Source organism: Phalacrocorax carbo, chromosome 4, assembly GCF_963921805.1.
Source record: "Phalacrocorax carbo chromosome 4, bPhaCar2.1, whole genome shotgun sequence".
NCBI lineage: Eukaryota > Metazoa > Chordata > Aves > Suliformes > Phalacrocoracidae > Phalacrocorax > Phalacrocorax carbo.
The window spans coordinates 48,814,525-48,869,305 of NC_087516.1; the positions used below are offsets into that span (position 1 = coordinate 48,814,525).

General features: G+C 42.8%; 3 protein-coding genes across 3 annotated transcripts; 1 reads left to right on the top strand and 2 right to left on the bottom strand.

The window, feature by feature from the left end:
- The first annotated feature begins 5,874 nt into the window (after nucleotides 1–5,874).
- On the top strand, nucleotides 5,875–25,027 carry RNF175 (ring finger protein 175). Its single transcript, XM_064450813.1, is given in 12 exon segments — nucleotides 5,875–6,012; nucleotides 10,176–10,210; nucleotides 10,542–10,719; nucleotides 11,978–12,139; nucleotides 19,444–19,538; nucleotides 19,540–19,599; nucleotides 20,568–20,595; nucleotides 20,597–20,676; nucleotides 22,332–22,452; nucleotides 23,115–23,248; nucleotides 24,094–24,215; nucleotides 24,906–25,027. Coding segments are annotated over 12 exon segments (1,275 nt in total).
- Nucleotides 25,028–28,066: 3,039 nt separating this feature from the next.
- TLR2 (toll like receptor 2) lies at nucleotides 28,067–30,625 on the bottom strand. The gene has a single exon (XM_009513418.2). It carries the CDS (start codon nucleotides 30,623–30,625, stop codon nucleotides 28,274–28,276), a length of 2,352 nt encoding a protein of 783 aa, XP_009511713.2. The 3' UTR covers nucleotides 28,067–28,273.
- A 5,764-nt stretch (nucleotides 30,626–36,389) lies between these two features.
- Nucleotides 36,390–49,565, bottom strand: LOC135313097 (toll-like receptor 2 type-2). The gene is made up of 4 exons (XM_064449837.1): nucleotides 49,442–49,565; nucleotides 44,351–44,625; nucleotides 40,948–41,079; nucleotides 36,390–39,140 (listed from the first exon to the last, which is right to left on the bottom strand). The coding sequence occupies exons 3-4, from the start codon at nucleotides 40,959–40,961 to the stop codon at nucleotides 36,758–36,760; spliced, it is 2,397 nt and encodes a 798-aa protein (XP_064305907.1). The 5' UTR covers nucleotides 40,962–41,079; nucleotides 44,351–44,625; nucleotides 49,442–49,565; the 3' UTR covers nucleotides 36,390–36,757.
- Nucleotides 49,566–54,781: the final 5,216 nt, after the last annotated feature.

Consider the following 54,781-nt stretch of genomic DNA (forward strand, 5'->3'; position numbering starts at 1 on the left):
CAGTTCAGATCAAGAGCTCAACCAGTAACCAGAGATTTCGATGGCTATGCACCTGAATGGGGAGTATGCTGGGTGCTTCACTCCCAGATTTGCTACTGAAGCTTTTCCAAATGGTATAAAATTACAGAATACATCAGATAGATAGAGAAAGAAGCTTGCAGCCTGATGACTAGTTTACTCACTTTGCACAGCCGCGGGAGAACATGAAGAAGAGGGATCAGAGCCCATCTCTGACCCTCAGCCTCTCTCTTGCCCCAGCAGATGTGCACCATGGCCCCACATCGGATTCATGAACAGAGAAGATCCAGCACAAGAAACCTGACCCACAAGTTCTGATTTTGCTCGCTTGATCCACTGGGTTATTTTTTAATGTAGACATCCTAGGAAAGAAACAGAGCTCCATCCTGGAATACTTAATTTCCAGTGTTAGGACTTTCATTTGAGTGTTAGGTGAACCTTACTAAAAGCTTGAACCGTTTGGAGTCTTGAATTTAAGTTGTTAACATCCCAGGTAAATTGCCCTACTCACTCAACTAGTGGATAAAACGGGAGAGCTGGGACTACTTCCCTCTCATGTTTATGATCCAATCCTTTGCTTTTATTAAATGTACCTGAAAACCAAATGAAACAGTTTGCCAGGTGTTAAAAAATGTTTCTATAACCTCAAATCAATTCTTGTTGCTGTGCTGACAATTCTTAAAGAAATGAAGTTTCCATTCAGTCCATAACATTTTTTTTCAGTTCAGCTGCCAAAATACTTTAAACCCAGCAACTATTTGCGCAGCCCTATAAATTAGGTTTACTAAAGGAAACAATTAGCAAGCCTGTAGCCTACAGGAATTTCAATTGGTGCTGCTACAGTGCATTGTTTAAGTAATTAGAAAATGATTCCAACTATTGTAAGTATTTGCAACACAAATGCAGAGCACATAGATGCTGTCCTATTAATAACAGGAGCTATAAAAAGATTGAAAAGTTAGTCTGCAGAGGAGGTCACATGCTTATTAGTCTAACCAGTATATGCTTTTCATTGTCACCGAATAGCAATATTCAAATAAGATAGAACAGTACAAGGAAATGTGCTCCTGCACTGCTAAATTTATGCAAAATCAAAAGATACAGATGTGTCACTCCATTCAAGCTTAAGGAGATGAGCATCTGAATAAAGACATGAATATAATAATTAGTGAAGTTAAGGTGTACCACCAGATTAGAATTCTGTATGAAATATTGAGCAGAGCTATAAAATCAGCAGCAAGATGTCATGAAACCAAAATGAGTTTTTGAATGGGTGTCTATTTCCAAATGGAAATAGTGCCTGTCATAAATGTTGATCTTGTGGAAACTAATTTAATGGGAAAACTCAGCAGAGATGCTCAAACCACAATTTAATACACTCTACAATCCTAAAATGCAATTAATCTGCATAAGACGGTAATACTTCCAAGTAATAATTTCAACTGCAGCTTTCAAAAATTCTGCACCTTAGATTTAGCTATTAAGCTCTAGAGATGGGCTAGCAGCCAGATGTTTATAAACTCTTTTCAGGTTACAATTTAGTTACGGTTACAGGGTTAGACAATGTCCTCTCATTTAGCCCTTCAACTGACTAGCTTAACCATTATTTGCCACTATACTAGGCATATGCACCCTGCTGGCTGCTACTCTCCAATGCCAAGTCATCTATTTCCCCGCTACTGCTAGGCTGAGCCTGCTCCATTCATCCCCTAGACAGCCTCCTTTCAGGGGAGCATTACAGGCTCAACAGACCTCTTTGTTGGAGTTCTATTTACACCACCATTTTTTGTTACTCAGATTGTGAAAGGAAACAACAGGAGATGGAGAGGAGACGGACTGCTAACACAGTGGACCAGAAGTCATCAACCTTGGTTCTTTGAAGTGATATGCACAGTAAACACGGAAACTATACCAATATGTGAAATAACCTGGTGGTCTAAGTGCAATTCCCAGTAGACAGGTGGATCTAGATCTACAAAAGACAGCATCATAATCAGCAATAACTGGCAATCTTCCTCGTTATTTACAAAGAGCTGAAGTGTAATTATTCACCCAGCTCCCATTGATTATAATGGGATTTGGCTGCATAAATCCCCATGTAACTCTTTGAAAATATGGGAGCTTTGGGGCAGTCACTCTGGGGCAGTGCAAATCTGAACACACATTCAGATGGGATGTGCTCCCTTCCGAACACAGCTAAAATGCAGCAGCAAGTATTGTGAGCCTTTGACTCTGTTGCTGCTGTCTCAAAGCTGTTGTGAGTCAGAAATGCACCTCCCTGCAACAGGACAGGGCAACGACCGTGCGCCTCCCGGACACAGGAGTGCTGGAGCACATGCGGAACTTTGAAGATGTGTTTCATTCCCTTGGACTTCAGCAAGACTAAAGCACGCACACGACTGCTTCGTGACATGGATTTCAGCATGTGACCCAGAATGTAAGGCATATGGCAGGGGTCCTGAGGCCTCACAGCGGCTTCAGCTGTCAGGTTTTAGCTGGGGAAGCTGCTTTGCATACACACCATACTGCTCAGCAGCTGCCTCCCCAGTATGCCATGGGCCAGCACGCTCCTTGCCCACACCACAAAGGCTTTTGCAGTCACATTGCTTCACTCCCGTGATTCACCCTGTCAACTTCAGTGGGAGCAACACTCTGCATTTCAGTGACCAATAGCAAGACCAAGACTTTAGACGCTGGGGTGAAAGACACACTATGTTGAACCACAAGCTGTGCAGGGATAAAGGGCTTGGGTTCAGTGAACTCTGCACTGTTCAGACAGACTTCCTACAGCGGAGAGCAGCTCCAGCAAGGGTACATGTGTATTGCTCATTTCTTTGCTGTGCTCTGACTGGAATACACGGGTTATCTCCCAGTCGTGTTATCTTCTTTACGTAGTGCAGCACCCCATCACCCAACTCCAGCTTCCTCTCAAGCTCTCAGCTGTCCTACTACTCCTTTCTGAACTTTCCTGCAAGGTAGCTCCACGCTACTTTGGTTGCCAGATTTTAAGTTTGCAAGTACATGGCACTCCGCTCCCGCTGGCCATGCTGTCCACTAGCCTTCCCAGCACTCTCCCGCTCTCTGCTACAATTTTACAAAGCAGTGATGCCTTAGACAACATAAACACTACCGGAGGCAAAAGCAACATTGCTTCTCTGTGATAATTATTTCCCATTTCTACAGTGGGACAGATGCCAGATAGTGCTGTTGTATAAGATGGGTCTACATGTGTTGCCCTTACCATGAGTCTACCACTAGGCTTTCAAAACATTTTATTGATGCCCAGTTTCTGGGGTCCTGTGATGATAAAGGTCTCACCGTTTTCATTTTATGAAATACACATTTTTAGACGTCCTTTCTCAGGGGGAAAAAAAAAGAAAAAGAGAACCCTAATAGCTAAAAAACTAAAAGTGGCTAAAAAGAATTGTACTGTTATTGCAGAAAGTTTTCTATTCCTAAACCAGCCAGATCATTGGGGGAACAAGGGGGTTGGCTCTTGAATTTTCATTATTTGAAATAAAGTGGTTTGCTACGCTAACTTTTGCAGATATGAGGAGAAACACATTTTCATGTCCTGCTTTATGGCAGATTAACTTACTATTTCTCCCTTGTCTGGTGTGCTTTGCTGCTTTTTAAGAGCACCTCCTTCACAAAATAAAAATGTTCTTCTTTTATCTGACAATATCCAGAGGCTAGACATAAAATAGACAATGCACAGAGCACAGTGTGTGCATGCATGTTTCAGTGCACAGAAATTTGCACCTTTAATTTTAACCAGTGCAAATGAAAATTAAAAGCAATAGCTTTTAAACTTTTGCAAGAAGAGGTCCCATTTTTGCATTTTACAGGGTACTTAGAAAACAAAACTTTATTGCCTGTATAGGGCAATAATTTTCAGTGATTTAAGCTTATAGTGAAACCAGCTGATGTCCATCTCATTTTATCCATATTGCTTTATTCTTTGATCATAAATTTATCCAATGAATATTTTTATGTTATTTTACTTTCTTGGTAAATTGCGTGTATCGTGAGATATAAAAAAGTATACTAGTTACTATTATTTTCCTAATGGGTTTTCCTTTCCAGTACAGTATTGTATTGTAGTTATCACATTGAGAATTTGCCAAAATTATCTGACAGACCTGCTCTGGAGCTTCAGCAGTTCTGACATTCCCACAAAGGTTCCAAGAAGAAAAAAAATAATCCGTTATTTTTTGCTTCCCAAGAGTCCCAGAATCCAGCCTAGTCAGCCAGAAAGAGTTGTTTCCTTCTAAGGCCAAAGCAAGCCTTTTAAGTATATCAAGTTTATGAAAACATAGACGAATCCAGTAAAGCAGTCTTTAGGGGGAAGCTCAAAGAATAAAATTTGAAGAGTTTGTTGTGCTCTGTTGAACAGTGGGGTAAAGCCAACAACTGACCGGGCTGTCTGGTTGTCAAGAGATTGAGATGGAAAAACAGGGCCCCAAATGTTAATTGCACATGTCATTTAAATTGCTGTGATTCGGTTTACGCTATCTTACACAGCTCCTTGGCTTTGATTAGATTTCTGCCAAGTGCTCCGAGACTCTTGCTTGATAAGTGTTACAAAGGTACAGTATGTGTGTGCTGATCATGGGCACTATTTTTATGCCAAAATGTTCCTCTGTTGCCCAGTCTCATTTTGGCTGCTTAGCTCTAGTTATTAAAATATAAGAAAGAAAGGGAAAAAATAGGATAAAAATATATAAAACTTTTTCCCTTGAATATTTTTGCTTTGTTAGAGGTAAATGCACTTTAGCCTTCCAACTTTCACAAAAAAGAGATCCTGCTGTTGCATTTTAAAGAGCACTTGGAAGTATAAAGCTACTACTTTTATAACAGAACAATTTTTAGGGATTTAAGGTTATTGTGAAGGTTTTGCAGGATATTCTGGGTTAAATGGCCAGTATACAATGAAACTGCATGAGTTTATGACATGCAACCCACTGTATTATTTTTGTAATTTTAAAAAATTATATGTACTCATAGGGAAATGTACCACTAGCCCACTACCTTTTCCAGATAAGGCCTTTCCTTACCACCAGTGACTGATATGAATTAATTGTATTACTCTAGCATTTTTTCGTGCACGTACTAGGGGCTGCACACAGCCCTGCCACATAGGGAGAACTTTGTGGCAGAGGCTGCACAGGTCTTACTGGCAGGAGACTCCAGCTGGAGCATCAGCCAGCTAGCAGAGAGCTATCTGTGAAGCTGCCATACCTGAACAGCACTCAGTTGCAAACCCAAGCCCCCGGCTGCTCCGCACTACTTCAGAGCTGTGCCAACCTTGGGTTACTGCAGGGGATGTCACACGACAAGGGTCATCCTCTGCTTCCTTCATGGCAGGACTCGTGCCTGCTACATGTGAGTACGTATACACTAACTACTGTTATTTATCCCCCTGTGCAAGAGAGACACTAAAAACCTCCTGCCGCACTATACAAAAAGTGAAGGACCACGTCAAGCCCTCGTCAACCTTGCCTCTTAGAAACGAAGCACTTCACGGCCATTCGGGACTTGTACAGGTGGCCATCTCTTCAGGATCCTCAACATCAGACTTAGAAAAGGCTAGGACACCACACACCACCTCCATTTTGGCATCTCATGCAACAGATAACAAAATTAAGTAATAACCTGGCAACAACAAACAATAATAAAGTTTGATCAGCTGCTGCCTTGGGAGGTGTCGAGTGGCATGCTCAAGGGAACGCAAACAAGCCACTTCCCCACAGCTGTTTGTCAGGCACAGGAAGCAAACCCAACAGGGAGAATATTTAATAAAGACACATATGTCCTTGCTGTGTTTAAAAGGGGCAGCAGAGGTGGGAGAGGCCAATGGCCCTCAGCAGCAGTCTGGACACACATGCCCACCCAGGCATCACGGCCAAGGGAGCTCCTGAGGCCAGCCCAGAGCCCCAGGCTGGTGACAGCAGTGCCAGTGAACCTCAGAGGGAGAACAACCCCAACCGTTATGTATATCGCTTCTGTGACATGGGCTGGGGGAATGGGGACAGACGAGCAAAGCCAAGCCGACCCCAGCATTCCCCAGCTCCAGCACCAGCATCTTGAGGCTCCCCATGCCCCCTGCCATGCCGCTGCCAAATGGCCACCCACCAGTGCCACTGCTGACAGGCCACAGGCTATGGCTGGCATCCAGTGGTGGCACCTTCCGTCCCACCTGTGGGTGGGGGAACGGCTGCCACCATGGCTGTGGCACAGATCCCGGAGTCACAGCAGCAGGGCTGGAGGGAGGAGGAGGGCAACTGGAGAGGCGCTGGTGACAGCGGGAGGTGTTAGGGAGGCTGTGGGGAGGGGTCTATAGCTCTGTGTGTATGGTGTGTGTGGCGGTGTGTGTGTATGTGTACAGGTGCATGTGTAAGAGGTGGTGTTTGCCGTGTGATGGGGAGCCACGTTTTCAGCCCCACGGGCTGCGAGGGATCAGGGACCTTGGGGGATGCCCAGGCACTCCCCAGGCCTCCGTGGGAAGGGGCAGAGACAAACCCAGACCTCAACCTAAACCCAGCGCCCCTGCCCCAAAATACAGGGGCGGTTGTGCTTCCCAGCTCCCTGGCTTGGCATCACTCACCTCTCCTGGCCTGGGCCAGGCACCCCTTTGCCCACCAGCTCCTGGGAAGCGAGGCTGTTGGGCCCTCATTCACCCCTACACTTTTTTCCTTCCCTCTTGGAAAATGGAGCTATCAAGAAACTTTCAACCTTTCCCTGCCCTTGCACAGCCTTTCCAGGATTTTACGACAGCTGGCACATGGTGAGACGGTAGCTTTCCATACAACTCTATGCATTAATCATAATTACTCTTCATTAGAACTGCAGTAGTATCAAAAAGCCCAGGCACAATTTTTGGGTGCTTAGTGGCTAAAGCATACATAGGAATACCTGGCCCTTCCTGCAACAACCTTGCAATCTAGTTTAAAACAAGGCGCAATAAATACTGCAAAACCAGTACAACACTGCAATAAAAGGTGAGATCAATGATAATGAGCAATGCAGGTATATTTGGAGAAATTACTTTTTTCAAGATTAAAAAACCCCAAAACTCTCAGTCATCCAACTGGGGAAGTTAAAGTGTTCATCATAGCATCTGCTTGTCTGCTATGAAGGTTTTATTTCAGCCCATCGTGAACAGCGATTTACCTGGACTGTGACAAGAAAACAGTTCTTCTACTCATATAAAAGCCATTCTGCTTATCCTTTTAAGCCAGTATTATTTTCTGTCCTGTTCTTTCCAGTTTTAGGTGGATAATGTTAGTTTACACCTCGTTAGCAAGTGCTTTTTACCCAGCAGCCAGAAGAAAGGCCCTGGCTGGACAAATGGCATCTAGTATTTATCCCTGTCTGCTGCTGATGGACACTGGAGTTAGACAGCAGTTTAGCATTTATAGCAAATACCTTTTTGGCCAGGTCACAGCTTGCCACTAATGAGGGGACACTGACATTCCAGTGGCCATACATTCACCGATCACCCATTACACACCAATGTTACAGTCCCTAGCTGGGTCCAAAACCTTTAATTGTCCTTTTCCTGGGGACCAAATAAAACTTTCAACTACCTTAGTTTGCCTACACACCTAAACAGGGCTTCACTGTCCTCTCCCCATTGCCAGCCCCCACAATACTCTCCCCCTCACTCCCATGCCACGCAGCAGTCCCCGACGCTTTCCTCTACATTGCATACCCAACCTTCATGGACAGGGTTAGTCTGTGCCTAATGCCCACTGCTGCACACACAGCCCAGTGCTGCTGTGTAGCATTTGCCTCTGCTCGCTGTCTTTCCCCGTAGCCACCATCAACATACTCCACTGTCCGTCCTTCTATACGCAAACTGCAGCACCCAGGTAGCAGCATCTCATGGTACTACCCTTACTCATTCCTGTCCAGTCCTTCACCCTATGGATAAAGCCCTTCCTAGCTGCTCTGCTGTGACAAGCCTTTACCAGCTGCTCTGGTCTTTGCCTCATGCAGCACAGCCCCACAGTACAGGGCAGCCCTCATCACCAAACCATTGCCACTGCCATAGGGGAGAAGAGCAATTAGAGTTTAAAAAGGGAAGTCTGGAGATGCAAGGATTCATTTGGCTGTGCAGTATCCTAAATAAAGTTAAAAACACTGTGTGGATTTTGTAAATTTTTTTCCATTTATTTAACCACTGCCACATCCAAATTCTGGCACAGATGGGCTGATACTTACAGCAAAAGTGTCATTGTCAGTATGCGTTGGGGGCGGGGAACCAAAAAGGTCAGTATTTTGTACAAGCTCTTCACTTTAAGAAGTTGGGAAGAAGTATGCTAATAGAATATGATGAAATACTAGCAAATGGTCTGCTGCCTTTGAAATGAAGCTCATTTTATTTTTAAGGCCCAATAGCCTTCCTCTTAACTGGTCCCTAGCTTACTACAGAGTCAAAATAGTACCATGTACAATGTTGAAGAAAGTGGGATCTAAACTCTCTCGAGTGTATTTGCAGTTTTATTGCATAGTAACAACAGAAATCAGTTTCCATTAGCAAGATATGGATGCATTTTCAGAATCTGCAAGTTCCCTGTTACTTGCTAGCTGGTAAACAAATAAATAATGCAGTGTGAATAGAAACACATCTCTTCTTTGAGCTATATAATGTAATTGTTGCAATTTAATTCAGCTTTAATGAGATTAGAGTTTGCAGATGTGTAGTCCTGTACTTTTGTAAAGGTACATTAGCATACATATGAACTGCAAGGCAAGCCTCTTTTTTATGGTATTTGCTGACTAAGACTAGACTGTCAACGCCTTTACTTGACTCTGAAAAAGTATAATGAAGACTTCTTTTTTCTTCTCCTTCCTTATTCATTGAACTCAATCCTCATGACCTCCAAAGATGAGACATCAGGAGCCACTTTCCTCATAGTTTTATCTGACAGAAACAGCAAGAGGAGCTGAGGAAGCAGAGAGTGGCAGCTGGGCATCTAGATGGGTTTGAAGTTTCTGCTAGGTGCAGCTATACCTTTTGGTGCCTAAATTCATCTAAAAGTGTACATCTTTCCCCATGTGAATGATGACTGGCATTCCCTGTTTCTCCCTTAGACAAGTAAAGTGCCACACAGCTGCTTAAGGCAGATGGTAAAATCACAGCATATCCCTCGGTTTTCAGAGCAAAATGCAAGGACACATCACCCATAGGGCTAAGATGTACATGGCAAAAATAGCCATGTACAAAAATTGTACATGTACAAAATAAAGTAGCACCTTGACGCTTCAAGTTATATTAACAACAACAACGACCACCACCACCAAACACAGACATTTCAACTGAAAAAATGCAAACATTCATAAAAATCAGAAAAATTTATCCCCTTGAGTTTTAGAATTTTTATAGAAAATTTAAGGACTTATTTACAGAATTGGAAGCTTTTGAAGGAAAAACAAGAACTAAGCACCATTGTTTATAATGATGTTTTCTGATAGAACCCAGTTTGGAACCAGAAGTACTACCTTTAGACTTCATTGAATACTCTCAAATTCCCCTTTTCAGCCTTTTTTCTGTGAGCTATTCTGTACAGCTGCCTAATTCGAGTAGCTGAAAGATCAGACTTAGACCTTTTTTATTAAGTCTAGGAGGCATTTCATTTAAACATCAGCTTGCTAATTTTGCTGCAGTGATTTTTGTCCTCATGTACTGAAGAAGAAAAAGATAATTCACTGCCACAGGAGGCCAGGAGGGGCAGTGAAATATTCATCCATTGAGATATTGATAATTCAGGTGGACTCAGCCCTGAGCAACCTGATGTCCTTCACTCTATTTTGCACTGGATGTTGGTCTAGATAACTGCCAAGGTCCCTTTTCGCTAAAGTTATGCTACAACTGTAGGCCTCTAGAGTATGCCATCGTCTCCGTCGGTCAGTCACCCTGAGGGAGTTCGTTAGCTGCACACATTGTGCATCACAGCCATTGAAATTGCGTGACCACCATCCTCAGTGTAGCTGCGGGGTTTCTAAGCAGTTTCCAGGCGAGAGGAGCAGAGGAACTTGCCAACATATCCAGCAACTCACAGGACGGAAAGGGCAGTGAGGGTTAAGAGAAGAAAACCCATCTGGCTGTTGTCCACAGTGAAGTTATAATACTTGTTTTGAATGTGTTTCAGGAAAATGATTTATTATCAACAGAGGAACGATGGAGGTAAGTTAATTGACATATTGCTTGCAAATGTTTTGTTAAATGAATTGTATATTTATAGTGATACCAGAAACCTTTAACATTTTGTTCACAGAAGCGTAGTTGGTAAAGAATTTTCTTTTCTTGAAAAGTTTTACTGGTACTTTTTATTCTGTCAGTTTAAGGAGTTCCTCAGCAAAACCAAACAGGGAACAGCTTTACAGCAATCATTACAGAGATTGCTTTTGTAGCACACTGTTTTCCTTTAGGTCCAATAAATATAACACTTCCTATCCTTGCAAGTCTAATATGAAGAAATGGTCCTTTAACCGTCATTCTAATGCCTGCTTGGCAGGGGGCGGAGAGGAAAAGCTGCTTATCCCGCCGCCGCCGCCTTCCCCTTCCGCAGGACGCCCATGGGCGGCGCTACCCCCAGCCAGCGGCTCGCCCCGCCAGGGCGCCCGGCGCCGGCGCGCTGCCCGTCAGGGGGCACCCGTGGTCGCGCCCTGAGGGACAGCGAGCCCATCGCACCGGTGGGATGCTCTGAGATACTTACCGCAAGCATGCCTGTCGGCAAAGGTGATGTGGTACTCCGCGGTGCTTGCATAAAACCGGGGAGAAAGGCGTTTGGACGCGGGTATCGGTACCCGCTTCGGTGCTGTGGCACCTGAGTGCAGCATCCATCGTGTAGCCACGACTTTTTATTATGAAAAAAAGCGTGGCTACTGTTGCTCTTTTGCTTCTGAAGAAGGGATGGGAAAGAATCACATTTTAAACATATACCCAGATTTTTTGCAAAGTCAAAAGTTTTAGTTGGATTCCAGGTTTGGCTAACATAGCAAGTCATAGCAGCAAAGAACGGCTTTGGGCTTTTGCATAGTTCCTTGCTCAAATCTGGATCCCAACTGCTTTAACGCTGCCCATCAGCCACCATGACACGAGGTCTTGATCTGCAAATCATCCAGGGCAGATGTCAACCAGAACATGCTGCAGCTCCCTTCCAGCATATGCACATGGTGTTTCTCCCCACAGGGACCAGAGCGTGGAAGGGGAAAGGAGACAGTGCAAGTCTGTCTCTTCAGCTTTGTTTAGGGGTGTAGCTGGGTCGCACTCTGTGCGTACACAGATCTAGAAGCCAGGCAGTGCTGTTAAGTCCTGAAATGTAGACCGACAAAGCTCCAGGTCAGAGCAAAACTAACATCCAGGGTAATTTGAGTCAAGCTCACATTCTTACTACAGGTGTATGAGGCTCCGATGTAACACAGAAGCTCACTCAGCTTTAGTTATGAAGGAGGCTGATTTATAGCTCCAAGACAATCCCCTACTTTCTCAGGGATTGAAGAAAACTTTCATTAACTCTAGAAGGAAGATAAATACCAGATACAATTCTCACTTTATAGGGAATTAAGCTGAAACAGGGGTTTAAACCCTCTTCTGAGTTTGCGTTTACCTTGGACTAAGAGATTATGCAGGGCTTAGATCTACGATTATGAAATGTCTGCTTAAAATTCACAGGCGCTATATATTTGTGGGTATATTTATGTTCAGGACTGAGTTACCAGAAAAAAAGAAAAGAAGAAAAGACAACTCCCTGACCTTAACTTTACCCTACATTTCCTTTTTCAGGATAATAGTTCCAGTTAAAAAGACCAAGTATTCTCATCTAGTTTGTTACCTTATATCTTCATGCATAACAACACTAACCTATTTCTTCGTGTCTTTCGTACATAGGCTTACTGCCACCTCTAGGTATAACAAATCATGCTAGACTGTTTGTTTGTTTTAAAATAGCATGCATATTTTCTTTTCACGTTGCAACATCGGAAGATGCATGCGAAGCATCATGGCTGTGAATCAATGCATATGGAAATGGTTCTTGTTCTCATTGCAGCCTTGGTTGTTGCCCCGATTGTGCATGTTCAGTGGAAACCAAGACACTGTCGATCATGCAATGTGAACAGCTTGTCAGAAAGCCAGAGGTTTTGGAGCTGTAGTGGTTAAGATAATCGTCTTTCTCAAGTAACAGCTGGCAGTCATGACATACTTTTAAGGGTTTACACCTAGCAAGACAACTGAGCGTCTGTGGAAAGCAACAAGCCATGGCTTTTGGTCAGGTGGAGAATAGCTTTTATGCAGGAAGAAAAGAACTTTTGTTTTATTTTCTGAGTATGCATACTGATGCTGTGGTCAGTCTTTAGCAGTTTAAAGCTTATAAGGAAAAGGGTCTGAGTTTTCAAACAACCATCTAATAATGGACTAGGTAGGATAGCAAAGTTGTTACCCTTATCTAGCTGAAGTAACGCTACAAAGGGTTTACAGAGAGAACCTAAGGCCCCTATTCATTAAGTTACTCATGCACATGCCTAATTAGAGAGAAAGGTGGTCTTGTGGTTAAGGTGCTAAAACTGGGTCTTACGGTGCTCACTTCCTTTCCCCTACCACAGACTTCTCTGCAAACCTGAGAAAACTAGAGTGACATGATTTCCACCCCTGACCTCCCTATTCAGTAGTTTAAAAAAAAAAGTTAGGCATCCAGAAAGGGCCAGTCCTTAAAAAGCAATGTGAGTTTTAAGTAAATGTTAAACAGTCAATGGGGATTACTCAGATATTTCAGGCAGGCAGAATTTTAAGCACAGAAGCAGCTTCTTCGCTTTTCTATCTTCATCAGCTGATGAGTGCCCTAAGCCATCTGTAGACTGAAATCCAGTTTTTGGTAACTGAATTTCTTCATAGCAGTGACATCAATAACTCTCATGATTAATACTGTATCTCTTGGCAATTGCTCCTTAGACTCTGAAGCATCATATCCCTGATTTGACAGGTCCATTAAACAGTAGAGAATGAAACCTTGATACAATTTACAGAAACCGTTTTAGTAGAGGATATAAAACTAGCCTGATCTATGACAGCTTTACTGTTAGTGGAGTTTCACAGTGGCATAAAATTGCGATACAGAGATTGTGAAACAAGCTCCTCAGCTATACTTTACAGAGTTAGGACCAGTGATGAAATGTTCGTCATGGCAGCACACATACAGGTGAATTGTCTAATGAAGTGACAGATAGCGCAGCTCACTGAGGATTTTAGCTTCATGTCATAACTCTCTACCTTCACAAACACACACTCCTAACCCTGAGTGCACACAATACCTAAGCACATGTAGTGTAATCATATACGATACTACTTTACCATTACGTTCTCTTTAGCTTCTCTTCTACACCAGTTCTGCCATAAGATTTAATCATTTTATGTTCATGTTAGCATCTCATTTCAGAGGTGCTCAAGTATTTCTTTCCTATCAATTTTTGCCTTAAAGTTTTCAACAGACATTTAGAATAAAGAACACAGCACTGAAGGGACTGAAGTCACTCAGACTGTCCTTTCCACTGAAAATATTTTGCATGAGACTGGTATCAAATCAGTGCTGAAACACACTTGAGCTGTAAGTATGCATACAATGACAAGCAGCTGGGAAGGTCCCTGTGTGCCCAGGAAAGCCTGTGGGAGTCTAAGCAGCATGGACTATGTGTTGCTTCAGCATTATCCTCCTTAGCAGTACTTAAAGGTAGTTAACGTGTACTACGTAGGCTTAACCTCTGTCAAAAATGCCAGTAGCCTACAGTTGTTACAGTCCTATTACTTCTGTAACTTAATCTTCAGCAATTGAAGCTTCATTCCCAACTATTACTTTACGGGAGCCAGTCACACCTACAAAGTGACATAGCCAATATGGAAAAAAATAATTTTTAAATGCATTTAGTCTAATTTAGGGAGGCTCCAGTACAACTACAACCACCAAAACACTTTCATAAGACTTTGTAATGGTTTTTGTGTTTTGCAGTGCATTGTAAAATAAACAAAACATCTGCGCCAGAAACATTTTGGGGCCTCAATTTTCAGTGCATAACTGTGTGGCAGCAGCAAGGCCTCCTTCTACAATAAAAGAGGAACTGAAGCAGAGCCTTTCAGTAAAAATAGTAGCACCAGAAGCTGAAGTTCACTTTGCATTGAGTTTTGGTAATTCTGCTTCACGCTCTGCTTAGTTGGGAGACTAAAATGTTATCACACCTACCATCTATCTGTGTATGAATTTACTTTGTAATAGTGAACACTACTTATAGTGGGTCTCTGCCAGTAGATGGTTTACTGCATTTATTCCATGCTAAGTAACTTAAGAGTATTTGTCATGAAAACAACTTACAAGTTTGTCTATTAAGTTATAACTGCCCTCATGTTTTGTATCCAGATACTTTCGCATAGTTTTTGAACACACTGTGGATCTCATTGCACTAGTTTGCTTTCTTCAAAAGCGTGTCAGGCAGCAATGCTAAAGTTACAAATTTCTACAAGTATAGTAACTGCCAAAATCTGATCCACTATACTTTGAAGACTAATGAATAGGACAAACATTACGATACAAAGTTGAATGATTAATGAGATCCTTACACAAGACAGATGAAAAATAACTAGTATATGTTGTTACATCAGATAAGGAAATGTTCTGATTTAGGAGCAGAACCTGTAAAGGTGGTCGGATTTAGGATTTAAACAACTTAGTTAATGCATACAGGAGGTTGTCCATTTGACATAAAAATAAACAAACAAATAAAAAAAATCTACTGCTCCCCTAAGTACAGGCAGGTCTAGACTTCTGCATTACAGCTCTTCCAGGTGGCAGTTATTATGCCTGCATTCATGTGCATATCATTTCTGTTTGATTTGGTAGGAAACATTTAAATAAGTCAAAATTTGAAAAACAACCGCATGCTCACTGAAGAGAAAATAGCCTTCTACTTTTGCTTGCTTACACATTTCTCTTACTTGCCATCCAGCTTTTTGACTGCTTAGTTTATGCCTATATAGTTCACATATAGGTTATGCACAACAGCGTCTAATACTGAAGGGAGGAAACCAAACAATCTTCCCTGCTTGTAACAACATGCTTGCACCTTAAGGAGTAAAACAGAAGGGAAATCAGGTGAAGAGGTAGAACATACTATTTTCAATAGGAGGGGTAAACCTAAGGCTCCTTTTCTCTGATTAAAAACTGCTCTTTTCTATTTTCTGTCCCAAGAGATCAACAACACAAGCAGCTAACCCTCCATTGCATATCATGGCTTGGAAGGCAGCATCAGCTGACAAACCTTTCTCTTTGATTCTTTGAGGTCATGGTGGGTGTTTACATATATACATTGCTGCTCTGGATGCCCATGCTATTCTCAGACATAGTAAGAGCTCAGAGAGAATTGCACAGTCCTGTTAGTAGAAATAAAGCAAAGGATTGCAGTGATTGACTCCCACCCTCCCCTTCAAAGTGCTTTGCAAACATGTAAAAAAGAAAAGTTTGGTTTCTTTTTGAAAGAAAACGGAAATGAAGGTCAAAGGGAGCATAAAATCAGCCCTAAATGGAAAGGGTATTCATTAGCTTGCTCAAACAGAACAAAAAAACAAAAAGCGGCGACTACTCACTAGATGCAAGAGAAACAGCAACAGTCTGTACCTTCCAAAAGAGCCTTATCCAGGCTTATCAAGAATGTAAAATGTCTCCTGAAAAAAAGGCATGCTGGGGGAGGCTCCTATTTCAAAGAGGCAAGAGCAAAAAGTTGCAGCAAAGCAACCAAGGTTCAGCTGTGAATAATTTTGGCAAGAGGGGAGAGATTGCCCTTCACCAGACGGCTACATATAAAGTAATATGGGTGTGACCCTAGCACAGAGAAGGGGGGGTGGTGAATAAATAAAGGGGCTTTTCTAGTAAGTTTTAGCTTGAAATTAAATGCAGGTTACTTTCACAATTTTGTTTTTTCTTCTAGATGGCAGCTGACAGATTGGGGTTAACTTCCACATGATGAGGAAGCAGATTAAAGGAAATTATTTTTTCTTGGTTATTTTTGTGAATTTTGTTATTGTTATTTGAGAATTTAAAAAATAAATATGGAGGCTGTGTTCTGCTAATTCACACTGTAAAAACCTGATTTTCAATAAGTTTGCATTTGTGTTCAGATAATGCTCTCATTTCTCCATTTCAATCAAATTTGGCACTCTCTTAACTCAGTGAGGTGCAGGCATTTATGTGCTTGCAACTATATTATGTGCTCTGAGATGGGGGGTGGCAACGAAGACTGCTAGTCAGAGAAATACCATCCTTGAAAAACCATTCCTAATCTGTCCTAGCCTACCCTATCTATTTTTCATAACATAGAGGCAGAAGCCTAGCATATCAAATGGGGAAGGAAGGAAACAGCTTATTAGAGTTCTGACTCTGTATTTTCCCAAAGGAAATTGTAACTATCAGGTACTCAGCTGATTATTGTAATGCAATTTACTTGCCATTGGAAGCTGTCCATTGATGAAAATTAAATAAATATGATATATGTGGACAAAGTTCTTCTCCCCTGGCATAATAAAAGTCTTAAAATATCTGAGATAGAGAGGCAGATTTGTCATGGTTGCAGAACAATCTCAAACACAAAAGCCTTACTTCTGGTCCTGTAGGTGATTGCCCATTTTCATGATTATATATCTTGTATCATGTGGCAGTCACGTAATGAGAACTGCTTTGGAATATGGTTGAAAAATGAAGCAGCATAGTTATGACAGCACTGATTGCTATACCTACGTAATGAAGGAAATATTGAAAATAAGGTTGGTTGATATACTTAATATAGAAATCCCTGCCAATTTCCAATGTACTATCAAGTATAACCATATTAATTTAAGCCTTAAAAAAAACCCAAACAGCTGATTTATTATTTCTTCCATGCATATGTTTTTGAGTATTTGAATATGTCTACATCAAAAGAAACTAGATTTTTAGAGAGCCAGATAGCTTGCGTTGCCAAGTTAACAAGTTCTGGTAAGGTCAGTCTGTCACAATAAATCTAATTATTACACAGTTATTTTCTTTATGTATGCAGTTTTCACCATATGCTATAAGATTGAAAGGATAGTGGTATAATGCTCTTCTGTTGAATTTGCTGGTGATGGGCATTCTTACTTGCTCAGAGTGGGGGACTGTTGTGAGGGAAGCAGAGGACAGATGGATGTTTTTCAGTTGTATGACCTATTTAATCTGCATAATTAGAAAATGGGAAAGTTGTCTATGACGGTGATGCTGACTTCAGTTCTAGGTCTTTTTGAGCTCATTTAAAGTATAGTAATGAGAAAAACATTTTACCTTTGGGCAGCAATCTGATTTGTCAGGAAATTCCTCTGGCTATGATGGGTGGATGAGGAAAATTTGGAATAATATGATCCAGATGTTAAAGCTCCCATTTAGCAGCAATGCAGATGTATTATTTTATGGAATTGTCCAGATGGTGACCTTCCAGTATTAATAATAAATCAATACTGGGGTTTTCATCTGTATGACTGATTCCTATCTTTGTCCTCAGTTACATGACAAAATGCTCATGCATTTTCTGTAGAGGCTAATAGTATTATAATTAACAATCTAGAAGACGTGAAAATCAATAAGGAAACTTGAAATAATTACTGCAAACAATATATACCAATTGATCTGATAACAGCATCACCCAAGAAAAGGTTGTGATGCCATTTTTTACTTAATTACCATTTCATTTTGCAGCTAACGTGATAACAAAGTTCTGTTGTAGATTTGTATTAGAAAGTAGCTACTTTACTGAAGATGTGTGTCCATTCAGTTTTGGCTTTGCCACTTAAATTCAGATTTTACTTTCAGTCTACTGAAAAAAAAAAAAAAAAAAAAGCAACCCACAGTGTGTAAGCCCATTGGAAAGGGATCATGTTGGACAGTAGCAAGGCAGGCAAGCAACAGGGAGACTTTGGTGGCCACCTGTGACAGCCAGGAGACCTCAGGCTCCACGGTCAGGGATGTGTAGTGGCCCCTAACTGGTAGCATGCCAGAAGGGCTGTGTGGCACAGAAGGAGCTCTGTCGCTTTTATGGTCACAAACAGCAGACTGTGGCCCCATAAAGCCAGGGCTGCAGGGTGCAGAATGTGTGACAGTGATGTGATCTAATGATGTTGTGTTGCTATCTTTTACAGGTGTGTCTATCTGTTAATTTCTTTAAACTTATATTGTGGAATACCAGTTTGCTCAATACTTGCATGCTTTCTGGGGTTTGCAGGGATTTTTTTTAAAGAGTTTCTCCTTTTTCTGAAGAAGAAAGAAGAAGTTGAAATAATAATCATCATCATGCAGTCCTGCTTCAGTTGAAATCTGTGGCAAAACTGTGTTAGGTTTCACAGGGAGTAACATACATTCCTTCAGAACTGTACTTTTTGGGTTAAGGCAGGAGATTTATCTTCCACAGAGATAACTTTTTACTCTAGATACATTGTGCTTTTTCTTTGCTTTTAAAAAATCCCCCTCCCTCAAATCAAACATAAATTTGAAAACTGTCTCCCACCAGGTTTGTTTGTTGTTGTTTTTTTAAAATTTTTAGTAACCTTTCTGTAAAGATGCAGGAGCTAACTCTACAAACACATATTAAAGTCAGCCTTGCTTTATCTTTGTCATCATCAGGCTTCCACAACCTCAAATCCATAATTTATTAATGTGATCATAAAGACAACTGACCTTACAGGGCTTTTGACTCTTCAGTGGGTTTCAGATATTTACTTATTGGAAAAGAAGTAGAATATTTCATCATTGTGGGCAATTCAAGCGAATATACATATTAAGTTTGATATAAATTAATTTAGAAAAAAAAGTTTAAAAGTTTAAGCTGCAGCGTTTTGTTGTGCTGTAGAAAGAGTTTTTAAGAAAAGCCTTCAGTAGTGTGGTTATGTAACTGAGCGGCATCCCAGATTAATGCAGCCAAATGTGCCTTTCTGAAAGCTTATAAGAGCAGCTCTAAGGCTTAAAGGCCAAACAACTGCCTCCACTGATTTCAGAAATCTTGCTCCCAAAGCTTTAGCCCTGTGGTCACCACGTATAATTTCAGTTAGAAAACAAGCTTCAATGTTTTTTTCAGTAGCATTAACTCTGTCAAAGAACAGTTCAGGTTTTTTGAGGATAGGATGTGGGGGTCTGATGAGTTGTATCTCAGTGTTATAATCATTTATTACACTGGGATTACTAATTATTTACAGGGTGCAAGGCAGACTAACATCATTACGCTAAGGTCAAAGGCCCTCCTGTGTCAGATGCTGTACAAATCACAGTTTTTTGTATGAGTTTTACAGTTTGGCAATCTGTTAATCAAACCTAACCATGCAAAATGGAACCATAGGGTGCCATTATTCTGACATTGCTATCTAAATCTTGCCAACAGTTAGTCACACTGCTGCAGGTGTGAGTTGTTCCTCTTTATTTCACCATCAGACGTTACTGGTGGAGATCTCTGTCCATGTGGGGAACGCTCTTCAGTTATTACCGGTTACATCACTTTCAGGGCAACCCACAAGACTCTCTCAGGAAGAACACCATAGTATATCCTCTTTTTGTTGGTTTTGCCTTGTTTGGGTATTTTTTTGTGTGGTTTTTTTGGGGGTGGTTTTTGTTGTTTTGGTTTTTGTGGGTTGGTTTCTTTGGTGGTGTTGTAGGTTTTTTAAATTGTTTCTTAAAGAAAACTTGTAGAAGGAGAAGAGCAAATAAGAATTTCCCTGGAAAAAAATCTTCACAGATTACAAAAAGGGCCATTAGCTGTTGAATTTGAAGGAATCTTCCAACTGCAGTATGAATAAGTTCCTTTAAACCAATGTTTATCAAACATGACATGCAAATAAAAAAGAATTAAACAAGAGTTAAAATTAAATTCATTCCATCAGTCCGTCTTGGGTTTTCATTCTGCAGACTCTTATCAGCAGTCATGCCAGGTGTTATTGAGCCTAAAGAGCTCAATTTGGTGTATATATATATATAACAAATAGTCTGAATTTATTCCTTAGAGCCCACTTTGCCTCCCTAAAGAGAGGTCTGTATTCTTCCTTCTCCAGTCTTCTGAAATTCTGCCTCTCCGCTCTGGGCTCACAAAGACATTTATTAATGGTTCAGAGATTGCTTCTGCTAACTTTTAAGTATTTTAGACACATTTAATTGGTGGTATACTGACTTGACTATATCTAACTTACCTTAGTTATTTTTTACCTGTTGTCTGTTCTGTCCTATGTCTCCCTCCTTCACAGTTCCCAACTGTTAGTTTTAATTTAGCAATCTGTTCACAATTACCATTTCTTGTGGAGACTGAAGCAAAACAAAAAGGTTTGGGATTTTTTCCCTTTACTATCTCCTAGGTTACATATTTTTATTCACCTTTAAGTAAGGGAGAAACACAGAAGTGTCAAACTTCTCTTGAATTGATATGAATACTTCAGCAGAAGCCACGTATGTGGCATTTTGTGCCACTCTGCAAAATACGCAAGGTCTGGAGCAGTCTTTCTTTTCTCTTATCCATAGGCTGGTCTACAAATGGTTCCTCCTGATCTTATAAACTGCATTATTCAGTTGGAATTGTGAGTTATCTAGCCATAATATTTACGATGTTTGGATTTAATTTATTTTTTAGGTAGGTATCTTCAGGTAAAACTGGGATTGGTAACTGTTATAAGTTCCTGTTTGATAGATTTTACTTTGTTTGCAGTGAAATTGCTCCAGGCTGGTCTCTTCACCACCCACCTCAACATATGAAACCCCTTTTATGTTGTGTAGCTGTAGGTTCTCTTACTTCTTGATTTTTATTATTGCATAGATGGTCTGAAGTTTAGTATTTAGTCATTTTACAACTTGTGTTTCTGGTGTGAAGAGGGGAAAAACCTTAAACTTCATACAGCCACTGTGTTCACTCATTTAATCCCCTAAATTAACTGCTCAGTTAATCCTCGGTCCTTCATTTACATACCTGAGATATAAAAAGGCTTGACGTAATGGATAAAAATAGTTAGGCACATTCATATCAAAACCACATTATAATTCTTTCTGATAATTATGATTTCCTTCTCTACTAGGCTATAATGTTGCTAGGGGGTTCTCTTCTTTTTATTTTGACCATTGTCAAAGACAATACTGTATGTCCAGATGATTCTCGACCTAACCTTTTAATCTAGCCTGAATTTTTGCCTGGATAGAATTTGAATTTTCTTTATGTTTGTCCAGGATTTCTGTCTGAGTAGCAGCCCAGACAGAGCTACTGTGCTGGACTCAGTTTGAGGCGCCGTCTGACCAGAAATTCCAGGGATTCCTAAAGAGCATGTAGATCAACTACATAATGCATCTGCTGTAAATCCAACATTTCTTGGAGGTATTGGAGATACTGCATATATGTAAATCAGCTGTTCTTTTAAGTGTCAGATTTATTGCCCATACATTGTATACTTGATTAACCCAAAAATACATAGCTCTGATGGAAAATTCTTGGCAGAAACTTGACAGCCTTGTGTTACCCATACTGTTAAGCTTTAATCTGCTGATGTATTTTATTTAACCAGCTAACTTTCCCCACCAGTGTATTTAAAAGATATAACTACAAAATTTGTTAGCTCTATTTTAAAGGTTCTTACTTTTTGCCCTGTTGCAGCAGAAATGACAAGTCCTTTTTAATGTCAAGCTCCAATTTTATGAGTATCTGGTAGCCAGGTTTCAGTCTTCCAAGACCTGTAACACATACAATCTCAGAGAGATGAGAAGAGATGTTGATATTTTTGCAGACTCCATTGGGTTGGTGTTTTTTGAGGGTGGGGGGTTAAATACCACTTGCTGCAATTTAGCAAAGATTTTCTTCTAAGGAATTTGTATTCAGGAGGACAGTGGCCTCTTTCAGTTGCAGAAACTTAAAATTTCTTTGACTGGCATCTTACATGTTATTGAGATTTGGCTGATCTTGTTGCTTCTGCGAAACAATCAAATATATCTAATTGTTCTGTATAAGAAGACCCTAAGCAAAGTCCCTTTCTATAAGAAAATGCATCAGCTTGGCCTTCCTATAACAGAGCTGAGTAGCTGTGGCTCCAAAAGCAGTTCATAGCCTACTTTCAACATTGCTTGCTGTCAAGCATATTGATACTTCAAGTATGAGGGTGTCTGCTGCTGCAAAAGAAAATTAAACTAAACCTGCAGTTTGAAGGAAGCAGGAGCTAACTGGAATAAAAATCTTGTTGATATTTTATTCTGGCATTTTGGTCAAAAACAGACTCACATGAGTACTCTTTTGTGGTTTTATGACAGAATCAAGTCTGATGACTCTATGCATTTTGCCTTGACACTGCTTTTTTACGGACTATAGTATGGAGTGATAGGAAGAAACTTTGTAAAGATTTGTTCTGACTACATGGCTTCCAACGTTGCTGTAAGTGCTGGGGATCATCATCCTGAGTGCCACTTGCAAGGACAGGAATTGAGCTCTTGAATCTCTTGTGCCCTTGGGTTCATGAGTATAAGGGCTACGGGATACTCTTGCAGTAAACTAACCTCACTTTTCCTTGAGGAGCACTGTTCTTGTGCCACAGACGAACTGTTGAAATTCCCTTGTCAATCTTACGATTAGAAGTATAGTCTTAATGAAGTAGTAGCCAGTGACATATGCCAGGGCCTGATTTGGGCCTTCCGACAGTCAGGTCCCTATGTACAACAGACTACATAATTTTCTCATTTCCCACAGGAAGGCAAGTTTCTTACTTCCCCAAAGTCTGTGAAAGATTCTTCTTGCCCTTTTCTTTTCATAGCTCTTATCTTCCCTTCCCAAAGATGATTATCTCAGCACAATTGTCTGGTGTCCCAGTTACTTAAAATCAAGCAGATGGTTGCTGAAGTTCTTCCATCAGCAATAAGATTTTAATTATTTCTTGGTAACTGGTCATCCTGGCACTAGTAAGGTAAGACAACTGTAGCCATTTTTGTGATGCCCTTATCTTTGATGGCACTTAAAATGTGTTTATGCATCCTTGGCTCTAAGCAAATATTTTGTTGGGTTTTGGCTTCTTTTTTTTCATGTAAACTGGATCTTGACAGTTTTACAACAGCAGTGGCATGCCAACAAAAAATTTGTCCAATGACATCTGCGCCGTCTGCGGACAGAAAATTTTTGTGGATATAAATGAAGAAGGGATCATTGAAAATACCTATCAGCTGTCCTGTAATCATGTGTATCCTTTCCATGTAATTATGGAGCTGTTGTTTTCTCCTCCTTTATGCTGCATTAAAAATTAATAACAATAAGCAATAAATACTAAGGAAAAAAGGAAACAAAACCACATTCAGAAACAACATAACACAAAAGTAAAAATAGGGGCATAACATATATTCCAGGTCTCTGACACAAGTTGAGGCCATGCAGCTTTTTGACAGACAAACTGATGCAAGTGTGGCTGTAACCCTCCGTTTCAGGCCTAAATCTGCCTTCCAGGTACTTCATGAGCAGCCGGTGTGCATGTGCCTGGCAGCGTGTTAGACCAGGCATGCTGACCCATTGGTCAGGTCTGCTAAATCAGGTTCCCATATACTGCAGGGGATTTCCCCCAGCTGTGCCTGGGGCTGTGTTTGCTGCGTAGTTTTAAGGCAGGTGTGGAACACTTCTCAAACAACAGCACGTACATACCCTACAGCCTGACAGAAGACCCAGTGACTCATACTCAGGGGTACCAAACAACTCAGCATTTTGCATTCCAGATAATAAAACCAAAGGTATTGCATACGTGCTGGAAAAATCTTACTAATCACCCCCTTCTCTCGTTCATAAAAGTATCCTGGCTTCTTGTGAGCTGGAAAATATGAATACCAGTCCAGATGTTCAAGACATCAGATTCAACTTTAAAATATTTCTAAATATTCTAAATATTTTAAGTCATTTGAAACTGCTCAGTTAGAAAACAAGGCAGTATCCATAATCAGTCATTAAAATTATCTGTTGGTGGTTTGACTAGGTTTGCAGCTGTATGCACTGGGCCGTGTTTATATTTGAAAGATTCCTTAACAATACACCTGATACCAGGTTTCATGAATCATGCATCCATGGTTGGTGCACTGTTGGCAAGAACCAGACTTGCCCATACTGCCCTGAGAAAGTTGATATGAAGAGGATGTTAAGTAACCCATACCCTCTCCCTGACAAGTGTACTTTTGATTTGGATTTTCAAAACCGCAGCCTGATTACTTACTAATTCTTGTTTTGATCTGCAGCGGAGGGATGAGATGGCCACGTTAAATAAGTGGAAAACCAAATATTTTGAAAGAACAATGATATTTAAGGAAGATTATAGTTCTGTTTGGTTTTATCTTATCTAAGATGCCAAGAAAGCTAGGAAAAGTGCATCTATATTTTCCTTCTTCATTTTAAGACATCCAGAAATAATTTTTGTAATGAGAGGCACATATTGAAGACTGTAAATCACAGTTTTAGAAAGGCCATGCAGCAGATTTTGCTCTTTAATGAAATAAAAAATTTTATATAATCCACTTTAAGAACAAGTGCTGGTTTTCCCCCTTCTCTTACTAGTTAGTAAACAACATTCTCTCTTTAGCAAATTGAATAGTAGTTGAAGATCTGCTGCTGCATCTGTAGAAACTTGCTTGAGTAGAAGTGAAGTTTGGCTTACTTTTTTGAAGCCTATTTTAACCATATGTGGGGAAGATATTTATTTAACCTTACCCCTGTAAAAAAAGGAAGTAAATTAGAGGGTTTGAAAAGAAGGTATTTCAAAATTTTGACCCAATACTTTTCCTTTGATTCTAAGAAAACCACCAAGATTTACCTATGGTTGCATTTTCTCTCCAGTTTCCTTAACAACAGATTAGGTAGGAAAGCACACATATCGTATAGACAACTTTTGGAATGGCTCCGCTATCTGGTGGTTTGGCAACTGGTTTTTATTGGCATTATCCAAGGCATTAATGACTCACTGGGTCTAGAATATTCAGATTATTAGTGAGAAGGCAAAGTGTTGGCTATTTACCTGTCTAAAATAAGATGCATATTCTGTATGTAATTTTAAAAGGCTAGAGAAAATAGCAGTTGGTTGGACTCTGGTTCAACCAGAGTTCTTTTGCAGGGTAGTGTATCTTTTTGCATTAGAGCAAGGCTGTACAGCATGGTATTAAAGCATTATTTTATTTTCTTAGAGTAAGAATTAAAAGAAATTGCTGCATTTAATGGGAAGATTGTGCTAGAAAGAAAAAAAATTTACTTATTTCTTAGAATGAATATCCCCTAAAAAGGGTGGGGGATGAAGAAATATTTTAAGTCTGTTTCATTATGAAATATATTGGTAGTGGCTTCCAGCTGAAATTCTGACTAGAGAAAATTGTGCAGCAGATGAGAAGAATTTTAAGTCAAATAATGGCTTTGTAGACAGCAAATTCTGAAAATTGGCACCCAAATAGTTTGTTTATTTGGTTAATGTAAGGTAATACAAGATTACCATTAGCTTTTTTTCACTCACCTCTTTCCAGAGCTGTTGTATTGCAACTCATACATCTTCCAATGGCCATTTCCAAAAAGCTCTAACAATGGTAACATTTATGGTGTGCTTGGTAGTCAGAGAGGCCTATATACGGGGGTCCTATATTAAGTCCTCTTTGACTTACTGTGACCATGCTCGAAAGGCCCAACTTCTAATAACCACCTTCTCAAACACAGGTGTTTACAAACCCTAACCACCAATTCCATACGTTGCTCTTGCTTTTTTAAAAACACACAAACAAACAAAAAACCCCAGATCAAAATGGATGTGTAAGTCTTGCTGCAGAGCAGCTGAATGTTTGGCACCTATACTACCCTGGCCACGCTGTGAGGAATTGGAAAGCAGCGTGTTTATGCAAGAACAGGCAGTTCTTCTTAGGAATCAGAAACTGATCTTAAAAGGTCATTAGCATAGCTCAAGTAGCTTTTGAATACAGATGAAATATTGTCAGTATTTTAAGAATCTTTACATTGTCGCTGGAAATCAAAAATACCGATTAGCTTAATTTACACTTTAATATATATACGTAAGAATAAAGCAGAGATTGCGTGAAGCCATCTACCAATGAAGGTAAGGTTTAGATGCTAAAAATAGGAAATTATGCAATTTTAAAAAATAAAGTAAATGAAGGAAAGAGCAAATCTTAAGTACATAGAAAGAAGGTGGCGTTGTTTGCTTAGATGAGGTAGCAAAGTTAATAACTCTTATAATGTTTATGCCTGTATTTGTATATGCAAAAAGGCACGTAAATAAATAGTTAATTTGCGTTGCACTGTCAGAGTTTTCTAATTGTGGATGTAATGGAAGAATGTTTGTCCTCAGCCTTTTCAATGGCTACCAAAGTACAGGAGGACTTCTGCTCTCACAGACACATTGGCTGTACAGAGAACTACTTCCTAAAAGCAGTAACAAAACAGCTATCTAGCTATCTAGCTGTGAGGTGAGACTTCCAATGTACCAAGTCAATTACAAATATTGAGGCATTTGAACAGAGATTTTGTACACATTAGATGCCCAAGACCAAAACACAACAATAAAAACACTACCTTGAACCATCCTACACTGTGCCTAAGTCCTGAACTGATCCAGAAGTTAGTTGTCCCTCTGGCCTACCAGATTCAAGCTGTTAGGGTTCATCTGAAATTTCCTGTGGTTTCAAGGCAGGTATCACCTTTCTTTGTAAATAATCTCTGAAAGCAGAGCCTGGTGCCAATGTCTCCTTTTTATTTAACTTTTTCAGCAATTAGAAGCCTTGTCCCAGCAATCTTCTCAAGAAAACATGGCCCCTGCTGACAGCAAACACAATGTCTGAGGTGGGATGCTCTCTACCCCCCCTCTGGTTTTGTGGACTACATTTACAGAGAGAGCAGACGGGTAGGAGACACCCTTTTCATGTCTGTGCTAAGGCTGCTGATCTGAGAGAAGAGTATGGTGCTGGATTCAAAGACTCCATATATATTAGAGTTTTCCACATTCTAGCAGAGAATAGCTTAAACTCCATTTGAGCAAGTCGGAAGAGTATTTGGATCCTACTCTGAAGCACCTATTCCCACATATGGTATAATGAAACTAGGCAGAAATCATCCTCCATAGGTGCCTTTCACCGAGAAAGTTATCTGTCATAGAACATACATGCTACAACAGCCAGAACTGCAGTGTGACAGTGCATTTTTTTACATTAAGCCTTGTACCCATGACCCTCAGGAGATCTGGACATTTAACTTACAGTGATTGCAAAATACTGTTGAGAATCAGTCCTTAGATCCACTAACTAGGAGAGCTAGGACAAAAATCCTTGTTGCATAAACTGACCTTTACTGCATTTGGTTAGAAGTGTTTTATATGAAGAATGCAGGAAAAAACCCTGGCTAGGCAGGCTTTTTCCTAAAGCTTTTGCAAAGATAAAGATATATAAACTACATAGCTGTATATCTAAGCAACAAATATTTACATGAAACAGCTTTTGCTAGCACTGCTGATTAACATGTGTTGACAATTGTTGTGGTTTAACACTGGAAGGCAGCTAAGCACTGCACAGCTGCTCGCTCTCTCCCCTGGCAGTGGGACGGGGGAGAGAATCAGAAGGGTAAAAATGCGAAAACTCTTGGGTTGAGATACAGACAGTTCAATAGGTAAAGCAAAAGCTTAGCAAGCAAAGCAAAATAAGGAATTCATTCACTACTTCCCATCAGCAGGCGGATGTTCAGCTATCTCCAGGAAAGCAGGGTAACTTGGGAAGACAAACGCTATGTCTTCCACTTCCTCTTTCTTTCCCACAGCTTTAATTGCTGAATATGACATTATATGGTAGGGGACATCCTTTTGGTCAGCTGAGACCAGCTATCCCAGCTGTGCCCCCTCCCAAAGTATCATGCACCCTCAGCCCACTCACTGGCAAGAAAGTGAGAGAAACAGAAAAGGCCTTGATGATGTGCAAGCACTGTTCAGCAATCGCTAAAACATCCCTGTGTTATCAACAGTGGTTATGCACAATTCCAAACCACAGCAACCTAGGAGCAACTAACTCTATTCCAGCCCAAACAAGTACAACAATGCAAGACCACAGATACAAAAAGAAAATAATCTCACTGGAATTAATGATCTCGGTAGCTAGGCTCTCTATTCTCAAGATAAAGATAGGTGATGGGATGAACAGGCAAGGGTAACAAATCCAGAGCATATTTGGACATATTCATTTTTTAATGTCCCTGTCTAGGATTTTAGAGCTATTTTCAAATTAAACCAAAACATCTGCTGCTGCTCTTCTTCAAGAGGCCACTCCAAGTAAGTCTTTGTGTTCATGATCTTCCGCAGCTTGCAGAACCTCTTGGGAACTGCTTTGCTCTGGATGGGCTCCAGGAGGACGAGAATCGCTGCATCGTTGTTCTCGTCAAAGAGGCGGAAGTGAGAAAAGTCCAGCTCGTATTTGCACCACTCGCTCTGCACAAAGTGCTCGGACAGCACAAAGAGCGTTTTGTGGCTCTTCTCTATGGAATCAATGATATTGTCCACAATCCACTTCCCGGGCACAAAGTCACGCTTATGGAGGCAGAGCCGGAAGGGGGGGCAGGCCTGCTCCAGCTCACGCACCATTATGTTTTCCACCCAGTCAGAGTCGTTCTCGCTGTAGGAAACAAAAGCGTCGTAGCAGATGTCCTTCAGGGGGGCTCGCTTGGGCTTCCGCTTGGCTTGGAGCCACGCCCAGGTCATTCTCAGGTACCAGACTGCGTGGTACTTGTAGCTGACAACCACGAGGATGAGGATGACCAGGAACACCAGGGCGCAGATCAACACCACCACGAGGGACCTGTGGCACTCCATCAGAGAGAGGTGCACAGCTCCAACCTGTGCCCCTCTCACTGCCAGGGGAGAGTCACAGATGTACCTGTCTGGCCACCCCACCAGCACCTGGGCTATCCCGGCCCGGTGGTGGATGAAGGAGACGAATTCACAGGAGCAGACGAAGTTGTTGTCGCTGGCATCCAGCAGCTCCATTTTCTTGAACGACTCAAACTCCTCCCTGGAGAAACTGTTGAGCTTATTTCTTCTGACTGACATGGCCACTAAGTTAGGAATGGGTGCGGCACCAGGCAAGGTCTTCAGCTGGTTTTTTGTGAGGTACAGCTCTTTCAGGAACGGGAGTTGCAGTCCAAACTCCTTCAGCGCATTAGCACTAACATCCAGAACTTCCAGCGTTGGGGGAATGCAAGTCGTTAGTTTAGGAATTTGAGTGCTGGAGAGGTTTAGATATTTCAGGGTTTTTGGCCAGTCACACACATCTGGAATCTCACCAAAACTATTTTGGCTAATATCTAGGAGAGTTAGGTGTCTTAGATGAGATAAACTTTTACCTGTCATTTCTAAGTCACTCAGTGAATTCTGACTTAAATTCAGAGTTTGTAGTAAGGGCCAACCACCCTTACAGGCCGAATGCTCCAAACTCTGGTCCCCAAGCAAATTTGCACTAAGGTCAAGATACTCTAATGACTGAAGATGTTTTGAAAGCCTGCATGGTACTAAAAAGACCTTGGTGTTTTCAACTGTCACTTTGGTAAGAAGAGGTAGTAGATATTCCACAACCTGAAGGTCTGTAAACAAATAAAATTTTTCTATAAGTAAATTCTCTACTGTCAGAACTCTAAGAGTCTCTGATTGGTTTGCCTGAATTTTTTTTTCCCATTGTCCAGTTCCCAAGAGTCTACAGTCTGTCATCTCCAGCTCCACTAATTTTGGCATGTCTCCTAAAATGCTGATAATATCTGGCACAGTCCCATCTGTTAATAAGGTCTGTTTAAAAGAAATTTTCTTTGCAAAAGAAGAAGACATGACTCTCAATGGTTGCACTTCAGCAGGTATACTGAATGCTATTTCTCTCACTTCTAACCAAGTGACAGAGTGCAGAAGGTCCCTGACAATTGCTGAGAACACATTAATACTTCTTATGTTTAGGATCATGTGATTTACCTTCTTAATCGATTTCAAGCTTCCCGGCTCATAATGACTGAGATTGTCACCGTCAATCCACAACTTGTCGAGAACCGCAATGCCCTCAAAGTTCCCTTGCCTTATCCTGGAGAACCATGGGTTGCCCAGGTGGAGAGAGCTCAGGTTCCTCAGGCTAGAAAAGGGGGAGCTTTCCCCCAGGTCTCTGTAGGAGTTCCCTTGAAGGCAGAGCTGCTGGAGCGAAACAAGGTGCCCAAACCACACAGGGGACAAGTGAGCCAAGCTGTTATTTGATAGGTCCAAGAGCTCCAGTTTCCCGAGGGAGTGAAATGAGTCCATGTCTATTGAGCTGATCTTGTTGGACTGCAGCAGTAGGATTCTTAGGTTCACAACCTGCTGCAGATCCTGGGACCGGATGTGCTTTATCCTGTTGTGGGCCAGGTTTAACACTGTGATTTCAGCCGTGAGCCCTTGGGGAATAACATCCAAGCCCATGGAAGAACAGTTGCAAAGCTGAGTGGCATCACATGAAGGACAAGCCTGCTTCAGCGGTTGCTCTTCCGAGAGGTTTGCAGCTAAGACCATGTAGATAGCCCACGCTTGCCAGGTGTGTGTAGTCATTGTTTTCCCTAAAATATGAAACTCAGTCAGAGCAAATATAAGCTGAATAGTTAGTTTTGAAGATGGTACATTTTGGATATATCTAAAACATAATCTTTACTCTTCTGTCCTGTTGAAAGCACTATACATGTATTTGTTTTATCATTGTTTAGAGATGTAATATATTAGTCAAAAAGGCGTAATTATCTTGAATCAATTGTTAAATGCTACATACATTGAATTTACTCTTTTTTCCCCATGTAGTTTCTAATTTTGGAATAAGGGTTATCAAATCAATTAACAGCTCCACAAATCTTGCAGATTCAGCCTAACATCTGAATAATCACAACATTATTACTACACTGATTCTTCGCCTGGATAGGAAACTACTCCACTGATTCTCGCTCAGCCCTGTCTTAATTCTTCTTCTTCTGTATCTGTGAATATTATTTTGTATATTAATTCTTTACTACAGGGAGTCTCCTGTATGTGTTTCAAATCCTGGTACATCAAGAAGAGTCAGCATCTTGTGGGAGATAGTGACATTCACATTTAATACTTATTTCAAGTATATGTCTAGTCTCAATTCTGACATAGGGAGAAAAGGGCTGCATATGTTTCAGCTCCTTTCCTCATTTTATCTGCCTTCAGCTATTCTTACTGTAAATGTGCTAGGAGCAGGGAAATAAATATTTGCCTGGATGTCTGTGTATGCCATCATAATGTTGCCATCAGTCTGATACTTGCTAATGAAACTTAAGCTAGGAATACTGACCATTGTAACCTGCTGACTCTTAGCTCTTCCTTTTTACTGCCACATCGTTCCCCTCTGCCAGTGGCTTTTTCTGCTTTGGGACTCTGTGGCAGAGAGGAGGTCAGGCTGAGCCATGAGGAAGAGCCAGGGTCTTTCAGAGCCTCCTGCAAATCAGATCAGCTGGCTGGACTAGATCAGTTTTTTCCAGCCCCACAGCCTGTTCCTCATCTTCTGTGCTGAAATGATTCAAGAGAAGCCACAGCTGTGGATCCTGTGTCATTTCTCTTTCCTCTCACAGTTGTGCCTTTCATAGTACTGATTTGACATGGCTTTTTGTGTTACAGAGCTTGCTGCAATATCCAGCCCATCCTTACTCCCAACAAGGTGACTTCAGTTCTTCTGTCCCTCTGAGGAGTTGGAAAAACAATTCTTGAAGCCTGGGACTGCTGTTTTCCCTTCAAAACACTTATTACATATTGAATTACAACCATCTTTTGTTGCTTTGTTGACAAGGATCAAAGAGCACTTTTAAAGTATAACCTTCCTCAGCGTCTCACAATCTCCTCTACCTCAGTAGGTATCTTACTGAGGGTGAAAAGAGTGAACCAACCCCAAATAGGCCAATAACAGGTTCCCAAAGATCATCATGGGCTCTGTATCAGGTTAATTGGGTTAGGCTGGTTCACTGAGAACTATTTTCTCCTTCAGTCATCCCACTGAGCCTCTGTGCAGAAGATCTACTGTACTTTGTATTCATACTCTCATTTGTTTTACAATAGCTGACCCATGCACACAAGTTCATACAGACAGGTCCTACCCTTCTGGTTGCTTTATTTTTAGCCAGAGTTGCTTAAAATTATTCAAAAGGGGCAGAATCAGCTGAGATTGTTGGGCATATGGGGAGAGGAGGAAAAGTTGTGAATAGTTTTTTCAGTCATCCCATCTCTTCCTACCTGAAGGACTATAAACATTTTGACCTCTTGTGTTATTTTCCTTTAATCTCTGACTCTCTGATGTAGAGCTTTGGGTCTTGAAGGACACAGTCCTCTCCCCTGTCTTTAGAGGCCCAGAGCTGAGCTGGTCACCCACCATGTCCTCCAAAGTCAATGGAGAGAAATAACTTTTAGGGGCAATTCACATCATATCTCTTGGACACCTGTAGGGGAACAGACAGGGATCGGCGACCGGAAGATTACGGGATGTGACGGAAAGATAGACTCCTCCCCATAGGAGTGGCAGGAACAGGAAGCGCAAGAGCTATATAAGCATGTGACGCAGCTAAATAAACGGACATTTTGTATCCATCATATTGATGTCTGTGCATCACTGTCCCCAGGGTGGGTAGAGCCCTGTGTCCCGGAGATATGCGGCCCAAGGTAAGTTCTCCCGTAGAAGCGTACAGCTACAGACACCTAAATTAATGTGTGATGAATCCAAGAGAAATGACCCCATCAACCTAAAATGGAGCACCACAGTTTAGATACCTAGATATTTGTCCATGTGAATCCCACCCAAAGAATTGTGATCTGTTCTTACACTCACCTGCTGTCCAGCTGAGGCTCTTTTACAGGGCCTTTTTGGTCTTGCAAGTCTGGCTGGATAACAGTGCTGTAGGCCATAGGAGCAAAGCTATGAGTAAGATGAGTTTCACAACCAACAAATTTCAGTAGTATTTTTAAAGTTGCTATCGAAATGCTTACTGGTAGAAAAAGAAACAACCAGGCAACCTGGCCAGTCAAAATCTATCTATTGGTTATTTACACATGGAAAACCGGCAGCACAGAAGGCAACAGGACAGGTACTGTGTGGGAAATATCAGCTGAGCTTGATGGCTCTCCATCTTACCAGCCTGAAACCAACCATGGACTGCAGGACAGAACCCCATTTGGTGGTACAGGATGCTTTTCTTTATTGTCACTTCCCTGAGCATCTCTTCCAGGTTTTTTTTTTTTCTCATCTGTAATATGAGCAGACACTCAGGGAAATCCCACTCCCACCTTCATTCATTTTCAGCCATTCTCTTCCCCTAATTCCTGTCTAAAAACTCTGCTTCAGACCCTGACTTACAGGGTTCTTTCAGGCCTCTCTGCACCCACTCAGAAATATAGCCCCAGTGCATGATATCACTGCCCTACCAAGGAATCACTTTTCCCTGTTCCACTGGGAAGAGAAAAAGCCACACAGAAATTGAAACGCAGCTAAAATATGGAAACTTTCACAGATGCCCTTATACCATAAGGCACTGTGATGAAATAGATATTCAGAGTGTTTCTGGGTTTTGGACAAAGGGTCTGAGCCATCAGACATGCTCAGAGTTATCTTCCCTGGCCCAGGCAAGTAGAAATATTTGAGGAAATATGCACATATTCTTAAACAAAACTATGAATGCCAACAGAATGAGGTTCTATAAATGCTAACAAATGCTAAAGGCTAATGTAATTGCTAAAATAAAGCATGCCAATAGTATGCAAATTGATTCTATCTTGCAGAACACTATCAAGCTAAATGAGGGCTGGTGAATTTGAGCAGTGCTATGGTGTCTGCAGTACTTCTGCATCTTCCCCTTGTTGTGTGTGGGTTATATATATCCTACCTATCGCCCACCAGCATTGCCTTAACAGTATGTATGTGTATACACACACACACACATATAGGTATGCCTCTTCTTGTTTCCAACACAGAGAATGTGCAACAGGGCAGAATTAGGTGAGGAGACAGCTGATTCCACTGCCCTGAGACCATTGCTCAACGAGCTCTTTCCTGGCTGAATTCCTAAAACAAATGCAGCCCACGTTCACACACCTTCCCTGGGCAGCCGGTGTCAACACACAAGTGGGAAAACATACAAACAGGACAAAGCACTTACAAGGCACCCTCCCACAAGGAAACTGAGCAGAAATGGCACAGTCTGATCCATCTTGTCTCTTTTTCATTTGCTTCTTTCCTCTCTCCCCTTTCCTGAAGGACATTGGTCCCATCAGCATGTCCCGGCTCTCCCAGCAAGCCTTCCTTTCGCTGCCTGCCATGCAGCCCTGCCAGCTGCCTGCAATTGCACCTGCTTGCTCCACTTCTGCTGGCAGCCAGAAATTCTCTCCACCCTCCACTCCTGCAGAAGCTAGCCCCTGCCCAGCAGCCCCAAGCACCCTGAATCCCTCACTCAGGGGAGGAGGACTCAGTGTCAGAGATTACATAGCCTCTTCCTAGTGCTCCCTCGTTTCTTGCTCTGGGGTTGCAGCTCCACTCTCTTCCCCTGCATCTCCAGCCTCACCTACCTGCAGATTCACCTCTGTGCAGAAAAGATTCCCAGGGATGCCAGCTCCAGCTCTGGTACCTGCATGCCAGTTAACCTATGTAATGTTTAATTTCTCTCTTGCTGATCGCTCTTTACCCAGCTTCCTCTCATGCTGCTGTTTCCTTCCCACTTCACCTCTTAGCTTGGCATTGTAAGCAGGGGGGTTCCCACCTAGAGGATCTGATTGGTATAAGAGCAGTAACACTATCAGTCCTTTTAAATGTGCCAATCCATAAGTTTGGGTCTGCGGTAAGAGCGTACTCTGTGAAAGCCAAGGCTTCTCCTACCTCTCTCTCTGACCTCTTTGAAATGATCAGCAAGACATACTGCCCTCCTTACCTGTAGGCACGCAGTCTCCTGATCTGTTTTATCAGCGCTCAGTGTTTGCTACCAGATGATTCACTCATCACTCACCTGGAGTTCAGCCTTGATTAGCCCGTGAGCTATTCTCTGAGAGTGAACAGCAAAATCCTTTCGTAGCAGACTCTGGACTAACCCTAGAGATATTGTTAGAACAGGAAAGTAGAACTGAAAGTAGTGTTTGCAGGCTACACCCACAGAAACTATCATCTTATGTGTGTATATATGTATACACATACACACAGGAGTGTGAATATGTACATACATATAAGCACGTACACAGATATGTATATATGAATATGTACATATATACTAACACACAGATGTGTGTATAAGCAAATTTCCCCATTTTTCAAATACTCACTCAGCCCATATGCCAATGCTTTGGTATTTTATTTGCAAATTAATTGCATGTTTAAAGTTCAAAGTTTAATCAAGACTCATTTAGACTCTCCTGTACTTAGGCTCGAGCAACACAAGCAAAGGGGAGCATGGAAGTGCCAAGTTAGAGACACCCACGCCTAACTTTAGCCCCTCAAGAACAATTTCAGGTTTCCACACGAACTTCTAAAACACAAGAAACCCACAACTGTGACTCCAGCCACCCAGGGTGGAGCCAGCTACCTTAATATAAACATATAAACATCTGTATCTACCTGCTTGTCTAGATTCCCTTTGTTAGTGGTGAAGAGCAATACAGTAGTTCTAGGAGATACCTCATACTGAAGGAGAAAGATTAATTGCCTCCCATCCGTGTGATTTTCTTCACTGGTTATAAAGGAAGCTGAGTAGAGCTGTTAGGGGTACATGGTCCAAAGATTACTTAAAGGTGCTGTGCAAAGTAGAAGAGCAGAAACAAGAAGTGAGACAGTCTGCAACACCATCTAGGCCACTCATTAGCAACACAGCCTTGCACCTCACAAATAGAAGGCTTCAGCTGTTTCTGTGGGTAGGTGGAAGGGCACGTGGTGGTGACCATGAAGGGACAAAAAAGCATTCACAGGGAGAAAGAAGCCTAAGGGAATTAATAAAAGAAAAACCAAACCAAACCAAACAACCCCAAACCAAAAGAGCGATATAATGCTCCCGGATTTCACCACAGTCATTGTACAAGATGCCAGGATGCTTCCTTCACAGATACTGAGTAAACCCCAATCTGTGCATGGTGGTATGGACCATAGCGTAACTAGCCAGAATAACAGATTTGGAAGTAGGAATTCAACAGTGTCTTTTTTTACACTCCACAGCAATGGTGGGGCTTCAGAGGGCTTATTTTAATGTAAGACCCCAGCTTTTTTTCAGAATTTAATTTTAATTGCTGTGCTATGTATAATGGCACTAAAAATAAACTAAAGAATAACAGACATGGGGGAGTATTGAAGCACTTGGCTTTTATTTTCATTTGTATATTACAATGGCATTTTTAGGAACAACTTGGGGATGTGGTAACAGGAGTAAAAAGTACAGATATAGCCTACATTCAGCTAAATGTATTTGAAAAGCATATGAAGTCCAACATGGCTGCCAAATATCATAGGTATAGGCATGGATTTTGAAAGATCAAAGCAGCAAATCACTGGAAAGCCTAAGGTGGGTCTTTCTCCTTTAGTAAGATGATAATTATTTATATAAACAAAAAAGCCAGTTCTCCTTAGGCAGGAAAATAAGAAAGAAAAATTCTTAGCAGGAAAAACACTGACATATATCCTTAGTAGAAACATGCTAAAATAGGGGTTGCTGATTTGTGCTATGACCTCAAGGCTGCTTTCAAGTTTTCCCAAAACACCTGCTGCTGCTCTTCTTCAAGAGGCCACTCCAAGTAAGTCTTTGTGTTCATGATCTTCCGCAGCTTGCAGAACCTCTTGGGAATTGCTTTGCTCTGGATGGGCTCCAGGAGGACGAGAATCGCTGCATCGTTGTTCTCGTCAAAGAGGCGGAAGTGAGAAAAGTCCAGCTCGTATTTGCACCACTCGCTCTGCACAAAGTGCTCGGACAGCACAAAGAGCGTTTTGTGGCTCTTCTCTATGGAATCAATGATATTGTCCACAATCCACTTCCCGGGCACAAAGTCACGCTTATGGAGGCAGAGCCGGAAGGGGGGGCAGGCCTGCTCCAGCTCACGCACCATTATGTTTTCCACCCAGTCAGAGTCGTTCTCGCTGTAGGAAACAAAAGCGTCGTAGCAGATGTCCTTCGGGGGGGCTCGCTTGGGCTTCCGCTTGGCTTGGAGCCACGCCCAGGTCATTCTCAGGTACCAGACTGCGTGGTACTTGTAGCTGACAACCACGAGGATGAGGATGACCAGGAACACCAGGGCGCAGATCAACACCACCACGAGGGACCTGTGGCACTCCATCAGAGAGAGGTGCACAGCTCCAACCTGTGCCCCTCTCACTGCCAGGGGAGAGTCACAGATGTACCTGTCTGGCCACCCCACCAGCACCTGGGCTATCCCGGCCCGGTGGTGGATGAAGGAGACGAATTCACAGGAGCAGACGAAGTTGTTGTCGCTGGCATCCAGCAGCTCCATTTTCTTGAACGACTCAAACTCCTCCCTGGAGAAACTGTTGAGCTTATTTCTTCTGACTGACATGGCCACTAAGTTAGGAATGGGTGCGGCACCAGGCAAGGTCTTCAGCTGGTTTTTTGTGAGGTACAGCTCTTTCAGGAACGGGAGTTGCAGTCCAAACTCCTTCAGCGCATTAGCACTAACATCCAGAACTTCCAGCGTTGGGGGAATGCAAGTCGTTAGTTTAGGAATTTGAGTGCTGGAGAGGTTTAGATATTTCAGGGTTTTTGGCCAGTCACACACATCTGGAATCTCACCAAAACTATTTTGGCTAATATCTAGGAGAGTTAGGTGTCTTAGATGAGATAAACTTTTACCTGTCATTTCTAAGTCACTCAGTGAATTCTGACTTAAATTCAGAGTTTGTAGTAAGGGCCAACCACCCTTACAGGCCGAATGCTCCAAACTCCGGTCTCCAAGCAAATTTGCACTAAGGTCAAGATACTCTAATGACTGAAGATGTTTTGAAAGCCTGCATGGTACTAAAAAGACCTTGGTGTTTTCAACTGTCACTTTGGTAAGAAGAGGTAGTAGATATTCCACAACCTGAAGGTCTGTAAACAAATAAAATTTTTCTATAAGTAAATTCTCTACTGTCAGAACTCTAAGAGTCTCTGATTGGTTTGCCTGAATTTTTTTTTCCCATTGTCCAGTTCCCAAGAGTCTACAGTCTGTCATCTCCAGCTCCACTAATTTTGGCATGTCTCCTAAAATGCCGACAATATCCGGCACAGTACCATCTGTTAATAAGGTCTGTTTAAAAGAAATTTTCTTTGCAAAAGAAGAAGACATGACTCTCAATGGTTGCACTTCAGCAGGTATACTGAATGCTATTTCTCTCACTTCTAACCAAGTGACAGAGTGCAGAAGGTCCCTGACAATTGCTGAGAATACATTAATACTTCTTATGTTTAGGATCATGTGATTTACCTTCTTAATCGATTTCAAGCTTCCCGGCTCATAATGACTGAGATTGTCACCGTCAATCCACAACTTGTCGAGAACCGCAATGCCCTCAAAGTTCCCTTGCCTTATCCTGGAGAACCATGGGTTGCCCAGGTGGAGAGAGCTCAGGTTCCTCAGGCTAGAAAAGGGGGAGCTTTCCCCCAGGTCTCTGTAGGAGTTCCCTTGAAGGCAGAGCTGCTGGAGCGAAACAAGGTGCCCAAACCACACAGGGGACAAGTGAGCCAAGCTGTTATTTGATAGGTCCAAGAGCTCCAGTTTCCCGAGGGAGTGAAACGAGTCCATGTCTATTGAGCTGATCTTGTTGGACTGCAGCAGTAGGATTCTTAGGTTCACAACCTGCTGCAGATCCCGGGACCGGATGTGCTTTATCCTGTTGTGGGCCAGGTTTAACACTGTGATTTCGGCCGTGAGCCCTTGGGGAATAACATCCAAGCCCATGGAAGAACAGTTGCAAAGCTGAGTGGCATCACATGAAGGACAAGCCTGCTTCAGCGGTTGCTCTTCCGAGAGGTTTGCAGCTAAGACCATGTAGATAGCCCACGCTTGCCAGGTGTGTGTAGTTCTTGTTTTGTGTTTTGTTTGGTTGAACATTTTGCTGTAGGAAACAGAAAGCAGAGAAGGTAGTGTCAATTTGTAGTTTTGAACAGCAACTGAAGACAAACAACAACCTGTGCAATTTTATTAGGATGTTCAGAATCAAATTTGTTCTTGTAAGAGTTATCCTGTGGTGTCAGTCTTCCTGTCCTCCTTCAGCTGCTCAGCCCTGCAAATATGGTGTGCTACTCATCTCTGGAGTACAGCCATATCATATCTCAGCAGTCATAAAGGACTGTTCTCAATGTCCTGCCTTTTCATATGCGTGTTGGCTGTGGGTCTCACCTCTTATATCTCCCACATTACACAACCCCAAACAGGCAAAGATGGTTAAAACATCAATGGTCTGGATGGGGGCATCAAGTGCCCCCTCAGTAAGCTTGCGGATTACACCAAGTTGGGCAGGAGAGTTGATCTGCTTGAGGGTAGGAAGGCTCTGCAGAGGGATCTGGACAGGCTGGATCGATGATGGGCTGAGGCCAATTGTATGAGATTCAACAAGGCTCAGTGCTGAGTCCTGCACTTCGGTCAAAACAACCCCAAGCAACACTACAGGCTTAGATGGCTGGAAAGCTGCCTGGTGGAAAAGGACCTGTGGGTGCTGGTTGACAGCCAGGTGAATATGAGCCAACAGTGTGCCCAGGTGGCCAAGAAGGCCAATGGCATCCTGGCTGGTACCAGGAATAGTGTGGCCAGCAGGAATTGGGAAGTGATCGTGCCCCTGTACTCGGCACTTGTGAGGCCGCACCTCAGATACTGTGTTCAGTTTTGGGCTCCTCAGTACAAGAAACACATTGAGGTGCTGGAGCGTGTCCAGAGAACAACGAAGCTGGTGAAGGGTCTAGAGAACAAGTCTTATGAGGAGTGGCTGAGGGATCTGGGGCTATTTAACCTGGAGAAGAGGAGGCTGAGGGGAGACCTTATGGCCCTCTACAACTACCTGAAAGGAGGTTGTAGTGAGGTGGGTGTTGGTCTCTTCTCCCAAGTAACAAGCAATAGGACAAGGGGAAATAGCCTCAAGTTGTGCCAGGGGAGGTCTGAACTGGATATTAGGAAAAATTTCTTTTCCAGAAGGGTTGTTGAGCCCTGGAACAGGCTGCCCAGGGATGTGGTTGAATCACCATCCCTGGAAGTATTTAAAAGATGTGTAGATGTGGTGCTTAGGGACATGATTTAGTGATGGAGTTGGCAGTGTCAGGTTAACAGATGGACCTGATGATCTTAAGGGTCTTTTTCAATCTAAACGATTCTGTGATTCTAAATGCTCACAGCCTTTGCAGCGTCAGTTGGCCCATCTATTATGGCTACTCAGCAGGCAAAAGCATGCCCCCCGCTCTTGGCCCTTCAAGTGGGCTTTGCTTCCAGTACCACAAAATTTCCCAGAAGAGATTCTGGTGTCCCCCACATGGAGTCTCACCAGTCTCAGGGCTTCTAAAAAGCAAAGCTGTGTAGGCTGCTGGCACACCCTTTTACACACTGTGTAAGCAATTTACATTCTTTACTGGAAAGGCAGAACAAGCTGATAGGCAACCAAACAAGTCTATCGCCCTTTTCTGTAAATCAGCACTGGCAGTAGATGGGAATTGGATGTCACCATCACCCTATAAACAGTACATGTAATTAGAACAACACTGATTTAAATTTACAGAAGGGCTGTGTTTCCTGCCATGGGTGCCAAAGAACGTTTCATCATGGGCTACACCAGAAAATAAATCACTTATTAAAGCTCACAAGCTGCTGTAAGCAGTTCCAGTACTACAGGCAAACGGTAGCGCCAAATCCTGAATAGACAGAGAGTAAATACTTACCTTGTGTCCTGCATGCCGTGTTTCTGTCTTCTCGTGTGCTGATCATGTACTCTAGGATCCAAGTAGTCACCTCATGCCTCCAAGTACAAGAAAAGCTGGAAACTCTTTGGCAGGTCTGATGCGACAACAGTCCTGGAGTGAGAAAATATTTCAACCTGGCTCCTGAAACAAAACTTTATGTTGACAGTTTCCCAATGTCCTCTAACTATTCAGCCAGTGAAGCATACCAGTTTGCACAGCTTTTCTTTAGTGGCTGCTCGTCTAAGGAAACCATGGCTTCCAAAGAGTTCAGCATTGTCCGGCACATGTGACACTGCCCTTCCAACTCACATTTCAACAACTTCTATTGCTGCTGCTGACTAAGGACATAAAAATGAGCATAGATTGTGTCTGTGCTCTTTTCTTAGCAACCTGAAATTTAGTGGCAGATCTCCTTCCTTTTGTCAGACATGGTCCATCACTGGAAAGGCTGATGCAACCATTTTGCGCAAGTCATTCTTTCACAATCACTTCCTCCAGCATCAAGTGCAGAAATAGTTCCTAGGCAGAACTGCGTTCACCTCCCTGTATCTCTACTTTTGAATCTTATTGTTTGGTATGAACTTGAGGGTTGTTAACTCTACTGAGCGACAGAACATCTCAGCACAGCCAAGTTATTTTGTTGTGCAGGTTCTGTAAAACGTTATCAATATATACACTGATATATATATATATATTGATGTAAATGTTGGAGTCAAATAATTTAGTCAGAGTACTAGCAAAACACTCAGCATCATCTCATTTCCTAGGACACTGTAGTCATATGTTACCAACAAATAGAAAATGCATAAGAATGGGAATGACATTCTGTCCAAAAAAAAAGACGCAGTTTGAAAGAAAGTATCCCTCTGTAAACGTTTAAGGTGATTTTGAGAGGGGAGGTTTGATTATAGTTATTTTAGCCTGACTAAACTAAACACATGGTTGGTCAAATGGCCAAGCACGCATAAAGGGGTAGGCAGTCTTCCTAGCAGCTCTGAAAGGGAAACCCATTAAATTCAAACACCAAACCTTCCTACTGCAGTTTCCCTTTCTCTTCTGCGTGCAGAAATTGTCACGATCTGCTGCCCACCTGCAACAAGGCATACCTGTCTGAGAGCAGAGAGAGACTGATTCCTGCCACCTGTCAGAGGGCCCACAGCAGCATCTGTGTGCTCACGTGCGGCAAAGCTCAGGCAGAAGCCCAAGTACATCTCACAGCAACCTTCAGCCTCACTGCACTGAAATTAGCGCTGCACATTAGATTAAGAACATGATGCTTTCCCAAAAAAGGAATTGAAAAATTGAGATACCCTTGTATTTTCTTCCTGCTACAGAGGATGGTTGATAAGCATAACAATATTTTAAAATAGAGACAGAGCAGCTGTGGGACACAGCAGAGAAGGGAAATGATCTTTTAGTGAAGGGGTGTCATCAGGTTCCCCAAAGCTACCTCTTCCCTCTATCCCCTCTCAGCTGGAATGGTTCTTGTTCTTCAACAGGGAAGATTCTTAGTTTTCAAAATGTTTAAAAATGTTAATTCTGGGTTTCACGTGACTCATTCCTGTATGTTTTTGCCATACAAATTGCAACTCCATGATAAAGTTAAATATAGTTTAATTTGTGAAGAGCTGTAGAGAAGACAACCACATATGAGGCCACATACTTCACTGAATGTGAAATGGGCGCACTTTTCTATGTTACACCTTCACCACCATGCATTTGTGGAGAGTCTAGATAGGCACCAGCTCTTTTTTCAGAAGTACCAACTTTCTCCTAACATCCAGGCTCAGCTCACTCTCATCATGCTTCTAAACTGGGCCAGGTTTTTGGTTCCTCTCAGAAAGAGAAGACCAGAGCAACCCTGCCCACCTTCCCATGTCTCAGCTCACAAACCAAGCAGTTCATTTCTGCAAGCTGCCTAAAAAGCCAAATCAGGGTGGGCCTTCTGCTTGTTTCCATCAGTAGGAAAAAAGTCCACAAGCAGCACAACTTCTCTCTCTCTCATTCCGAGTCAATTTTTCAGGATTTATCAGGTTATCTGGAGTCAGGAAGGTCCAAGGATGCTCAAGGTGGACAGAAACACCTCCACAAGCTGTCTCAAATGCAGAGGCAAGATATCAGCCACCTGCCCCCTCAGAGCATCAGCTTCCAAATTGAGCTGCAGCTTGGACTCTTCTGAAATGAGAGAGTCTAAAGTAGGAGAAAGCTGCTGTCTTTTAAGGTGGGAATGCCTGCCATTCATCTGCTTTTTCTCCATGTTTAGCATTGAACAAAGTTGCACCTTGTGGGTGCTTTCTCTCCTCCTCCATGTTTAAGCTATGATTATCCTTTTTCTTTTATAGCGTTAAAAAAGGAATATACCTCCACCTGTGCCAGTAGATTACTTTTTCCCAGCAGAAGGGCACAGAACTGCAACGAGCCTGTGCTTTTGTAACTGCAGATGTTCCAAGCAGAGACACCACACAAGCCTTTACCAGCAGATAGATAAGGCTGAGACAGAGCTGTGGTCATAATTTTTAAGGTCTCCTGTTTTTTATGTTCCTGCTTCTCTGGCAGCAGCACAAGAAGCACATATTTCCCTCAGCCAGCTCTTCCCTGACCCCCAGCTACAGCCTTCTCAGCATCCCTGCCTCCCACTGCTCAGTGCTGGGTCCCTGCATTGCCTCTGCTGGCAGAGGGATGGGCTCCTGCCACAACCCTCCTCCACTAGTAAACTGCTGCTGCTACACAGGGCAGCAAGGAGTGACAGGGAGCTGTATTAGATGAGTGTTGACCAAAATAGATGTAGAAACTGAAGTATATTTACATGGGACAGAACCCCACAGGGATGGACCTGATCAAAAACCACAAAGCAAGTGGCAACACTGGTCCTCAGTCAGTCTGCCATCAGAGTTACAAGGATCATTTCACCGTTATATCCCCACTGCCTCCTCCTTCTGCATCTGTGCTGTGTTACTCGGGGAACGTGGCTTTAGGATCAGACTTCAGTCGCTAGACCCCTGCAGCGCTCTCCCCTCTGCCAGCCAGAGGTACTGACTTCTCCATCTCCTGCAGTATCTGGGTATGTCGCACTCTTTAAAGCACTTCCCCTCCCCAGTTCCACATGAGAAGATCCTGCAGCCTGCCCCTTCCTTTCCTCTCCTTCCTCTTGTATGTCATCATCCACATTCAGAGCTTCTTTTTGCTTTTCTGCTGAGAGAGGACAAGTGAGCAGTGCAGAAGGGCCCCAACCCAGCCAACACCCTGCCCCAGACCCCTGCCTCAAAGAAAAGGCAGAAGCAGTAGAAAAGGGAGGGAACTCACAAATCCATTGGCTGGCGATACTAGCTGAAACACTTTCCAAATCTTTGCAAGCAGTGCAAAACTGCTTCCTGATACTTACCCCTGGTAACCAGGATGTGTCAGCACATCAGATCAGCCGCAGTGGTGCCAGCCAGGCTGAGCCCAGGGTACTCTTAACCCCTGCTGGGAGCGGATGGCGAAGAAAAGCGGTCAAATCTGTGCTTGCAGTCTTTGGAGCAGGAGGTATAATACTTATGTAATTGAAAGCAGAACGGCTTGGCATCCTTTCATGGCCTTGGAAGCAGAGCCTTGGCATGCACCGTTGGTGCCTGTGCTTTAATCTGACTTGCAGGGCTTCGGGCATTCGTCTTCAAACTACAACAAAAAGGAACATTATAATGAAAAATAAACAATTTTAACTTTGTTGTGTTCTATATCAGGCCTACCCTGCCAGCCACTTAGTCCTCTGGTTAGCTCTTCAGGCTGGAGGTTTAAATGCAAAGGAGCAGATTCCCTTTATTATTCTGCTGGGCTGTCCTCACCCTGGTGTTGTGGCAGAGTGTGATAACGCTGTGTAAATGGTTACTCATTGTGCTGGTTTTGGCTGGGATAGAGTTAATTTTCTTCACAGAAGCTAGTATGGGGCTATGTTTTAGATTTGAGCTGGAAACAGCGTTAATAACACAGGGGTGTTTTTGCTACTGCTGAGCAGCGCTTACACAGAGTCAAGGCCTTTTCTGCTCCCCACCCCACCCCACCAGCGAGGGGCTGGGGGTGCACAACAAGCTGGCAGGGGTCACAGCTGGGACAGCTGAGCCCAACTGACCCAAGGGATATCCCACATGATGTGATATCATGCTCAGCATATAAAGCTGGGGGAAGAAGGAGGAAGGGGGGGCGTTCAGAGCAATGGCGTTTGTCTTCCCAAGTAACCGTTACGTGTGATGGAGCCCTGCTTCCCTGGAGATGGCTGAGCACCTGCCTGCCCATGGGAAGGAGTGAATGAATTCCTTGCTTTGTTTTGCTTTGCTTGTGTGCGCGGCTTTTGCTTTACCTGTTAAACTGTCTTTATCTCAACTCATGAGTTTTCTCACTATTACTCTTCTGATTCTCTCCCCCATCCCACCAAAGGGGAATGAGCAAGAGGCTGTGTAGGGCTTAGTTGCCAGCTGGAGTTAAACCACAGGACTCATTCAACAGCCAGCCTTCAGGACTCTCTGCCAAGGAAGTAGAGTTGGGGGGGGGCAGGTATCATATCCTTTCTGAAAGGATTCAGTCGGAATAACGTGACGCTGATTTTCTGCCTTAACAGAGGAACAGCTAGAAGGGAAGTTCACAGGCTAAGACATGGAACCGTATTCTAATAATATAGAAAGTCTTGTTTTTCTAGAACAGTTGCATCAGCGTGATTCAACAAGAGAAAATACCTCATTTCTGCCTAAATAATCCTGATGAGTTCTTGACTCCCAAGGAAACTGCATCAACAGACAGCAGCCTACATGCAAGGCAAAGCTGGACAATGCAGTTCCTTTCTTACTTTGCACTTTAGGTGGGGTGAAATCAATTTGTTTCTGACAGGAACATTAGAATTTTCCATTAATACACAGCTATAAAACAGTAAATACCATAGTAAGTTTTGGCACCCTGTTCTGAAGACCACTATGATAAACACACAAAACCCTGTTATCAGCACCGCACAAATTTGTTACTTCAAAAGGAGAACTTTGAGACAACTCACAAGGAACAGATCCCCACAACCACCCTTGCTTGCCCTCCAGACCTGCCAGTCAAGCATGCTGATGGGTAGCTCAGCCGCACACAAACACTGGACACACAGTGGGATCAAAGGTGCCCATGTACAAGCGTGCCTGCCACAGGACATCCTGGCATGCTGCAAGGAGTAAGGCAAAATATAAAACTGATACCAACAACTAATGAATCTCCTTCAGCACACGTTGGGGAGAGGACTGTCTGGCAATACATCTGGTTGAATATAACTTCCTCTGAGTGCCACCTGCATCCCTGCAGAAGGGGTCCAGCTCCCAGAGAAGACACAAGGATGGGAATCACATGTGGAGGCAGGTGCCTAAGACCCATAAAGAGGCTGTTCAGAGCAGCCTTGACCTCAGCTTTTCTTACAGGCTAGCTTGGTTGTACCAGCCCTTATACTTCCCATATTCATAATCCTGGATCTCCACAGGCACTCCACAGGGAGCCCAATCAGGCTGTAGAACTCGGAAACCTGAAATACAAACATCACGGTACTGGGACCTCAGAGGTCAGCCCAAATGTACGTCTCATCACCTGGGAAAATGGGCTCCCAGCTTGCTGCTGCTGCAGATCCATCCCCTAAAACAGACATTATCTGGAAGTCACATTTTCTTTTAATATATTTTCTGTAATTTTCATACTGTTAATTGGTTCAACATTATGAACACACAAAGCTACTTCTTCAGGTTTTTAGACACCTTCAGGAAATACCTCTGTGTAGCTTTCCAAAGTACCACTCATTTAGTATTTTGAAGGACTTTTTTTTCTTTGCTGTACATATATTGCACTCTTGTGTCAATCAGTTTGCTTTGCTGTATCCCAAACTATACAACAGAGGTAATCTGTTATGGGCTGCCCAGAGAGGTATTTGGAGACATAAAACATATTTCCAGTTTTTAAGAAAATGAGGTGCCATGCCTATTTCAAAACAAGGATTTTGTAGGTTTCTGGACAGAGCTGCAACCACCCTCAGGCTCTGCCCTCCCAGGCGGCACCAAACCTGCCCATGCTGAGATGGCACCATCCCCCCAGCACATCCCTGGCCATCAGGGCCACTGTGGGTGCCCGAGGGTTGGGGTCCTCACGTACCCAACACGGCACAAGCTGCACTACTGGGGGTTGGGGAGAGTGGGGAATGAGATCTCTTATGCTCACTGTTGGACAGTTTCTGCTTCATTTCAGCTCGCCAGGAGAGAAAATACTCTGTCACAGCCCACCGGGTGCAAGCCGTCAGCAGCAGGCTGTTGTGAGGAAGTTAGGGTTTAACATCCCAGCACTGGAATTTCCCGCAAGGACGAAAAACGGTTTCACTCAGCAACGAGGAAAAGCTCCTTTGAGAGAGGCTAGGCAAAGAGATATGCATGTTGCATATCCAGCAAATCTTATCTTGTCTTGCTGAGAGAACATGGACACGTCTCGTGCTTAGGTCTATCTGGTGCTAATACACTGAAAAAGTGCCTTCTTTTTTTTCTCTTTATTTCCTTTTTCTTTTTTTTTTTTTAACGGAAGGGAAACATTACTGGGAATGAGACCAAGTCACTGCAGAACCAGCTAGAGTTTGTTTCCTGTACAGAGATGGAAAACACTGTGCTGGGATGCAGAGATACATATTTAACGGCTTGTTATAGCAAAAAACAAAAACAAAACAAAACAAAAACCCAAAAAATAAGTGTTTAACAGTTGGGCAAGAATCTGAGCAGGAAATGAACCAGATCATTATCATATGCCATAAAAATATCAAGATTTTTGTATTGGTTCCAAAAAAGACAATGCCAGTGTATATTATGCACAGGTAGTTCAGGCTTTGCATTCAACTGCTGCCTCCCTCTGTACCACAAAATATTTCAGACCTGACAGTACGTTTCAGAAAGAGAAAACCAGTTAATTCCAAATCTTTATTTTCAGTTTTTCAAGACCTCAGAAGCTCTTTATTCAGTGCAGGTACTCTTCCTGATTTATCTCCTATCAAAGCTCCATATTTTCAAAAATTAGAAAAAATCTAATGAGTTATTTCCAAGATTTTCAGCACTGGAAAAGTTGCATGGTTTGTGAGTTTCTTGCAGGGATTATTTCTATTGTGTTCTATTGCATTTGTATAATTTTTTTGATCAACTTTTCAGAAGCTTGACTACAGTGAAGTTGTAAGCACCCATGAAAACACCATTTTTACTAAAAATGAAAATCCAGATGATAAAATTATGTCAATAAGTATTTGAAAAGTGTGTGCTGAATCTGACAGAGCCACCAAAACATCTTCAAATAATTAGATACTTCCAATATCTGACCATTCTCTGACTTTCCAGACTTGAACATGATTGAAAACAGACATCCCAAGATTATTTTCAAGTACACACTCAGTTATTTTAATCATTCCTCCTAAATTATCCTCAGATTGCATTTCTTGCTCTTCTGCAAGTTTTCTGGAGTGTAGCAGTACCAGCTTAATAATGATAGATTCAGAACAGACCGTGCCTCTTGTGCCTGTCCTGCAATACGACTTTTTGTCTTTATCACAGCATCTACAGAGAGAAACACCCCGTGCTAGGAGATCAACCTCCAAAACAAGGCGAATTCTACTACTGTGAAATACCCCAATTTACCAACTGTGAGTTGAATTCCTCTCTGACACCCAAAGTTACCTGGGTGTGGTATGTAAGGCGTGGCTGTGCCTTGGCAGTGGAGGTATGTCCAGGATGGTCTGGAGATGCCTGAGCAAGCCCCACCACAGCCAACCACACTCTCCTAGGGTGGTGCATTAGTCAGCAGCTTTGATATGAAATTTTACTTTCCTTTCCTTTTTCCTTTCCTTTCTCTTTTCCTTTCCTTCACGTTTTGTTTCAACCCAGCGGTTTCCACCATGGCATGCTGTCTGTTTGAAGAAAGGGAGCACAGGCCAGGCAGCAATGGCATGGCCTTAAAAGGGAATAGCCCTTTCTTAGCAATGCCCCATTACTCCAATAGTGATGTTCCAGAAACGTTGCCAACCCTCTAGACCTTTTAGCAGGACTTAGGAACTCCAGCAGAGACTAAAACCCTGGTGCAATAAGTGATTACAAGCACAGGGTAACAGAAAACAAGAGAAAAAAAACCCACTCTTCACTTGAAAGCAAGTAGGGAACTTATACAAAGATTAAAACAGGCATTTGTAGTAATGCTAAAAAGACTTTTGCAGATCTCTAATACGTGTAGGATGCATGGTAACTCATGCTTTCAAGTAATTTGCTCTGTAGTTTGCAGCTTTTGGACAGAAGAGTTATCAAAGGAAGAGGAATCAAATGAAATATCATAGGCAAAAAAAGCAGTAAAAACAACCAACCTCAGGAAAAGAATAGGTTGGCTCAGAGATAACCATAGGGTAATAAAATTTGTCTACCGTACATCTGCTCTACTGTGGGAAAAGGTATCAAATTGATGAACTCACCTTTTATCAATTGAGGTGATACTCCTCCAACGCTGAGCTCACCATGAGGTTTGCACCTGTGGGCACAAGAAGATCTTTGTTTCTTTGGGTGTTAGCATCCAGCATTTCACAACTCTTACCCAATAGACTGGCCACCTGGTTTGTTTTCAGCTTGTAACTTACACAAGTGTCGGTATAATGATTCTTTTCTATTTATAGAAATTATGTTACATTTGCACTTGTTTCATGTGCTATTTTTATGACATCATTTTAAATTAATTTCCTGTATGTTCCATGATTAATAGGTTCAAAAAATTTCCTTTAAAATCAGTCCTTCAGAGTACTTTATTTCTCTGGGTTTGGTTCCTTGAAGTCTTTGTTCCCAGCTCACATCTGGGACAAAAAGGCCAAGCAAAGCATACTGAGAGGCATGACCCTCTGCTGAGAAGACTCCCTCTCCATCATCTCTCTGGTGTCTCCATGGTTCCATCTGATAGAGTCCCCTCTGACATTTGCAAAGCCTTCCAGCTGAATAGTATTTTTCAAAAGTCACTAACAAAAATGCAAAGAGTAACGGGAGGAGGGATAGATAAGGTAAAGGCTGGCTGGACTCTCCTACCATTGAGAGGTCTAATTTTTTCTGTAAAATAAGTTTTCTTCACAACTTGTCATGATGAAATACAGCCTATGAATGAGTTTGACTTGTTCCCTGTTTCTGCAGGTGGAGAAATCCTGTCTCCAGGCTGGGCAGCCCCTTCTCTTTCATGGGGAACTTGGCAAGGAGCTGGCAAGCTGGTTTGCTGCACACAAAAAAAAAACACCCAACCTGTGAGCTCATAACTTCTCACTGAGTAACAGGACAACATTGATACCACTGACTCATTGTGGGTAAGTCAGGTCTGCCACTGGATTAAGGGAGAAGGGAGTGTTTCCATCCGTTTTGGCTCTGTGCTGCTCCTCCTGCCAAAACAGCCTCCAGGCCATGAAGGCACTGCTTTGTGCTCCCCTCTGCCTTTTACTCCTGCTAGGAAGTCCCCAAAAGAAACCACCCCATTCCCCAGGAACGCCACCGATCATAAAGTAACCCCTCCCCGCTCGCTTTCCCTAACTCTGCTGGCACAAGGAGGGCTACGCACACTGCCAAAGTTAACGAGCAGGCATGTTAATCCCTCCTCTTGCCAGAGAGTCTTTCCAGAGCTGCCTAAGCTTTCTGCTGGTGGGGAGTGGGGGCAGATTTGTCTCGGGGCGATTCCTTGTAAGCCTATCTGCAGGGGAACAGCAAGCAAGCACCTAATCTGAAACGACTAAATCACTCAAGGGCAAGGGACCAGCTTTGCCGTGCAGCTGGCTTTTTCATTTGCAGTTTTTCACTTGGCTGGTTTACTATGGCTGGCCATCTTCAGTAAACATCACACAACACTGAAACCAGGAAATACCTGAAAATAAATAAAGAATTGCTGATTGCTCATAGAATCATTAAGGTTGGAAAAGACCTCTAAGATCATCAACTAATAGATCTTCCTTTGTCTTCACAAGGGTTAGCCTTACCCAGGCCAGATCCTGCCATCCCAAGAGGAGCAAAACCTCCCAGGGGCATGTCAGGGGTGAAGGACACCCCCAGGCTGGGAGGCAGCCGGGATGGGGGGGACCTGCTGGGGGGGCCCGGGGAGATGCCCGCCTCGGCACTGCTGGCCTTGCACAACCACCGCCACGCCGGGCTGCGCAAGACTTTGGAAACTGCAGGCGGAGTAAGGGCCTCACCCCAGCTGCCCTCACGGCACGGGGAGATGAGAGGCGCACCACCGAGCCTCGGAGGCTCTTCTGTCCTGTTTTGTCCTTAAAGTTTCGCACTTCCTGCTCCAGAGTTCAGCCAGGGGTTTTCCTGCCCCTCTGGTACTCGTTTTTCACTATACCTTTCGGCATGAAAGAGAACACCTTTGTAGATAAAGCTGTGCCTTTAAAGGTGTGTTTACTCTCTAATTAGCTGGATCCCAACTGCATTTTAAAGAGGAAATCAGGTAGTGCAGGCGCTGAGCTGCTGCAGGGTCCTCTGTCCGGGGGGGTGCTTGCATCCACCCCTCCTTCCTCCATTTCCCCTCCTCCAGGGCAGAAAGCCAGAAGACAGGACAGACTGGAGACAGCAAGATCCCTCAGCTCCCAGTCTCCGCCAGTGGGGAAGTGGCTGAAAGCTGGGTCACTGCAAGCACGTATGTTTAATCCAGCCTGTATTTGGCAGGCAGCAGGACAAGACTGCTCCTGCACGCAGAAGCACTGGCTTTGCCTGGCTCTGGAAAGCTGTAGTCTTCTGTCCGAGAGGCTGTGGCAGGGGGAAATCTGCATGCAAGGCAAGCCATCACAGCTGCTCCTTCTTCTACAATAAGCAGGATACATACAGAGTTTCAGGGCAGATACCCCATGCTTGCTCCTGTCCCGAGGCAGAGTGGGATTTTTTGGAACCTGAAAGCTCCCAAATCTCTGTAAATGCTCCTACAACTGATTTATGGAAGAAAAGGAGTTGCTACTTTCTCCTCTCTGGATATGTTTTCTGAAGGAGCCAGGTGATTAGGAACTGGATTAAGCCTTGCAAAAGAGGTGGGCAGAGGAGATAAGAGTGAGAGCTGAATCACAGGACACCAGCAGGGATGGCTGGCACCAGCTTCACGGAGACTTCCTGAACATCCTCAGAAGCAGAGCCAGGCACCCAGCAGGAACCACCGGTATCTCAACCCCAGAGCCTCCAGATATGAAGTGCCAGCTGAATATGGGACACCAGAGAACTAAATGCTAAACTCCTACATGTCTAAAGGGGCAGCAGGATCTCAAATTCTGCCCGAGTCTCTCACTCTGTTGTCACTGAGGTAAGCCTATGTTGTCTAATTCTTAAAGCACATTAGAAATGTCACTAAACGTGACCTGATGATGATCCACCTACCAGAAGGAAGATTACTTTCTTCCCTTCTCTCTTTACTGTAGGAGACACCTTAAGGTCTAGTGGATAAGACCAATTTTGAGAAAACATCCCTGCCGCAGATTTTTTGCACAGATTTTGGAGGTGACATTGTCCTCCATCTTCTTACGTAGGCCTTCTGGAAACTCAACTCCAGGCCATTTTAATGGGGACTGCAGAAGAAGGGTACCATTACCAGATCCACTGGTTTCTTAACTGGGCTTTGTATTTCCATCACCACTGCCAAAAATACACTTTTCAATCAAGCTAAGTTAAAGGTTAGACCCCTTAAAAACAAACATGCATGCATGTAACAAACAAACTAGGCAAACAGAAGCCCATGTCCTGGGAAGCCAAGTTTCAGTAGGATAAAAGGAGCTAAGAGTCATGGTGCCCACAGCGGCATTCCCCACTGGTAGCGTGGGTTTGGCTTAATGAGCAGAGCAGCGAGGCACGGGAGAGAGACAGACTTTGAACCTGTATTCAGTGTTTGTGGAAAGCAGAAGCAGCCGTTTTGCAGACAAACTAATAAAAGTTGGCATCTGACATGAGAGCAAGCTTTAGCTCAGCTGTAATTCCGGACTCCAAAAGGTTTATTCTAGTTGGGGAGAAACAGCCTCTTCTGCCCTCAGAATAAATTGTACAACTGGAGGACAATTTTCTGAGTTTGCAGCATCTGGCACACAACATTTCCACTTGCTGCTAGACAGTGCTGCAGCTGCCGTGGGCTCAGTCATGTTAGAGTTCGTACGTACAGTCTGTCCGAGAGACCATGTTGCAGCAGAGAGCCAGCTTGTACCAATCTAGGTCAGGCATGCTATGGTCCTACTTCTCTCCGTCTCTTTCTGGAAGTTGAAATAGATACCTGTGAATAAGTGGATTGGGCTAAACGGGTGGATCCTGACATACTCAGCTCCTTGAGGAGACCTGGGCAGCTCCAGAGGCTTCCTACTTCTTCCTCACATGAAACACATCCTTACCAGGCTCGCTCTCAGACCCCATACTTGCAGGCTTCTCTTAATATCTGCAATACATTTGAAGCAACACTGGGTCCACAGTAGTAGTAATTTTAAAAAAAACAACCAAAAAAAAACCCAAAAAAACAAACCCCAAACCAAAGCAGTCATTAGGCTTTATTCACTGCAGGAATACATGGGGGAATTTGAAATCAGCAAGTCAGTCCCATTACTGTAAGGACACATTTGGTCTGTCATCTATTAAAATGCATGGCTGTGTGTGCCTGGCAAGTGCTTCAAAGTTGTTCTTTTGATCTTTGCAAAGATAAAACTGTAATATTTTTGTAGGTATATGAGAACATTAGTTACTGGACTAGTTAAAAACCACTTAACTTTTGAAATTGGTGCCATCTGTTTCCTATTTTTATTTATAGAACTCGATACTCAGTCTCTTGAGGACTTCTCTAACAAACTCTCTCTATTTATAAAGTATCAGTGATGCTTTGGCCAAGAAAGTTGAACTCCTGCTTGACAGGTCTGCGGATGGGGCCGGTCGACTGGCAAAGGACTACTCAGACAAGAAGAGGCACAGAGAAGGACAGAAGGAAGGCCATCTAAGAGCCTTTTGCTCATCCCTCAAGCCAGCTCTTCAGAAAGAGCAACACTGTCTTGGTTAGGCTTCAGCTTTCTCTATTACAGCAAACAGCAGATGAGGTTCTTGCAGCCAAAACCAAACCTACGGCTTACGGAGCTTCAGTCACGTAAGTTGTTCTGGAGGATGCTCACAGGCTTACGTTTCACTAAGGAAGCTAATAAATAAGAGTTTAAAAGATACTTTATATTTCACTTAAGGATTTTAAAGCATTTCTGTAAGCCATTATTTAGTCCTCAACAAACTGTGAGACAAATTTTAGTCCTTAAACCAATAAATTATTAAAAACCTTTCAAGTGAACAGAAAGGTTCATTTCTTAGAAAAACAACAAACACCTCACCAACCAGTGAACGTGCTGCCGGCCATCTATAAAAGACACAAAGATATTTCTCCTTAATGACATTGTGAGTTGAGGGCTTCCAAAGTTGCACATTGCTGCAGGGTATTGACGTGGGTCATGAATGTCAGCTATTGCAAGGGAAACTCGTCATCTTGCCTGTGACCCTCGCTCAGAAGGCAGAAATACTTACAGACAGGAAAAGCTTGTGTCACTGTGAGCTCAGCCCCTGCAGGCTGTCCATCCCCAGCATCTCCATCAGGTCTTGAATTTGTGTCCCAGGTTTCTGCTTGCCATCAGGAGCATCCCACTCTGTAAGCCACGGATGGCTCACGCCAGGCTACACGTTCAAGGCTGCAACCAAAAGTGTAAGCAGACCCTGCAAGCCAGGAGAGAGGGAGACCAGCTGTGCTTGCTGTCACGTAGTGGTGGTGAAAGTCATAGCAAAGTGCCAGGACAAAATTGCTC

Excerpts from the sequence above, each read along its gene's own strand:
- TLR2 (XM_009513418.2), bottom strand. The coding sequence starts at position 30,625 with ATGACTACACACACCTGGCAAGCGTGGGCTATCTACATGGTCTTAGCT.